General features: G+C 46.9%; 1 protein-coding gene across 1 annotated transcript; it reads left to right on the top strand.

Moving 5' to 3' along the window:
• Window positions 1-12,531: 12,531 nt before the first annotated feature.
• Window positions 12,532-51,758, top strand: LOC144136543 (uncharacterized). The gene is made up of 4 exons (XM_077668938.1): window positions 12,532-12,813; window positions 38,417-38,590; window positions 49,997-50,165; window positions 51,084-51,758. The coding sequence occupies exons 2-4, from the start codon at window positions 38,417-38,419 to the stop codon at window positions 51,620-51,622; spliced, it is 882 nt and encodes a 293-aa protein (XP_077525064.1). The 5' UTR covers window positions 12,532-12,813; the 3' UTR covers window positions 51,623-51,758.
• Window positions 51,759-66,542: the final 14,784 nt, after the last annotated feature.

Raw genomic sequence — 66,542 nt, 5'->3', positions numbered from 1 at the left:
AGAGTGCAGATTTTCATCAGAAGGCCGTGAATCTCGAAGTTGCATCTTCTACTGTATAGTTCGAGATCATTTATCTCCCCACTCATCCTGTCAATCACCTGTGCCTGGGTAACTACTGTTGAAGAGAGCGATTGAACTTGCGATCGAAGGTCTGTAACTTCAGCCTGATTAGTGGTCACTGTAGCAAGCACCGAGTCATACCGTGACGAAAGGAAATCAGTAGCGGACTGTATGCCTTCGACTGCCGAAGCAACCTTTTCACTAGTTTCCTTGACCAACAATAGTTCTCCAATTTTCACCATCAGTGCTGAAACAGTTGTCAAAGAATCCAGTTTCATATTCAGAGCCCACAGCTGCTGCGAGAACGAACCATCACCAAGGTTGGATGCTACGTCAGGTTGCTTAACCGAACGAACCTTGCATGAAAGACACTTCAACGTTTCGTGTGTCACTGTACTCATCTTCTTGCAGGCGTTATCAGTAATTGACGAGCAGTTTTTTCCTAAGTGAAAGTTGCCCTCACAGGTACAAGTCATAAACTTCCCATCTTTCGGTATGGCTTTTGAGCAAGAAGGTACACAAAGAAGACATGGTGCAGTCAGCGGCAAAACCCGAAAAGTGATGAATTAAAGCAGGTGCAACGCACACTCACCTGCCAAAAGCGAAGCAAATGTTTAGTCCAGGACAAAGGTTTGCCGCTGACTGCAACGATCCACGAAGTTGACGGCCTTTAAATAATCGGTGATCGGCGCCAGGAGGACATCTTTGGAAGGTCCAGAGCCAATGATGTCAAGGATGGCTTGGTATGACGAAACTGTAGCTTTCTTGAGATCCGCATGCGTAGATCATTCACCTGAAACTGTTGCGACGGTGATAGCCGTTGAAGATGCAAGCGGCTTTCCAGCTGATACTGTCCCGCGGCCTGCAGAGCCTGCCAAAAGCGAAGCAAAGGTTTAGTCCAGGACAAAGGTTTGCCGCTGACTGCCAATATACGACACGCGTTGAAAATTCGTCTTTCTCGCACGGCGCATGCGCCCCTCTCTCCGTCCGCTCTCGCACTGCGATGGTTTAAAACAAAGCGCTGTTATACACCGCTTCAAAGCTTGAGCGGAGCTAAGATCCGGACACAACGACTGGGCATGCAATGTGATGCGCCCAGCAGACGCCTTTCTTCTTTATTTTTATTACATTTTTTACACAAAGCTCAGGGACTGTGTCGTCCGAAGCAGCGCCTACATGCGTTTGTTTTCAACCAGGTCTGTGCAGAGGACGCCATATCGTGTGAAAGGTGAATCTTAGAAGCGGCCGTCGCATACGCACCATGCACCCTGGCAATTCCCCGTCGTGGGTATGGGCCATTAAGCCTGAGGACATCCTCATCATCATCACCATGCATCTTTAAAGCTTTATTCATAGCATAAGATGGTCCAGTGCGGTTCTTCAACTTCTCAGAAGAGCCCCCCCTCCGTTTAAAACGGGTATAGGATCCGAAGAGGAGCCATTTCAACCGAAAAGGGCCAGGCGACTGGGCTTTCTCGTGGCTGGATAACCTGCTTGTCTTTTTCACGCAGGTGAGAACACGTTTCGGTAAATGTCATCGCTCTAGCAGGCGCTGCTTTGTCCTGCTGCCGTACCCTGAGGTGCTTCTTGAGTTACTGTGCAACATGCTGCATCTTGCAGAATTGCTGTTGCTTGCCGGCGAAGTTGAAACTAATTCCGGACCAGACATAGCGGAGCTTTCGTAACAGCTATGAGAAACTGCGGAAGACATAAGAGCAGTCAGTGAGGAACTACTCACTTCAGTTGATATGAAACTGAAACAACTAGCGGAACAACATCTCGGCGCCCCCCCCCCCCCCCCCCCCCACTACCAATTTTCTGGCGCTGTCTCTAGGCGACCTCAAGTTCACTTGCACATCGCAGCTGCCACGCGGCTGCTGAAACAGAAACACCACTAGAAGAAAGGTTAATCAAAGGTTTAACATGGTTACACTTAAGCAAACAAAGCGAAAGCAGAAGGTTATGCGTAGTTATACTTGGCTAAGCTCCGTCTTGCTAAGCTGTGGTGTATCGGGAAAGTAGACGCGGCTTGGCGTCTGTAACATTGAGTGCGTTCCGCACACTGCATACGCAGCGCGCCCACCCTGACACCCTGGCAGGTGGCAGTTAAATTGATGGTTGATCGCGGAAGGTTGGTCACCCAATGAACGCGGCGGCCTAGCTATTGCTGCAGTGCCTCATGCTAGCCACAACGCTGCCAGCGCTAATGCATGCAGCCCACATCTCCCTCACACCACCGCCACGTACCTCAAAGCGCGATTGAGGCGTCCACAGACCCAGAGAGTCAGTTATGCGCCCTTCATTTCCTCAAAATCATCGGAGTCTAGAACTTTGTCTACGCCAACGCCAATGAACACAATGAACGCTGACGGCCTATAGAAACAGAGGCGAGCGCTCGGTTTCGGCGGCGGCGGCGGCTGAGTGACGTAGCTGTCACGTGGCTTCTCCTCGGTTCAAGGTCAAACCCGCGCACACGGCGAAGAAGCTACGGAGGGGAGTAGTAAAGCGTTCGCTTTAAAAATCATGTTATTTATCGATTGAAGGAAAATTCTACGTGAAATTTAGGTTTACTAATGTGTTGCGCATCATTCAAAAAGAACGAGCACACTATTAAAATGTGGTTTCTGTGTCCCCAAACTTCCCCCACGAAATAACGTGCGGGCAGAGGCGCTATTTACTTATTTACTTTTAAACGCCTCATCAGGGGGAGGAAAGCGCGAGCAACTCGCGTCCCGTCTAATTGGATAGGTATCTGCTGATTAAAGAAGAAAAACAATACTAGTTGGGGTTTTTGATTCGCTTGCTGTAACGTAGTTAAGTACTAGCGCAAAAAAATGAAACACACAAGGGGCAGCTTAAGCCCTAACTGCACTATCATCCGCTATGAGCGTAATTGAGGGATGAATTGACGCTAGAGTCCGGAATAATGAACAAGATCTAATCGCAAGAAGTTTCTGAAATGAGAAAAGACCTCTCTCTCTCTTTCTATATATATATATATATATATATATATATATATATATATATATATATATATATATATATATATATATATATATATATATATATATATATATATATATATATATATATATATATATATATATATATATATGAAGGGAGCGAACAGTCACCGAAACCAAGGTGCACAGGGGAATGTAATTTTTTTATTATTGTGTTGTGCTGATCAGTAGGATAATAATACTTCGATTAATCTATGGCGTAAAGAAAATTACTTATAAAGCAGCAGAAAAAACAACCATGCCGCCGGTGGGATCCGAACCCACGACCTCCGAATATCGCGTCCGGTGCTCTTACCAACTGAGCTACAGCGACGGCTTTCCAATATGCCATAGATTAATCGAAGTATTATTATCCCACTGATCAGCACAACACATTAATAAAAAAATTACATTCCCCTGTGCACCTTGGTTTCGGTGACTGTTCGCTCCCTTCATAAGTTTGTCAAACGAGCCCCCTCAATTTCCTTTACCTTGTCTGCTATGTGTATATATATATATATATATATATATATATATATATATATATATATATATATATATATATATATATATAGCAGATAATTTAAAGGAAATGAGGGGCCCGTTTGACAAACTTATGAAGGGAGCCAACAGTCACCGAAACCAAGGTGCATAGGGGAACGTTTTTTTTATATGTTGTGCTTATCGGTGGGATATTACAGTACTTAGATTAATAAATCGCTTAAAGAAAATTACTTATAAAGCAGCAGAAAAAACAACCTTGCCGCCGGTGGGATCCGAACCCACGACCTCCGAATATCGCGTCCGGTGCTCTTACCAATTGAGCTACGGCGACGGCTGTCCAATCTGCTGCTCTCGTGGGTATTTATGTTCATTGGGTGTAAGCGAACCTTGAGAGTGTTCACCAGCGCCACCCTCGACCATAGCGGCGGACGTAGCACGTCCTGTAATACCGCGGGCGTGACGTGGAACGTCATCTAACGGCGAGGGCGGAACACTCTGGTGAACACTCTCAAGGTTCGCTTACACCCAATGAACATAAATACCCACGAGAGCAGCAGATTGGACAGCCGTCGCCGTAGCTCAATTGGTAAGAGCACCGGACGCGATATTCGGAGGTCGTGGGTTCGGATCCCACCGGCGGCAAGGTTGTTTTTTCTGCTGCTTTATAAGTAATTTTCTTTAAGCGATTTATTAATCTAAGTACTGTAATATCCCACCGATAAGCACAACATATAAAAAAAACGTTCCCCTATGCACCTTGGTTTCGGTGACTGTTGGCTCCCTTCATAAGTTTGTCAAACGGGCCCCTCATTTCCTTTAAATTATCTGCTAATAGCTTAACGAGGGTCTCGGTTCTGGCAGTCTTGATGCCATAGGTAGCTTAAGAGGGCTCTCGCACAGTTTCCGCCCTCGCCGTTAGATGACGTTCCACGTCACGCCCGCGGTATTACAGGACGTGCTACGTCCGCCGCTATGGTCGAGGGTGGCGCTGGTGAACACTCTCAAGGTTCGCTTACACCCAATGAACATAAATACCCACGAGAGCAGCAGATTGGACAGCCGTCGCCGTAGCTCAATTGGTAAGAGCACCGGACGCGATATTCGGAGGTCGTGGGTTCGGATCCCACCGGCGGCAAGGTTGTTTTTTCTGCTGCTTTATAAGTAATTTTCTTTAAGCGATTTATTAATCTAAGTACTGTAATATCCCACCGATAAGCACAACATATAAAAAAAACGTTCCCCTATGCACCTTGGTTTCGGTGACTGTTGGCTCCCTTCATAAGTTTGTCAAACGGGCCCCTCATTTCCTTTAAATTATCTGCTAATAGCTTAACGAGGGTCTCGGTACTGGCAGTCTTGATGCCATAGGTAGCTTAAGAGGGCTCTCGCACAGTTTCCGCCCTCGCCGTTAGATGACGTTCCACGTCACGCCCGCGGTATTACAGGACGTGCTACGTCCGCCGCTATGGTCGAGGGTGGCGCTGGTGAACACTCTCAAGGTTCGCTTACACCCAATGAACATAAATACCCACGAGAGCAGCAGATTGTACAGCCGTCGCCGTAGCTCAATTGGTAAGAGCACCGGACGCGATATTCGGAGGTCGTGGGTTCGGATCCCACCGGCGGCAAGGTTGTTTTTTCTGCTGCTTTATAAGTAATTTTCTTTAAGCGATTTATTAATCTAAGTACTGTAATATCCCACCGATAAGCACAACATATAAAAAAAAAAAACGTTCCCCTATGCACCTTGGTTTCGGTGACTGTTAGCTCCCTTCATAAGTATATATATATATATATATATATATATATATATATATATATATATATATATATATATATATATATATATATATATATATATATATATATATATATATATATATATATATATATATATATATATATATATATATATATATATATATATATATATATATATATATATATATATATATATATATATATATATATATATATATATATATATATATATATATATATCGTTGAATGCCTGACCCGCGCGGCGGGTGCGTGTGTCGCGAACTCCGTCAGCCGCGTTATCTCGGGCGTAGTAGCCTGCTTTGCGGCGCCGGTCACAGACACTTCGGCGTCGTGTTCCTTCGTGCGTCAGTGATGTCGGTGCTCCAACAGTTTCGTTTTGTGCTCGTGGCCTTCAAAATTGCGAAGAGTGCAGCGAGACCTACACGTATACGACGGGAAATGCTACCTGCGCCCGCTTTCTTGGGAGCCACCGCTCATTTCGGCACCCTGTGTCATGAACAAGAATTTAGTCACTGGTGTTGACGAAGCAGTCATCGTGTTTGGTCCGTAGAATAGTCGGCACATCGTGGGAACCGATTATGTAACTCTATGCTAACTGAATTCTATAGGTGTCGCGTATATTCGCGTGGACAGTGAGGGCCACTCCAAGATAGTAGTGGTTCGCGTTCACGCGTTTGCATAAATACTAGCCAATTTTTTTTTGCAGTTATCTACGATCGTAAAATTCATCGTGCGTGCATTAAATTGCGCGCACTCACTGTGCACAGAATAATCTTTATGCATTGCGTGAAGAGTAAACACGGAATGATCGCACATGTATTGCGTGAATGATGCACGCAATGATGAACTGAAAACGTTAGCTGCGCCGTTCGAGATAAACACATTATCTGTATTGTACGGAATGCTGTAACATGGCCATATAGTCACAAAGTGAGCAGGGGAGGGAAAGCCTCAGGGTGCTCGCTTGAATGTATATAGTGTATATACACTCAGTGTATACACATGTAGTGTATATTTAGAAAAAATTCTTTAATGTGACAATAAAACCATAGAAAATATGCTCCCTGTTCTCCCTACATTGGCCCAGAGCTGCGCTTACCACTGTTGACCAGCAGCGCAACCAATTTTAGCATTCGAGAACCGCAAAGAAATGGTGGCGCGCAGCAGGGCGGCAGGCGGAGAGCGACACATCCGCCCTCCTCCCCTAGCGGGCCCGATTTTTGACCAGTCCGTGCGTGAAGCAAATGCTATGCGAACTACCCCCGCACCCGCATGTTTTGGTCGTCCGTTGTCATGGAGATCAATACGACGTTTTTCTTCCAACAACTGCTACGAACATAACTGAAGGAGGAATTGGCGTTAGCGTCTGTAATTCCTGGCCGCTGTTAGGTGTAAGAAGTTTCACCCCCCCCCCCCCCTGGCCTCATTTGAATTCATTAGAACCTAGCCGCAGATAAGTATCTGCCCCTAACAATCTTGATTTAGTATTTCTCAGCAGTCTTTTTCGGTCCTATACGGCTGAAATATAATCATTATGCGGGGTGTTCAAACTTTCAAAGTTAAGCTTTAAGAATTTAGAAAAAAATACCGAGAGCAGAGCACAAAAGTCATTGCTGTTAAAGGGTTATGCGGCGAGGCGGACACATTGAGAAAAATTGTCATCATAACTTGAGTAATTAGCTAAAATTAACTATTTAATAGCTGCAGTTAGCGTGCATGCCTATGCTGCAAACTTAGAGCCAGTGGAATTCAAAGACTGTTCTGTTTTGTGCAACTATAGTGACGCGCCTGTGTTCTGAGACGTGCACGTTTAAAATTTCGGCCCAAACAGTGTAATTACGCATGCGAGACCACGGCACTCGGCGCGAGGCTCTTCCCTAGCGTGACGAAACTGTTGCGCATATGGAGCCCCGCCAGACAAGAGTGTGGAATTGCAGGCGAGGGTGGTGACATATTTCCTCCTTGGCCAGCGAAACCGAAGAATCACTGGGCCGGCGGCGAGGGGCGAGCGCTGTTTCTTTAAGCAATATTGCTTCTAAAGTGCACGATCAGACGTGGTGCCGCCTTAGACTTCGCATGCAGACAAGCGCAGCCGTACCATACTGCTGGCCAAGAGCGAAAATTTATAACCGTCGCCTGTAACTCCACATTATTGTCAGGCGAAGCGACATATGCAACAGCTGCGTCACATCAGGGAGGAGCGTCACGCTGAGCGCCGCATTCTCGCGTACGAATTGCACGGTTTGGCTGAAATTTTAATTTTGCCGAAAACATGAGCGCGCAAGAAGACGGGGACATGAGAGAGACACAGGACATGGCGCTAACTTGCAAACGAATTTGACGACACGGAAGCATATAAACCCTCAAGCGAGTTCAACAAAACAAAGAGAGGAATAACTCAGCGCATGCGTGAGTCGTTTCCATAGAGGAATGCCATTTCCTTATCCGAGAGATTAACTGACGGTGTACTGGTGCATGCATTCGACTGCTCTCTTGCGAATCGTTCTTGCTTCTATAGTCCCAAGCATGTCCTTATTCCTCACTTGAACCGTGCCCTCATTGAACAATGGCTCGCCAGTGTTGATGGGACAATCATGGCAGTGCTCTGACCGCTGATCGCTTCTGACCTGAGGTCGGTACTGCACTATATAGTCCATCTCAAGAATTCTTATCATTCCAAGAATTATCAGACAGTTGCAAAGCAGGGATAGGAAGTTGTTGGTATAGTTTTAAACCAGTACTTTACATTATTAATTGCGTGCGTACTAAGACAAAAACAATAACACGAGGGTAACTCGCACTGATTTTTGTGCTAAACTAAACGCCAGGCGATTAAGTAAAGCGCGATTTTAAACCATCATCGCCAGCAGCTGTTACACAGCATGGAATAACGTGTATGAAATTCAAAATAAATATTCTCAAGTACGCTTACTTTCTGAAACGCGATCCTGAAATGTTTTCGCATAACCTTAGCCCCAGGGAACAAAACAGAATCTAAGAAGAGCTTCAAATGGGCCTAGTTGGTTTGTAATCTTCGACATTGTTATTGCGCTGCTCATGGCTTTCACAGACAAGGACGACACATACAGACAGGGCGCAAACTATCAACTGATTTTATTGCGTGGGAAATTCGTTTTATATGAACTTTTAAGATGAAAAAAGAAGGGACACAAGAACAAGCAGCTTCATAGAGATGAGTTGTCAAATCTTCTGCTGACAGGCATGCGTGGAGGATGCGCCAAGTCTGTATGTGTCGTTCTTGTCTGTGTAAACCATGAGTAGCGCAATAACAATGTCGAAGAACAAAACAGAAATCAGATATCTCAAGAGAATGAAAAAATTGCTGGTGGTTTAGCTTTCCTAAGCACGAAATATTGCGCGAAAGCAGTTTCTTGCGGGTGGACACCACACCACGTACCAGAAAGCTCGAGTGAGGTACCCCACTGACCCAAGGAGTCAGGTTTGCGCCTTTCATTTCCTCAAAATCAACGTAGTCGACAACGTGGCCACCGCCAACGCCAATGAACCGATAGAACACCGGCGGCCTATAGATTCAGTGCCGCGTTTCTGCCACAACGTTGTCAACGCAGACCCAAGCGGCGCACATCTCTCCGTCTCTACCGCCAAGTATACCTCAAAGCACTATTCAGGTGTACAGTGACCCAGGGAGACAGTTATGTGCGTTTCCTTTCCTTTCGTGACTTGCGCACAGGTGGGAGTTGATGAAGACGACGACGTGCAGTGAACAGCGCGAGAGAGGCGTGATCGCATACGGCGACAGCAAAGTATTGAATCTTTACAATACTGTGCTATACTCTTCTGGGACATCATGCAACGGACATTTAAAAAAAAAGACAATTTGACGCCGCATTCTGTACGATTTTTCACTGTACTACCATTTGTTGGTGAACCCTTAGGCAAGTTATTTTTAATTGGATTACACAGCCTGTGGAAAGCACGCATGATGGGCCGACATTGTGAATCTGTTGTTTCTGCTAAAGGCCGTTTCAGTAGAATGAATGCACTCCTAAAAGAATTGTATGCCCAGAACGAGTTTGAACCGGAGCGGCACTCACTCTTAGTGCTGTGGTGTTCATTGCCTTTTTTCTAGTGCTTTGTTGCTCAGATATGCCGTGTTATTATGTATTAGCTATGTGCTCCGAACTTACTCTTTTCTCGTGCTTCCTTGCTTATTTGTGTAGATATGCCACTGTTTTCTTAATGTTTGTAGATAGCTCATGCACATAAAACATCGCATCATTGTAATAAATACCATGTTAAAAAAAGCGCCGATAGCATAATGCTCTCGTGCTGTGCCAGCGAAGCTGGGCCTGTTCGCGCCGCCACTTGTTCGAAACCCATTCGCGGCAATATTTATGTTATTTCTGCATGCATCTGAGAGGCTCCAGGCAGACATCGGCTTTTTGAGGATTTAAGTAGTGCTTACGCACTAAGAAACGGCAGCCTCGCTAAACAACAGCTTCTGTTTTGCTTTCACTCTCGACGATCGAGAACTGCCTCGTGGCAGCCCTCCATTATACATATAGGACCACCTGTTTCAATGCTCTGGACAAAGCCAGAGTATTGAAACTTTGATTACATATTGTACTGGGCCCTTCCTAAAGATTGTAAATCATCTAAAGTAACATCAGTGCAGGCGTACGGTTATAAATCAGGCGCGCCTAACTACAGACCATCCTCGCTGATCAATACAATGCGCAAAAAACTATATTCGGATAAAACTCAAGAATGTAGCAGCAAATGCCCCTCTAGGAGGCCCTCCAGCCAATGGCGTCGACCGATTCCCATGAAGTTATTGCTAATTCCCTTGCACCTGCTAGCCTGACATCGCGGGAGGTGGCAAGTGAAAGGGTATTAACCACGGTTTAATCGGATTAGCTGTGGTGTATGGAAATTGGTCGACGCCATTAGCTGGAAGGCTTCCTGGGAGGGACATCTTCCGCTTCATTCTTGAGTTGTATCCGACTATAGAGCACATCATCTTGAGGCACATAACCTCCCCAGACGAAAACAAAGTACTAATAAACTGTGAATGCGGGTTTCGGAAGGGGCTTTCTAGCAACACCCCACCAACTGAAGTAATAGGCGGTATTGCTTGGTACTGAAAACCAAAAGAATTGTGCGTCATTTTCTTGCACCGCCCTAAAGCTTCCGACCGCTTATTGCATATTGCAACAAAACTTGAGATCAGTCTCTATAACCCTATATTATATTGGGCAAGAAATTACCTCATGAACCGCACCCAATTTGTAGAAATAAGCAACGAAAAATTTGCAACAGATTATATTACGTCTTGTACACCACAAGGAAGTTTTCAGCCCCAGCACTGTATTTAGCACTTATCTAACATATAATTTTATGTCAGACTTTTTTTCACGGCTGTGTGCACTACAAGAACTCTGGGTATTTGGTCGCTGACCGTGTAGCTAGAAATAGCGCTAGAACAGCACTGTCAAAATGACGCGAAAAATGACAGATGACTATTAGCGTTTAAATATCCATTGTTTTATCTATCCGCAGTAAACAAAAACTAATCGTTGTTCTTAGAACATTTCCCTTGTACTAGTTCAGGGAAACAAGTAAGTGGGTGTAGTTCTAACTTGTGACCTGAAATGAGATTAAGTGAACGCTGTCACATCAACCACATCAAAGCAGGTGTCTTTTCATTGACAGGAGCCTTGAACTAGCACAGCTTGAGACAAAGTTCCTCGTTCACAAAACTTTAGTCATAAATGTTCTGGAATATGCTATCGTCGTCTGGTTTCCTGCAGTAAAATGCTTTGTTTTTAATTGAAGGCTACAGAAAAGGGCGCTGAGATGTACATTTAATAAATATAGACTAACAGACCCTCACAGAACTGTTGGAAAGTGCTAATATCCTCACGTTTGAAAACAGAGCCAAACTTGCATGCCTTATATTATGCAGCAGCGTAGACATTATAGGTGAAAATTAGATGTTTCAGAATAAATATCGAAATCATAGATGAGGCCAACATGCCAGCCCCGCCGCGGTGACTCAGTGGGCGCTCGACTACTGATCCGGAGTTCCCGGGTTCGAACCCGACCGCGGCGGCTGCGTTTTTATGGAGGAAAAACGCTAAGGCGCCCGTGTGCTGTGCGATGTCAGTGCACGTTAAAGATCCCCAGGTGGTCGAAATTATTCCGGAGCCCTCCACTACGGCACCTCATTCTTCCTTTCTTCTGTCACTCCCTCCTTTATCCCTTCCTTTACGGCGCGGTTCAGGTGCCCAACGATATATGAGACAGATACTGCGCCATTTCCTTTCCCCCAAAACCAATTATTATTATTATAACATGCCAAAATCACAAGCACGCACCAAGTGACCTCCCATTTCACACTGACACATATAAGGTACTATTCACTTTCTTCGGACAACTGCATGCGAAGGAAATACTCAGAACAATTGCATTACTAGCAGCTTTTTGTCACTTACTGAAAATCATTTCTGTGCATCCGAGTTAATATTTTAGCGCGCATCATTTCGTCGTACCTACTCTCAACTGTTTGTGTATTTTGATGTTCAGATTTTTTTTTGGTCAACTGGAGCCCATTTCATGTATAAACGTTGACTATTGTAGTTTACCGTTGAAATAGTTTACATATAAATTGGAGTTGCAACAGTAGCATGACAAATTTTAATTCCAGAGTCATTCCTAATGACTATGTCATAGCACTTGTGTCGGTTTATACTGCAATTTTTTGCCAACTTGAACGCATTTCTTGTGCTTGTCTACCGTAGTTTATCATTTAGATATTGCTACATGATTTGGTTTGTAATGGTATAACCCACATTCTGATTACTGAGTTAATCTGATTTAACTGTACGTAATGTTTGCGTCCGTCCTTTTTTGTTTTGCAATTTTCTACAACGATATTTGGTTAGATTGACAGTGCCAAATAAATAAACACATGATTATTTCCCTTAGTTTGACAGCGCGCATTAATCTTGCTATGCATTTGAACCACGATTGTTGACCGTTTGAATTACCCGCACTTTTATAGTTGCCTAAAGTTACCAACAGGCGGCGCCACAAGCTTAAAAGAATCGTTTGCTTCAGGTGCTCTAGATGTCGCCACATAAGTTTCAGCGGACGCAATCTAAAGGGGATTTCCCTTCGTGCATGGACGCGTGAAACGACATGTCCTGCGAATTATCTCATATTTCACGCTTCATAAAGCATTTCTAATCCCATAGCTGCGAGATATTTTACGTGATGAATTTATTGTTAAAAAATTTTGCGCATTAGGATCATTTTTATTTTTTGCTGCAAAGAAGTTTGTAACCACTTAGTACAGTTCATGCGGATGGGCCTCAGAAGCGGGGATTCCTCGCGTGGAGCTCTGAGCTGAGCGTTTGCAGCCCGTATCAGAGGGAACGCACGACACTTCGCTGAAGCAACGCGCGCGCAGTATCAACCAACGGTAAGCTGACAGTGTTCTTTTGACTTACTCATGCGTATGAATCGACCGAGTATTGTGTTTTGCATCGCGTAGGGCCGGTTGAGTAAGACTGCCTTTCTGCAGGTGCGTTATGTAGTGTTTGTAGTCACCTCACTGCGTGTACTCATGCAGTGTACTGGAGCTGTACATTTTAGAAAACCCTATTGTTTTTTGTCCAGTCTTTTTTGTAGCGATTTATTTATTTATTTACATTAGGAGTATATGTTTGGCGTATTTTCTGAGACATGAAAAATGTGCTCTATAGAGGTAGGGTTATCCACGTGTGTTCATTTCCACGCAAATTGAAATGCTAAGTAATTCTCCCAAAAGGAATTTGCGACATTCCATGCTTATTTCTGCCTATGTTTATGCTGGTCGAAAAGAGAATAGAAGAGGCATGCTGTCTTTCTTCTATACTTTTTATTGCCAAATATCCTGGAAAAACATCAGAATCTCGTTTGCATCGTCTGTTTTCTGTGTAACCTACGCGTGAACGACACCATTGTAATGGTTATACTTTTTTATTAGATGGCGTGTTACGTAAAATAATTCAAAACCTTCATTGGCTCTTATATACCAACGTTTGGTCTAATTATCCTCATTGAAAATATAGAAAAATCTTCGTGTATATATGCGCAGCATTTCTATCGGCTGCGATGTTGTATTCGCCGCAAGTTTTAGTAAATCGTAGCTCAAGTTGAACCGAAAATACACCTTTTTTACTAACTGGCAGTGTTGGCCTTTAACCGCTGATGGCAAAGAAACACCGGCCATTGCTTCGAAGTTGTACTGATGTATGTGCAAGGGCTGTCTGTCTGAAGCTGGACGTCCCTTGGGAGCGCATACGTATTTCCTACCGTTGAGTCACGTCATTACGCGTAATAGAATTATTTACTTTGCAACGTGTAAAGATGTTTTAGGCAAAAAAATCATGCATCTTCAACTTCAAAGAGTGAACGATGCATCCTTTGGGAGCACGGTTAACCACGAAGCAGCGGCGGCTGGCTTTTTTGCGCGTTCGGTACGAGGGGCCGCGAAGATCCCGACATTTCTTTTGCACTGTTGTCTGTGCTTCACTTGGTGCCTTTTGATGTTTACGATCAGTTATGCTTTGAGTAAGAGGTTTAAGCGGAAACAAAAACAGGGGAAAAAAAAAGAACCCACGACTTCACTCACGCACTCATGTTACACAGGCGGGACTCGTGATAACGAGACCCCGCCTGTGACTCTCTGCTCTTCATGTGTGTGCGCGTGTGTGCACCGTTGTAAGGGGGATACGCAGTCGCCCCGCCGTCGGCGCATTTTCATGAGTGAGCAGCGCACTGCCAGTGATCGCCTTCATTTTTTGCCTGTTTGGGCGCGTCATTGTTGCCGAGCTGTGTTCTTTGTGCCCCATTCCATAGCAGCCTGAAGCAACCCAGCCAACCAAGTTATGTCCAGTGGATATTAATATATCCTCCACAAGATATCAGATGTCCATACGATGTTCACAAATGCTCATATTACATCCATGTAATGTCCATACAATGTTCATTTTGATCATAGTGGATGTCCATATAATGCTCATATTATGCCCACATGCGACGATTCCTAGACATTCAGAGGATGTTAACCAGATATTCTGCCAATCGATTTTCAGGTTGGGGGCTGGATGCTGTACCATTTATTTTGTGTGCTGTACAGCTTACAACAAAACAAATATGATGCAAGATATGACAGAGAGATACAAAGCAAAAACCAACAGTTGCTTATTACACAGCAAAACTTCAATATTTTGTACATGATCTGGGAATAACATTTCAAATAACAGGTGCATTATGAGAAAATTACACACTGGGCTCTGATCAATGCAATAACATAAACATGTCACAAAGAAGTGTCATTTTCTGGTATGCAAGTTACTTGAAATGTCATTTCCAGTATGTGCAAGATAGAACATTCATGTGCAGTGAAGTCATTAGTTTGCACTCTCTGTGACTTTGTGATCTCTCATCATACTCATTCTGTTCTTGTAAGCTGTACAGCACATAAAATAACAAAGGGTATTCAAACAGCTGCAGTTCTCGTTTCTTCAGAATATAAAACCTCCAGGCAGTACGCAGGCAAGGAATATGCACAGGCACAGGCTTCGAGTACAAAACATCAAGGAATTCAATCACTTGTTTTGCCCTCAGCCATATTGTTATTGCCCAGTAGCCACAATGATCAGGGTCTGTTGCTGTCCATTCTTTTACTCCAGGTCCTCGGAGGCCTGTGAATATAACAGTGCATTGTGTTGAACAGTAGTAATGACACAGCAGGAAATATGGACAAAAAACGGGCGCACAAGAATATGCAAAAGCTAATGTTTCATCCAACTGGCTTAGTATCTTTTCTGAAAAGTAATGAGGAAAAAGCATGCGGTAGAAGCCAAGTACACAAACGTGCATCCCCTATAACCTTTAGCCTTACCAGAGGTAAGACTAAATCCAGACAGGGGTTTTAGAGTAAAAAGATCACATGCAATAGCCTGAATGCTTAACATGAAGAAAGAAACCCAAGCCTCAGCAAACAAACACAAGGATGACAACCAAGAATTTCAAGTACATATATGCAACCATACTTTTGCAATGAAGTTAGAATGTGCACAGCAATAGTGAATAATGTTGTCTGGCGACTGCATTCAAATAAAACTCAAGAATGAAGTGGCAAATGCCTTCTCAAAGCAGGCCCTCTATCCACTAGCATCAACAGAGTCTCATGACATGATTGTTACCCCATTTGCACCAGCTAGTGTGACGTCGTAGATGAAAGGGGATTAACCACTGTGGCATGATAATCGATCCCCACCTTTGGATGGAGGGACATCTGTCACTTCGTTTTCAAGCCGTATCCAAAAATACTGCAGTGGGACAGTGGTGCCAATCACAGCAGGCTTTCAGCAGGAATGAGAATGCGTATATCACCATATTGGGTGACGTATGCTGACTTCAGGAGGGTGGTTGGTGCATGCAGGTATGAAGTAGCAGGTATGACAAAGTGCGATCAGAGCCAGTTGTGGTGTATTGAAAAAGACAGGACGCCTTATGGCAAAGAGTGAGGGAGGATATTTGGTTTTTCATGTCTATGATGTTTGCAGTAAGCAGGCAGGATGAAATGCATTGAGCAGGTGTGCACATTCTTGAGGGAATTTATAAGGAGACCAGCCATGGCCCAAATAGGACAAGAATATTGTAGATTAAGCCAGATATAGGTAGGCCTTTTCAGTTTCATTGGAAAAATTGTGCAATAAATGCAGCAGCATGCAACTAGATTTTCATGTTAGGTAGTCAATATTAGACATCCATGAATTTTTGTTAAAGGTTGTAATATCTATGTCAAAGTACTTGTATGCTAGGGAGAAGTCGAGGTGACTATATTTTGAAAATAATAGGGACAGGGTGACTGGTTATGAGAAATGGCTTGGTTTGGTTTATGGGGGTTTAACGTCCCGAAGCGACTCAGGCTATGAGGGACGCCGTAGTGAAGGGCTCCGGAAATTTCGACCACCTGGGGTTCTTTAACGTGCACTGACATCGCACAGTACACGGGCCTCTAGAATTTCGCCTCCATCGAAATTCGACCGTCGCGGCCGGGATCGAACCCGCGTCTTTCGGGCCAGCAGCCGAGTGCCGTAACCACTAAGCCACCGCGGCGGCTGGTTATGAGAAATGCTCAAATTTATAAAGTAAAGCTCCACGCTCTAGCGAAACCATTACACAGTGTTAATGAATTTAGTCCGAAGTGATGCAATGTTAGAACTATCCGAACAATTAGCAGCAAAAAATAGTAGAACTACAAACAACACTGAATGAACTGCTAATGCAGGTCAGAAACAATAAACATGCTAAAGCACATTATTGACGCATGCCTGAAAGGTTGGGAAAACCATGAGCTGGTTGCATTAGCAGTCATATGTTGTGTAGTTAAAAAGGAAGTCCGTGATCCTGTAGAGAACCAAGTAGTCAATGTTGCGGTGCCTTAGTTTTATTACAGAAATCTGTAGCTTAACGGTGAGAAATGTCTTGAAGACATCTAAGAACAAATCTCTTTCCAAACCCAGAAGCTCCAAATGTATGTTAATCATTGTTGAACATTAGAAATTGTTTTTCACGAAAGAATTTACGGAATTGAAGTTGGGACAAGTGGGAAAACAGGTTTAAATGAAGCGAGTCAATGAGGCCAAAGAAAAGTGACTGATTGAATTTTTGTGTGTTATGTGAGGAAGAAAGACGCGGCAGTAGTTGGTAATTGGCCTGTAATTAATGAAGAACTAGAAAATATTCGGTGAAAGCTATTTGCTTTCCGTAGTCATGACTATAACTACCTAAAAATGAAGTACGAAAAACAGTTTCATACCAGCTGTGGTTAGGGCGCTCGACTACTGATCCGGAGTTCCCGGGTTCGAACCCGACCGCGGCGGCTGCGTTTTTATGGAGGAAAAACGCTAAGGCGCCCGTGTGCTGTGCGATGTCAGTGCACGTTAAAGATCCCCAGGTGCTCGAAATTATTCCGGAGCCCTCCACTACGGCACCTATTCTTCCTTTCTTCTTTCACTCCTTCCTATATCCCTTCCCATACGGCGCGGTTCAGGTGTCCAAAGATATATGAGACAGATACTGCTCCCTTTCCTTTCCCCAAAAAACTAATTATTATTATTATACCAGCTGTTTGTCTTCATGACGCAAAATGCATCTACTGAGTGGCAAGATGCATGAGGCTATTGTTTCTCTGAACATGTTCTCCAAAATATCTGAAATGGAACAGCAAAGAAAAATGGTCACGCCCTGCTGCATTATACGAGGTTTACAACCAGCAACTCTCATTGTATACATAAGATGTAAACCCTTGTTGGGGCACACAATCAGCAGCAAGAATTTTCACAGCACAACTTTCATTCTACGCACTGTAATAAAATAGAAAATTTCAGAAAAAGCAGTCAAAGCCACAAGCTAATTATCTTGAAATGTGCTACTGAAATAAAAGGAAATTACAAGAAGCGAGAATAGACCAAGTTCCCACAAAAGTTTAAAAGCACAAAGATGAAGAAAAAAAAATTCCGGGTACAAAAAATGCAGAGTTAGACACAAGCGCTTGACTAAACGAAGGCAGATAAGAGTGTATTTGGCGCTGTTAGCAAATTTTACAGCAACACAAGATCTGCAAAAACTGTCTTCTTGAGCCGCCGGAGAAAGGAAACTGACCCCTCCCCACCCCTTCCCCTGTAGTAAAGGCCATAGCATGCCGGACGGCCGGAATATGCAGTGGAATGTGCGCCATCAAAGTGCAGGCTATTCCAACAATTGTTAGAGGGCACAGCTAACTGCCAACAACTTTGCCTTACAACTGAGCACTGAAGTATCATGCGTGCAGGCTGTTAAGGCAGAGAAGTGGCACAGAGCGCAGCCATTCCCGCGAAACTACTTCGGGGACAAATCGAGCCACAACTAAACACCACAGATTTTAAATCCATGTCTGCACTCCATGAACTGATATACCTGATGATGAAATTGCCAGTATGAAAATTGCACAATGCCACAAACGAACACTAACGCTTTGTTTGACAGAACAGTGTCATAAACACTCACCATTATTGCAGTTATCCGCGTAATCCTCCAGTACTTCCACCAGTGAGGGCTCAGGACTGTGTACAACATGCACAACAAGCTTGCCGCCACAACGAAGAAAATGTGAACTCGCGAAACAACAAATAAAAACTTGCGAAGAAACGCTGAAAGAAATCACGAAAACGTTGCGGCCGTCGCAACAAAACTGGTAATGGCGCTTGGATTGGATTGGATGTGAAGCTAGCGTCGCGGCTAATGACGGTGCCCATGGCCGTTAGGCTGCCCAGTGTCAAGAGAGTTCTAATTATTGTTCTGGTCTTGAAATCGCGGCGTTTGTGGCTGTCGGTCTAACTTGAGCAATTTCTTTAAATAATCATACCGTACATGCATTCGCACGCATAAAATTAAATAATGGCGTGCAATAGTCGACTGCTTGAAATAATTAGTTCCTGAAAATGTAAGACTGCAAAAGCAGGAATGATTAAAATCTAAAGGTAGCATAATTTCAGCATGTTCATGCCTTCCAAAACAATATCTAGTTCTGGTAAGTTGTTAGCACATTTCCAAAACTTTCAATGTGCTGAAAGAACATGCATATTCGAATATCCTCTGAATATCCACTAACTGATATCTGAATCCAATAGTCCCCTCAACATGCAGAGGATATCGATACATGGACATTGGACGTTAGGACCATTTGTGGATATCCTCTGCATATTCATGGTTTACTGGGAACGCTTGCTTGAGCACCTTGGTGCTCCAGGTACGGAAAAAAAGTTGGGCCAGTTAATTCAAATTCTGGAAACATTATCCAGCGGCATCGTTTCCGTTGTGTCAGTGTTGCAACTCTTCCAGCGAAAGCAGCGGTGACGTATTACTTCTGTGCTCTTTTTCGTGCACCAATCACGCTTTGTCTTTGACGTCGTGCGCGTATGTCAGTTTTTATGATCGCATATTAGCACCGAAATATCAGCAGCAAATCTGAGTTAACAGTGACCACCTTTAAGACTGTATTACTCCAAATGCAGCGAAAAGCGTATGTGGCCTCTTTCATGCACAATTTTCCGTTACGGGTCTTTCCTCGTAGTGAACGTAGTCCTAACCGAACCTGCACCCGACACCCGAACTACTTTTGGGGCTGTGGTGACCTTTTTGTACGTTTTGGAATTCAGCGCGCCTCGGTGACTGTTTGTACATGTCAATTTGCACCAGGTTATGTCATTCTCATTTTCCTCAGCTCGCTGCAGTCCACTCAGTTACTTATTTACTCTTGTGCTTGTTTCTTTAACTTAAGAACGAGTGTACCCTTACACACAGACACCAGGACAGAAAAGATTTTTTTTTCGTAAGCATTCGAAACATTGTAAAAATTATCGAAACAAGAATATGTCTCCGATTTATTGCCACGTACGCCCGGAGATTGCCAACGAAAAGATGTTTTTACGAATTCGTGTTTACATGCATTCAATATTCCCTGGTACTTTAGCTTCCCAAAGAATTCCGCTTGCTGGCCATTTGGACCTTCGGTCATTTGCTCAGTTCGAACAAGGAAGTGTTTTAATAATTTCTCCTGATTTCAGTCGCTTCAGGAGACCGTCTGGTGAAATTGCGAGGGCCCGGGTTTATGCTGTCGAAAGCCGACAGCACGACGGTTAAGATGGAAGCTGGAAGACAAGCTGATCAGTACACTTCTATAGAAACGTCTGCTGAGCGAATAGCACCAGGATGACAGAAAAAGCTGTATGAGGTGATGCCACATACGATTTACATCAGTGTTGTTCAGAAGCAATGCGAGCGAGAAGCCTTCAAATTTTGCATTCGTGCCACCATCGAAGCACTCGCTAGGCTGTCGACTCCTCGAGGCTGAATGTGACAGCGGGATGAGGCAAGCAGAAATGAGCCCAGCACATTGGGTGCCGTGCTCACTTACCACCTGCTGCTGGACCGACGTGCACGCGAGGAGACCGTCGTGAACTTTCTTGCGGCTACGTTGGGGCTAATCGTCTACACTGCATCGGAAATTGATGGTCACGGGCAAACAGCATACTGGATTTCGAAAGAGATTTCAAAGGTCATTGAAGAGCTTGGCAGTGACAGTAAGTTTCCTGTACAGTTAAGGCAGTCTGTGCAACTTAAAAGCTGAATATGAGTGATCACAACCCAGCGTTAACCCGCGTCAAGCTGCTCGTTTGCTGGACCCACGCACCTAACTTGCTTTGTATGAAAGTAACTAAACTATTGACGCTGTAAGAAGTTAAGAAGTCAAAATTTGTGATGAGGTATATAAGTAACTCTCACGTAACCGTAACGTCATAGTGCCAGAATGTTTCCTGGATAAAAAAGAACTGCGTTTTTTTTTCCAACTAGGAAGCAAATTTTGTATGCATATAAATAAACGGTCGGGATGGAACAGCAACTGCTTTAAAAACTCAGTTTTAAAATTTCCAAATCGTGCAGGCGTTTTCTCATGCAAGACAGAGCAATCCAACACTTCTGATATCGTCTTCGCTTTATCTCGGTTAAAACGGAGCGCAAAAGGCACAATACGACAATACAGCAGGACACTAATTCGTTCCGCAGTCGTGTAACCCTATTTAATGAATTTGAAAGTAATTATGATTTAATGGCTTAACCCCCGAATTATTTTGCAATTTATTCATCATGTGAAGCGCACGTTTATGTTTTTTTTTCATCTGACACACCCAGCCATCTCAATTTAAGTGTTTACTGCAATATACAAGGTGTTTCACCTGAGACTTTACACATTTTTTTAATGCCTTTTCGAGTTAGAAGACCGCTTTTTTCGGCTTAGCATTATCAGCGGTGCAGTGCATCAGAATACAGCTAAGGCGTGCTAACTAGCAAGCTGGTTAGACAATGTTCAATAGTTAACTTCAACTATTACAATAGTCCTTTAATGCTATGCTATTACCGTTAGCCTAGCTCCTTAATTATTGAGAGGCGTGTAGCACACCTTAAGAAATACGCAGATCAGTTTTTGTATTTCGAAAGCGCGATTACCCTCGGCGCTCTGGCCCAACAAATTTTGGCTATTTCGATGAGTTACGTGCACTAGAGAGGTTGCTTTACCTGCAAGCTTCTAAAAAAAAACGATGTATTCTGGCACGATGTAGCCAAAATTTGTTGGGCCACAGCGCCGAACATAATCGCGTTTTCGAAATACAAAAAACTGGTTGGATACTTCTTACGGTGTGCTTACACGCCTCTCAATAATTAAGGAGCCTAACAGTAATAGTTAGAAAGTTAACTATCCAATATTAGTTGACCAACCTGCTAGTTAGCACATCTTAACTGCATTCTAATGTACTTCACCACTGACAATACTATGCCGAAAAAAGCGCTCTTCTAACTCAAAAAGGCTATTTTTAAAAATTGTGTAAAGTCTTAGGTGAAACACGCTGTATGTTCATTATGTTTGCTAAGGGCTGCAAGCAGTGCCCGTTTTTTTCCCAACTTTCCACCCCTCAGGGGGGAGGGGGGGTGGATGTTTTTTTTTTGTTCCAAAGTTCTCATTTTTCCGAGCCCGCCTATCGCTAAATGGGACTTCTTTTATCATTATTGCATTGCACGTCAATATATCAAGTATACAAAATAGATCTGAACGTTAACAAAGAGAAATAACCTAGAAATAATGCACAAATATAAACTACAGTAAAGGTCCATTACATTAAACAAACGATGTTCAATTCGTTAAAGAAGGCACATACCAGATACATAAAATCCTTACAATATAGGAGGAAAATTCCTGGATAATAAAAAACTAACATATATAATACTAATTATATTATATCATATATGCTATATTATTATAATATATTATGCAATGCTATAACTAGGGGTTGGACTTCTCAGTTGAAAGCAGAAAATAAATTATTAAATATAAGCTTACCGGCTTAGAGCAAGCTAGCGCCCGAGCTGCGTTGAGTGGTAGGCCCATTTTGACGTTTCACAGGCGGCTGCCCGGTTGGGCGTCTATACGCTCACGTGCATACTCGGCCTTCTTCTGCTTGCGGTCTGATCGCATTCCCAGCACACTTCACGGACTCCAGGGCCCGTTTGCACGAAGCAAAGACTGGTCTAGAGCCCAGTGTTGTCTTATTCGCGGTCTAAACCCTTCGTTAGTTTTGAGGAAAGGAAAGGTGCATAACTGGCTCCCTGGGTCAGTGGACACCGCAATCGCGCTTTGAGGGGCTTGGCGCTGGTGTCCACCTAACGCGTGAAGCATTGCATGACTGACGTTGTACCCCATTAATTGCTTCTACTAAATGACTTGCGCAAAGCTATTATGGCTTTCGCTGAAAAGCGTAACAGTACGCCAAATTAAATTTTCGGAATTAACCGAAAAATGTCAGTATCCTTGACATCCACGCCACAGATTGTTGGCTGTTGTGAAGAAAGGAGAAAAAACTACGGGGACACTTGAGTGGATTGCGACAGCATCAGATTTCACATTTGTCGCAGTTTCTGTTGCAACTTCTGCGTATGTTTGCGCCAGTGGACGCTGCACTATAGGTACCCTTTATGCTGCGACAGTGCCGACACTTGCATATCTCACATTTTTTCCCGATTTTTTTTATTTCGATTTACTATCTAAGTTACTGTGTAGAAACTAGGTTGGTCACAACCCGGTGGGCAGGTTGTCACATGATTTCTCCCAAACAATCATTAATTTAATGGTCACCTGTCGTGGTGTACAGGTTAGGATGACGTCACGAAATAACGTTACTTCTCACAACCAATCAGCTTGGACTATAAGGGCATGCTGTGATGACGTCTCAATGTTACGTGGCCTCTCTCGACCAATCATTGAATTTCGACTCGGACAGTGGCAGGGTTTTGGTGTGACGAAAAATCTAAAGCTGTTCGCTGGCTTTTTAAATGGCGATGTCGTTTTCTTCGGAAAATCACGGCTGTATGTTCGACGATATGTGCCTGAATTACTGGTAAATCGGCTACTAATCGACTACGCGAACTGTTTGTTGTCGACTAAGTAAATAACTACGAAATCATTGTAGTGGCTTCCCATTATTTTCATTAGAGAGGAGTTTATCAAATAGGATATCACGATTAATACAGTAGAATTCCTTCGTGAAGTGAAGTCAATAAAATACCGATACACCCGGTTTCTCTGTCGATTTCATCCTTGAATGTACCTGTAAGTGCAATTAGGGCCAGGTTAGTTTAATAGCTGCAACAGAAGCCGAACTGTATTTGTGTCAATAATATTTTCTTCTGTAATTCTAAAGGCGCCAATCAATTCATTCCTCAGCAACCTTGTCAAAAAGGGATTATTGAGGCAGCTGTGCAGTTAGAACAGAATGCTTTATTGCCCTTCATGAGAACCAGGATTACTTTACTATGCTTTATTTCCAGTAGAAAGGTGCAAGTGCTGATAAGTGTATTCAAATTATATGAAAAGAGATAATCAATAAGGCCAATAATGTCTGCAATATGCGTGGCATAACATGAATATTCCCGAGACCTGAATTTGTAACTTTAATATGTGGAACAGTAGCACGGGTTTCGAGTGGTGACGTTGTAGAAAGAAAAAAAAAATTCTCTGCGGTTTGACTACTGCTGAACCTGGTCAGAGAGTGAAAGCTGTGGTGTATCGGGCAAGTAGACGCGGCTTGGCGTCTGTAACGTTGAGTGCGTTCATCACGCCGGGTAGGCAGCGCGCCCACCCTGACACCCTGGCAGGTGGCAGTTAAATTATAGGTTGATCGCGAGAGGTTGGTCACCCAATGAACGCTGCGGCCTATTGCTGAAGTGTCGCGTGTCTGCCACAACGTTGTCAGCGATAATGCATGCAGCCCACATCTCTCTCTCACCACCACCACGTACCTCAAAGCGCGATTGAGGCGTCCACAGACCCAGAGAGTCAGTTATGCGCCCTTCATTTCCTCAAAATCATCGGAGTCTAGAGCTTTGTCTGCGCCAACGCCAATGAACACAATGAACGCTGACGGCCTATAGAAACAGAGGCGAGCGCCCGGTTTCGGCGGCGGCTGTGTGTCGTCATAGCTTTCACGTGGTTTTTCCTCTTCCTCTGCTCAAGGTCAAACTCGCGCATACGGCGAAGAAGCTACGGAGAAGAGCAGTAAAGCTTTCGCTTTAAAAATAAATTTGACGTAAATATTCAGAAATTTGGCAATTTACTCATGGATGTACTTACAGGAGTATAAGAGGACGAGCTATAAGTTTTAGCAATATGAGTAGTCTCGGTTAAAGCGCTTCCATCGTGCTGAATCTCAGTTACTGTTTCCTTGCAGGTGCTATTGCCTAAAAGTTGGTTTAGAATATTCCATTGGTTCCCGAAATTGTTGCCGATTTGCAAAAGAAGCTTCATCTGGTAGTCGGTTCTTTTGGTAGTATACAGTAAAAGCGAAAGTGTGTAACTGTAGTTTTCCTAACGCTCCAGTAATGATAAGTTAAAAGGTTGTGTTTCTGTTTTTAAATGTAGATTATCCCTTAACGAAGGATTTTTAGCAAAAATAAGGCAGTCCAAGGGTTTTGCGAATAATCATTTTTTTTCTTACATTTAACCGAGAAAGCTGGACTTGCCTATAGATACGCCCAGTCATCTACGACTATGACTGAATAATAATAATAATAATAATAATAATAATAATAATAATAATAATAATAATAATAATAATAATAATAATAATAATAATAATAATGATGATGATGATTGGTTTGGGGGAAAGGAAATCGCGCAGTATCTGTCTCATATTCGTTGGACACCTGAACGTGCCGTAAGGGAAGGGATAAAGGAGGGAGTGAAAGAAGAAAGGAAGAAAGACGTGCCGCAGTGGAGGGCTCCGGAATAATTCCGACCACCTGGGGATGTTTAACGTGCACGATGTCGGTGCATGTTAAAGGTCCCCAGGTGGTCGAAATCATTCCGGAGCCCTCCACTGCGGCACTTCTTTCTTCCTTCACTCCCTCCTTTATCCCTTGTGTTTCTGTTTTTAAATGTAGATTATCCCTTAACGAAGGCTTTTTAGCAAAAATGAGGCAGTCCAAGGGTTTTGCGAATAATCATATTTTTTTTCTTGCATTTAACCGAGAAAGCTGGACTTGCCTCTAGATACGCCCAGTCATCTACAACTATGACTGAATAATAATAATAATAATAATAATAATAATAATAATAATAATAATAATAATAATAATAATAATAATAATAATAATAATAATAATAATAATAATAATAATAATAATAATAATAATAATAATAATAATAATCAATCAATCTTTATTTTTCGGTGCCCAGGAACAACCCAAAGGTCTTGGTGCTGGTACACCATTCACACGCACAAAATGTAAATTTGTCTTCCACAAAGGAAGACACTCAGGGGAGGTAATGCAGCAGTCAAAGCGATAGAAAAAAAGACATATAAACTAGGCGTGACAGCAAGCATGAAGCAAAAAAGTGAAAACAAGAAAACAGCGAGAACAGCGGTAAATGAAAACAGCTAGAACAGGCAACAGACATATAAACAACTAATGAAACAATAAACGAAGAGAATGAACACAAGAACGACCAATAACAGCCAAGTACAGCATATAGCAAAATACAAACAAGAATAAAGCCAATACTAATATGAACGAATAAGAAACCTCTCAAATACAAGCTAGAAATACAATCGTACACAATAAGAAATGTAATTAGTGAACGCGTTACAGACAATCAGGCGTGAGTACACAGTATTAAAGAAATAACATTAATGAAAACAAGTAGACGTGATGAACAATTAAGGAGAAAAAAAAACAATATAATACCAGTGCAAATGCACAAGTGTAGTAAAGTCAAAATGCATGAAAGGGGAAGTTATGTATGAGAAAAAGAGTGCTCAAAGTGGAACGTCACGGACATCCAATATAAAAGAAGGGAGAGAATTTTCGAATATATCAAGGTGAGGACAAAGAGAATTGAACAACTTTTGCATTCTGTCCAGAGGGAAGAGGTAGTGCAGGAGCGCAGAAACTTGGAATGGTCTGAATTCCCTTATGCTCTTTCGCGGCACACGCAAAAGGATACGCGCTAGGAGCTGAGGGCATAGAATGTGACCATGAAGAAGTTTATACAAGAAAATTATATCTGCCCTCACGCGACGGCAGCTAAGAGAAGGAAGCTGCAGTGAGTTACTCCGCCTGGGACGAGAGCTGGAAGTTTTGCAAGAAAACCGATGTTGAAATATGCGTAAAAACTTTAGCTGAACTCTGTCGATTTTTTCACAGTTCGACTGGCAAGTGCCGTTCCAAACAACAGACGCATATTCCAAAAGCGGCAAGCATATGGAGAGGTAGAGCTTTAAGAAAGGAAGTGGGGCTCGAAACTCTCTCGAAAGCCTGCAGATGAAGCCAAGTGTACGCATAGCCCGCAGAGCAATGCGTTTTGTATGAGAGGAGAAGCTGAGGCTGCGGTCGAAAAGTACGCCGAGGTCATTAATTTCATCAACCCTCGGCAGCAGCCTACCATTCACAGAATAAGAGTAGAGAAGACTGTGCGTTTTACGCGTAAATGAGACAACCTTGGTTTTAGATGAATTGAGAGTGAGCCCATTCTTCAAGCACCAATCAGAGAAGGCGGATATGTCCGATTGCAAAGACAAGCAATCATGAAGAGTATGTATTGCCTTGAACATTTTTATATCGTCCGCATAAAGGAGAAACGAGGAGTTTTTGACAACGGAGGAAACGTCATTGATAAAAACAGAGAACAGAAGCGGGCCTAATACCGAGCCCTGAGGAACTCCGCTGGTTGGAGTGTAAACAAATGAGGTCTGTCCATTTACACTGACAAAGCAGGACCGATCAAGAAGATAGTTGCATAGGAGGGCTACAATTGAAACGTCGATCTCAAACAGCAGAAGCTTTTGAAGAAGTAATGAGTGAGTAACAACGTCGAAAGCTTTGCTCAAATCACAGTACACAGCGTCTACCTGACTCCTCTGAAGGACTTCAGCTGATGTATACGTCATAAAAGTCACAAGGTTAGTTGTAGTAGAACGACCTTTTATGAAACCATGCTGATTATGTATGATTAAATGTTTGAGGTGGAAGGAAAGTACTTTGTGCAAAGCTAGTTCAAAAAGCTTAGAGGTTGCACAAAGAAGAGAAATGGGGCGGTAGTTCGAAACATCAGATTTGTTTCCTGATTTGAACACAGGGAAAACACGCGTCGTTTTCCACACGCGGGGGAAGGCAGAATTTTTCAAACAGTTATTAAATATCGTGGTTAAAACAGGAACGAAGGTACTACTGAAGGCTTTTATTATGGCGGCTGGAATGCCATCAGGTCCAGGGGACAAAGATGGTTTCAAACACTTAAGACTCTCACTCACTAACTTCTCGTCAAGAAGAACGGAATTAGGTGCGCCAGCTGGAAGGCATACAGAATCGCAACGTGGAGATTTGTACACGGAGGAAAAGTGTTGAGCAAAGCCGTCAGCGACATTCCGAATTTCATTTCCATGAGAGTCAACTAAGTGAATATGACTATCAGATTTATTCGAACGCTTGCGAACGTATCGCCAGAATTCAATAGGACGATTAGAGGCACTATTCTCTAAATATTCAAGATAGGACTCATGATCCCGCTTGTACAGGCGTTTGCAAAGGGAACGCAAGCGGCGAAATTCTTCTGCCCATGTATCCAGCCCAGGGCATTTCGCTTTATGGTGGGCCCGCTCCTTAAGTTTCAGCGCTGCTCTAAGTTCCTTGGAAAACCAGAACGGAAACTTGCTGCGAGCAGGAGTATGCAGAGGTATGTACTGGCGCATACCATTGAGAACTATTTCAGTGAAGCGGCTGACTTGTTCGTCAACATCGCTGATTTCGTTTAAAACGGACCAGTCGACAGAAGAGAAAAAACCAAAGAGACCAACATAGTCGCCAAGTGCGTAAGCGAAACGGGGGGAATTCCCCGCACGATTTGAATTAGCAGAAGGTGGGACAGAAACCGAAGCCGTTATTAGAATTGGAGGATGAAATTTGTCACAGCGAGTAAGTGAGATGTCAGATGTCGAGACTCGAACATTTTCAAAATTAGATAAACAAATGTCAAGAACATTACCACAACAGTTTTCAATTAAATTGTGTTGCTGCAAGGTGTTAAAAGCTGTGAAATCTAGAAGCCGGTTGCACTTACTAACTACATAATGATTGTTGTGAGAATATGTAAAGGTATTCCAGTTAATACCTGGAGTATTAAAATCCCCTAAAATGAGTAGTTTGTGCTTGCTATGAGAAGTGATAACATATTCGATAGAATGTAGTACATCGTCGTAGGCAGGAGGAGGCAGATTAGGGGAAATGTAGAAAGCTGCCAATAAAAGTTTTTGATGTCGAGTTAAAGTGAGCTCTAACCAGACAGATTCCTGGATGGTTTCCAGGTCGGAACGCCGAACGCACTGCACGGAACTGTCAATAGCAATGAGCACTCCCCCTCCCTTTTGTTTAGAAGCTGATTCAGGGCGGTCACTTCGAAAAACAGAATAGTTATTAGGAAAGAAGTCACCTGAGCTAACTTCGCTAGACAGCCAAGTCTCAGTAATTACCACAGCCGAATAACAAGAGGCTAATACATTGGAAAAAAATACAGGTCCCTTAGTCCGAAGACCTCGGGCATTTTGGTAATATATATCCAAATTAGGGTTGACTGAGATCTACCGTCAGCTCGGAAGGATGCAACATACCATCCAGGAGCTTTCCACGAAAAGCCTTGAAGATGCAGCCCGTAGGCCACATAGAAGGGTCGACAAGCTGATCGTAAAATTCCGCGCCGACTGTGAGGTAGAAGGACGAGTAAGAGTCATATTTCGTTTTCAGCTGCCGGCAGGAAAGGGGGGTGACGTTCACGGACTTCAGATGATTCGTCAGATCAGCCGACGTCGTCTCAGGGCACAGCTTGGAGACGAAAATAGCCTTCGGGCGCTTCTGAGGTCTGGCGACGTTCAGACTGGATGAGCTCGACGAGCCAGTGATGGCTGGGCTTCGGTGCTTCTTCTGCGCCTCAGGCGAATTAACTATAAGTGGGGGAACAGATGCAGATGTCGGGCAGGTGGCCAAATCAGCTGGTGCCATACCACAGTGAAGGGCAGCAGAGTAGCTCTTTGATGGCTGGAACATACGGGAAGGACTGCTCGCGGACAGGGGCTCGACGAAAGGCGGGTCACGCTGGGATGAAGCAGGGCGCCTCGCAAGCTCCTCGCGTAGGCTGCGAACATCAGCCCGCAGAGAGGCAACGACCTCGGCCTGGAGAGCGAGCGCCCGCGAGTTGTCACCACGAAGGCGCTCATTCTCCTCCCGCAGCTGGGCGACCTCGTCGCTCAGAAACGAGATTCCCTCAAGTGCGTCGAGGAGGAGAGCCCGAAGCGAGGCAAGCGCACCGTCAGGTTCGCCCGTCGGGGAGGAAGTGAGGGAACCGGTCGGGTCGGTCGGGTGATGGGGCTGGTGGGCCGTGGAAGAAAGGAATGCAGCCGCTGACTCGCCACCGTCGCTAGGCTTAGCACCGCCACAAGACGACAAACACAGATTGCACATGAATGGTCGCGAGCCGGACTTCAAAAGCTGCAGCTCGTCGTCACTCCAAGTGACACACTTCGCGTGTACACGTTTGTTGCAGTCGGCACAACGAAAAAACTGCTGCTTACCAAAAAACGGACGGGAGCAAAGGAAATGGCGCAGTATCTGTCTCATATTCGTTGGACACGTGAACCGTGCCGTAAGGGAAGGGATAAAGGAGGGAGTGAAAGAAGAAAGGAAGAAAGACGTACCGCAGTGGAGGGCTCCGGAATAATTTCGACCACCTGGGGATCTTTAACGTGCACGATGTCAGTGCATGTTAAAGGTCCCCAGGTGGTCGAAATCATTCCGGAGCCCTCCACTACGGCACTTCTTTCTTCCTTCACTCCCTCCTTTATCCCTTCCCTTACGTCGTGGTTCAGGTGTCCAACGATATGAGACATACTGCGTCATTTCCTTCCCCAAAAACAATTATTATTATTATTATTATTATTATTATTATTATTATTATTATTATTATTATTATTATTATTATTATTATTATTATTATTATTATTATTATTATTATTATTATTTAAGCATAGTCGTAGATGACTGGGCGTATCTAGAGGCAAGTCCAGCTTTCTCGGGCATCACTTTTAATTGTGAAGTAATTGCGGAATATTCCAAGGTACTGTTCTGAACATATGGAAGGGAATGGTGTAATCTTCCAGCGTGTAGCAAAATCTTGGTTTTAAAGTTTCTCCTGCGCTAGAGCCGAATAGTTAAGGATGACGCAGAAATCCAATGGGGTGCATTGTTGACAATAAATAGGAGGAAACTTCAAGCGTCCCTAGGAAGGACCTGCGGATATATTGATTGTTATGGTGAATTCTTACGATATTAAAAAAAGTGCGTTCATAAACAACATCCTGTTGAAAGAAGCGCTTATCCAGAATTCCTGGGTATGTCATAGATGAAAACTTGTGTCACAAGACTGCGCGTAACCTAAAGGTGTTACTTGTGAGCAACCTGTATTGGTGATAAATTTCCGGAATTTAATTCTATGGGAGTATCATTTGGAGACGAAACAAGACTCAGATGATCTATTGCAAAAACGAAGGGCGACCGGAAAATGGTCAATGATGTATGTGCGAGTAACAAATGCTTCGATGGAGACGATGAATTTGTTAAAACGTAATCAATTAGAGTACCAGTGTTGCCATTGACACAACAGGTTTGTACGTTAAAGGGCAACTGAAGAAGTTTTAGAATTCGATTAGTTTAAACGAGTCGAATGTGTGAAACTTGCAGGTAAAGCATGCGATTTTTTTTTTTTGGCTAGAATTTGAAATGGTGGCGTAATCGCTGACTAAAGCCGCGCCGGCGTTCAGGCTTCTCTGCAGTGCACAATGAAGTGCAGAGGCAGCATGATGACGTCACGTACGGCGTCGCTAAGTTTCCAGCGAAGAAGCGGTTGCTTCAGGGAAGAAAACGAATGCCATCGAAGGTGAAGCTCACGAAGCATTGTTTGGCGGCATCGGATGACGGACGGCAGCATGTTGACGAAGCCAGCGAACAACTGAAATTTCGGCAACAGTGACATCATGACAAGTTTCCCCACACTCCTACAATGCAGTGAGGAGAAGCCTACTCATTGCCGCGCTTTCAATCGGTGATTACGTCACCATTTTTAACGCTAGCGTAAAACTGTTCTGCCTGCTTTACCTAGAAGCTTCATAGATTCCAATTATTAAATAACATCGAATCCTCAAAAAACAATTTCATCTTCCCTTTATTTGTTGATTCTTGCCCGTAAGCGCGAAAATAGTTGATATAATCATTGCTATAGAGATGATTAGTTATTATGACATAAGGGCAACTATGGCCAAAGAGCGCAATGGCACAAAGTATTTGCGGTTACACAAGGTGGGTGTGAGAGACCCATTTTCCTAGCATTTCACCCTAGATAAGCCGAGCACCAGGCAGCAGAAATCTGGTGCCCATTGCATCATCGGTGGGTACCCTCGGCACTGGGGATCGAACCCCGCACCTGCCGCATGCGAGGCGGATGCTCGAACCGCCAGGCCACCGCGGTCGTATAAACATTGCTCTGAGTAGACCTCTCGTCCAAAATGTTAATAATATTCCGTCAATTATTATGACATTCCTGTTTTCAAATGATAGTTTATGTCGGATTTCGCCCAGAGTGCAGCAGATATCTGGAAGTGAGGAACTTGGGGAACGGTATATCGAACCAATAATTCTATTTTTTCGATCGATACAAAACATGAAATTCTGTAGTTCTATCCATGTGCCTATATTCGCAGCACGGTGCAAGATATAGTGCAGGTGAGGACACTGTGCGGGCGACGCACTGGCCTCAAGCGACCAGATAAAGTACCAGCGGCGACATCCGAACCGGGCCGCTGATCGCAGCGTCAGTGACGATGAAGCGATAAAACTTCGCCGGAAGATGAGAACATAAATGAACTATCTCGTTGCGATAGCAACCATGCAGATATCGCACGGTACGTTTACGTCACAAAAGCCGTTCGCACGGCATGAACTGTTCCTTGCGCTGTCGCCAGCAGCATCGTCGTGGCAATTTAAGCAAGCCGAGTGCGGCTCTTGTTCGTGTAGCAGGTTCAAAAAACCCGCCAGAACCCACCGCCTTCTTCTCCTTCAACTAAACCAGCGTGAAGCCGGTGCTTCACAAAACTGCAGTTGGCAACGAAGCGGTACGGAAACAAAGCGGCAAAAGTGTTTTCTTCTTTTCATCGGCAACAGATTTCGGGAAAATGGCGTTCACAAAGCGCGCATTCCCCATAGAAAAGCATTGCCTCTCATTACGGCCCGGGCCGCCGAGCGAACAGCTATCTCGTGGCACTTCTGGAAACTAGGGGACTATCTGAGAGCGGCGCGGGCCGCTGTCGGCTCACCTAATATCTTCGACCGTGGTTTGCAGTCAAGCAGGTTTATATTCAAGTCGAGCTTTTTTTTGTAATCTATGCCAGAACGATCAAAAATAGCTGTACCATCATGATTGGATGTGACGATGAAAGTACTCAGCAATGTATAAAGGGAAGCCATAAATATTTTGATCGGAAGTGTTAGGCCATGTTTCGCAGACACAGATTACAGTAAGTGGACGACGTGGGAAAGAAAGAAGTGACTTAAACTCATTGTGGTGTTTACGGAGACTGCGCGCGTTAAAGTAAATGACTGATAGGGATTATATGCGAAAGAATGAAGCTCCGTAGTGTCTATGTCAGCCATGCGGCGTAGAGTGGTCTACTAGAAAACGCTGAGGTCCGATTCTTTTCGAATGCGGAATACTTTCCTAACAGCAGTCTTGCGCACCCTGATTGGACAGTCGTTGGTCCATCAATATTGCCAATGTTTTTCCTTCTTGAGACTGAGAGCTTCTGCGAAAGGCTTCCCGTCAAAAGTTGGGTGGTCCTTTATGAAGATACGATTACATGAGGCTCCATGAAAACCGAAGCCATTTGTATGCAAACGTGTCTTAGGGCCTTCGCTGATAAAAGAGCCTTTTTTCTCTCCCCGCCCCAGTAAAGAGCTTCCTGCGCCGATAACAACATATTTTAGCAGAAATTAAGATAACATGTCTGATACAATGCCCGATCATCGTTCATAGTCAGCAAGCTAAAGATGCCTGAATAGATCCAACATTTCCTTTCATAAAGTTGTATGGCGCAAGGGAACGAACACAGGAATACGCAGAGACAGAAAGAGCGCCTCTGTGTCTTCCTGTCTCTCCTTCTCTGTATCTGTGTCTTCCTGTGTTGCGTTCCCTAGACACAGGAAGACACAGAGACAGAGAAGGAGAGACAGGAAGACACAGAGGCGCTCTTTCTGTCTCTGCGTATTCCTGTGTTCGTTCCCTTGCGCCATACAACTTTATGATGAACCAACTAGTCCAACAGCAATTATTTCCTTTCAGCTTGTGTAGTATGGACTCTGCTTCGAAAGATGGGACTGAAGAGTTTTTTTGATCGCCGTGACACAAAGGGAGCGGCGCCCCTCTAATTATGGCGCAGCATATAAAAAAACTGCAGAAACGTGAAGTGCATCCTCAGTGTCTGCGCCGAAATGTACTTCGAAGCGAGGCGAGAAGATGAATCATGATTCGCATCCACAAGGTCGCCATTCGGTCGTTGCGAGAACAGGCGGTGCACGCCGCCACATCCGATAAGGCACCGGGCTCGCATCTCGTCCAAAGTCAATTTGCATTGGTCTCGAAGTCGGAGGTCGAATGTGGTCTAGGACCAAGCACCAGCGACACTAGTAAGGCTGCGGAACTGAAGCGCAAAAATCAAGCATGCGGACAAATACAAATAAGAGAAAAATAACTGGTTATGTATTCGTGATTTACAACCACTTAAAACACGATTTCAATCACAAGTTTTTTAAATGTTTTGGTTCTGTACATTTGATTCGAAGGTACAACTATTTTTTATAAGAAAAATGAAAATTGGTTTTGAGGAAAGGTGGAAGAAAGGAAATGACGCAGTAACTGGTAACTGCCTCACATGTCTCCATGGAGGAAGGGAAACTCGGGAGAGGCCCTCGCTATCCGAGCTGCACGTCAACAAGTGTGCCGGAAGTCGTGTGTTTTCGCAGACTGCTTTGGCCGATGGTGCAGCCAATAGTAACGCTGGGCGCAGCGGTGTCATCTGCTGCACTGGCTGCTGCGCATGTGCAAGCGCGCTGAGACGACGGCCAAGTATATAGGAGCCAGCTTCAGAAAATGCTACATAACCGCCTCTCATCTTCTCTTTCCTTCCTCCATGCATATCTCGGTGAACACCCGAACCGCCCGAGCCGCGCCTCAAGGAAAAAGGTAAAGGAGGGAGTGAAAGAAGTAAGGAAGGAAGAGGTGCCGTAGTGGAGGTCTTCAGAATAATTTCGACCACCTGGGGATCTTTAACGTGCGCTGACATCGCACAGCACAAGGGCACGCCTTTTGCGTTTCGCCTCCATCGAAACGCGGCCGCCGCGGTCGGGTTCGAAACCTGGTACTCCTGCTCAGTATAAGAAAATATTTATTTTCGCGTTTCTCATGGCAGCGGGCAGCGGCTCTTAGGCCATCCACCTTGACTATTTTGTGGCTGTCTTGCCAAAACTAAAAGGCTTCAGCTCAAGTTAAGGACAACGCGGCAAGGTATGGAAAGGAAAATGATAGAGGCAACGTTACGAGACAGGAAGCGGGCAGAGTGGGTGAGTGAACAAACGCGTGTTAATGACATCCTAGTCGAAATCAAGAGGAAGAAATGGGCTTGGGCCCGGCATGTAATGCGAAGGAAGGATAACCGACGGTCCTTAAGGGAAGCGTAGCAGGGGGCGACAGAAAATAGGTGGGCGGATGAGATTAAGAAGTTTGCGGGGATAGGGTGGCGGCAGCTGACGCAGGACAGGGTTAATTGGAGAGCTATTGGGGGGGGGGGGGGGGGGGGGGGGGTTGCCCTGCAGTGAACGTAGTCAGGCTGATGTTGAGATGCTGAAGCTGACACCAATAGCTGCCGGCGTATCTCATCGTCTCGTGGCTTCGTTTCGTGCGGCTGCTCGCCTTTTATCGGCCTTAATTGCAAGTGCTTACTTTTTCTCCTCGTGCTACGTTCTCGTGTGCTTGCTTGTTTTCTGCCATACCAGCGACAATTCCACTAGTACGGTTTTCACGCTGCTGCTTTCGGAAAAACGGCGTGGTTCGAGATGAAGACCCCACAGCAGGCGAAGAACTGGTGCACCGTAGAAAAATGTCAAAGGGAGAACTGCTACTCTGGCATCAGACAGTAGGGCGTTACAGTCGCTTTGGTACTGTGGTATGCCTTTGCCACTGAGTGCCTATACCAGCCAGAAAAATGCATTATGATGTCTGTGAGGGAGGCGTTACATGTCACTTTCGGATGATCGCTTGGACGAAAGCGCATGTTCCGTAGCGAATTCGGTTGATTTCCTGTCACCTGCCGTGGGACTGGTTTACTGTTGTGCTCTGTGTTGACTGTACTAAGTGATATATTACAAATAATTACTTGGGCTCATGGTGAAACAAAGCAATGATCAGCGTCCACTTGGCCGTGATTTGAAGTATACAGATGCTTCATATATCCCTCTAAATGTCGGGCACTGCATTCGTAATAGAGAAATCTGTACCCCTATCTCTTGCAAACACGAAATGAATGCTGCCTGGAACTTTTGGGCTACTTACATGTTACTGAGTACTAATAACTGCGACTGAAGAGGTTTTTGTGCACACTAGTTTTGTAGACATTATGATGACGTCGTATTGCCCTCTTATTATCATAGATCAAATATGAGAGTGCTGTATGTCACATGTCAAGGTGTTTGCAAAATTTCGCATGCCCAGATGCTATTTTTATTTGTGTTAGACACAGATCAGTCTTGAATGAGGTCACTTGGTTAATTGACATTTTTCCTGGGCAATAGCCTGGAGCAAATGCTTGCTTAAGCGTTTCCTGCAGCCTGCAAGCTCACTATTCGTAATTGTTTCTTCCTCCCGTGCGTTCACTTGCTTTCTCATTGTGTAAAAGCTTGATTGTGTTTCATTTGCTCTGAGTACCTTGTCAATGTAATGACGAAAGTGCTGCCCTCCATGTGTTCTAAAAAGAGTCCCAATGTCACTGATAAGTGCAGCGCAAATTGCAGCACTCTTATGCCGTTTCTGCACAGCACGCAACTAGCTCGTTCACTGCTCGTGCAAAGCTTAAATTTGGCTCGTGGTAGATTTTTATGGCGCAAGGGCATCTGTGGCCAAAGAGCGCCATGGCACATGGCATTTTATTCTACTTAATGTGGGGTCAAAGACGCATTGCCCAAGCATTACACCCCACATAGGCCGCACACCAGGCCAGGGGAAAGCTTGCACCCATTGTATCACCGGTGGGTACCCGGCGGCACTGGGGATCGAACCCCGTACCTCCTGCATGCGAGGCGGATGCTGAGACCACCAGGCCACCGCTGCGGTACTAATAAATTATGATTTTCGTTAGAAATTTGCAATATTGTCTCTTTTCATGTGAGCTAAACTTAAACGGCACAATTAAGTCACAACCAATTGCTCGCAAACTCGGGTGCTCAAACAAGTGCTCAAACGGCTTTCAAACAAGGAGCTATTATGCCTATTACTGTACCTCCCGGGCATAAAGACAAATAGTTGGGCCTGTTGGTGCCTGAACACCTTGAACTTAGCGCGACACACGAGGCAAAGACGAAGGAAGAAGACACAATGAGAGCGGAATACGAAAGATAGCGTCGGGTAGTCTGCGCACGTCGTATCTTCTTTCTTTGCGGTTGTCTCGCGTGTAGCGCTGAACCTCGAGTCACACGAGGATTTTTCTCTCCCGTCAAAAATCGCGTGGCTATGACGTTACGTTTTGCTTTTTAATCGTCATTATTTAGTTGTCCGCATACTTGGAAGGTGGCGCTAGGTTCGCACCATAAGTCGCCATGTTTTGAACGTATGGGCTCCTATGCAAGCTACGCTACCACTATACCTCTACCTTGCCTTGCCTCCTCACTCAGGGGCCAGGGCAGCCGTGCTGCTGCTGCCTCCTGGGCCACACGCCCGCACTGTCATACGGCGCGCCGGTGCGAACCGTCAGGCCCTACGACCTGGTCTGCAAACGTTCATAAGCGTGCTGTTCTGCGCTGTACATACTAACGCGATTTGATGGTGATTACTTCACTGTTAACCTACTCCGATTGAGTTACTTAAAACGGATTATTTTCGCAAGAAGGCTGCAACGAATACACGGGCTTAGATAGCCCAACGATTCCTCGATCGTGCACCGTCATGTCTGTTGCGGGCTAAGCGACCGTCACGCCAGAAAAAGAAATTTTTTGCCGTTTTAGCTGGAACGGTCGTTATCACTTTCAAATCGCGCTAGGCGCTGTGGCCCAACAAAGTTTGGCTATTTCGACGAGTTACGTGCACTGGAGAGGTTGATTTGCCTGCAAACTTTTCGAAAGCGCATTATTTTGGCGCCATGCATGTGGGCAAAATTTGTTGGGCCACAGCGCCGAGCGTAACTGTGTTTTCGAAAGTCTAGAAACTGATATAAATATTGCTTACGGTAGGCTACACGCCTTTCAATAAATAAGGAGACTAACGCTAATATTTGAATAGTTAACTATTCACTGTTAGTTAACCAGCCTACTAGTCAGCACGTCTTACCTCAATTCTGATCTGCTACCCTGCTGACAATACTGTGTCTAAAAAAAAAGCGTTCTTCTAACTCAAAACGCCTATTTTTTAAAATTGCGCAACATCTTAGATGAAACACCCGAAGTACATGACGGTACCGGTCTGCCTTGCGTTTGAAAAGGAATATGTTTATAGTTCCACATGGTAAAACAGCCTTGATAAAATAACTCGCTCTCCCGTGTTAGTTCTTGACGTGTTGGCTCCCGTTGCCTCTTCGCAGATGCCGAGGCGCTTCACCGGCAAGCTGTGTCGTTTCCTCTTCGACCACCTCGAGGGCGCCACATTCGGCGAGCGGCTCCGATGGGTCGACCGGGAGGCGGGCGTCTTCCAGATATTCTGGCGGCACGGAAACGGTTCCTCATCCACGCCAGAGGAGGACTGCGCCGTGTTCATGGTGGGGCGCCCGTGATAGACGCAACTTGTGCAAAGCGAGCGAAGACCGAGGAATCTACTGAGTAGTGCTTGATTTAGTGGCGACGTGTGATCGCTGGGCTCTGCGCGTTCAGTGGATCAGTTTGCGCTCTCTACCCACTTGCCTTCACCGGGAGTTGGCTACCAACTAATCTCACTGCGTTAAAAAGTTTGCATGTCCGTTATTTCTGGCCCGTTGTTAAGGTCCTTTTATTTAACAATTTGAGTTTTATTCGTAAAGGATGAGGGTCAGTCGTGGGATATGCGAAATCAAATCTTCACTAGCGCATCTTGCATGCACCGAACTCCGTAGAAAGCAGCTACACTCAACAAAAATAGGCACATGAAAGAAGATTCTAGCTAGCGCCAAACGTGACATTCTACGCAAAACTGTTTGTAGGAAATGCAAGCTATATAACATACAAACATTCGTTGTAAAGTGCGTCAATGAGCAAGAACATAATGTTCGTTTTTGCACGTATAGGTTATGCAGCCAGGCGGACACCATGTGATCGGATAACTGTCATCATCGGTCGCCTAGTTCGCTAAAATCAATTAAAATATATTTTAGCCATTATAGCGACTGTGCATGTTCATGCTGGAAACGTAGAGGCGATCGCATCCCTAGACTACTCCATTTAATAGGAATTCTCGTAGGACGCGCGCGTTCCGAGGTCTTCGCCTCTATATTTCCGGTCAAAACCGCGTAATTATATACACATGCAAGGCGGTGACGTGGCCCTCGGAATACTTTTCCCGGCTTGATGCAGATTTTGCGTTCGACGTTTCGTCTGCCGATGGTATAAAGAATTAAGTGAGGCCGGTAATTTTTCCCCTTTCACTATCGCCCAGCAAAACTGAAGAAACGCAATGCGCAACGGCTGTTGCATCAAGTCGGAAGGAGTTTCGCGTCGATCTATTCATTTATTTAATACTTCAAAGACCCCGGATATGGGGCATTACATGAGGGATGGGCATGACAGTGTGATGACCCCCATAATGCGCAGGTCCACACGGGACAGAGAGGCAAAGAGACACCGTATGGCTCAGTTTAAACAAACAGATATATTCAATAATTATACATGATTAAGATTCAGAGGCTGGGGCGTCCGAGCTTACGTGCCGACGACTTCATGGGGGCGATGGAGTGGCTCCGGAGTTGGGCTCGAGCGGTTGCTGGCAGAAGCTGCACGCCGTCGGGTTTCGGCGCTGAAGGCCCTCTTGGCGAACGATGTCGTCCTGAGCGTGCCTCTTCCGTACTGCTTCTCGATTTTTATATCCTCTTCTCCACACTCTCTAGGGTGAGGACGCCCACGCCGGAGGGGAAGGAGGGGGGGCTAGGGCTTTCACTTGGGCGCACAAACATACCACCGCATCGTGGTCTCGCCCCCCTCACGTGTTGAGTCCGCGGGAAAGAAGGTTGTCTTCGAGGTAGCGCATAGCGTCGGCTGTGGTAAGGCGCGCTCTGGCTTGCTGACAGTTCCCGCGGGTCACCGGCCTCCATTCTCCATCCATCAACTGACACTCGCTCCTCAAGGTAAGGCGCGCTCTGGCCCGCTGACAGTTCCCTTGTCCTGGAATGTGCTCGGAAGGGCCGCCCCTGGAACCGCCACGCCAATTTGGGGAGGATAAGCCCGTTTCCCCGCGGCGACGGCGGCGGGTCCCTTCGTTCTGGTCGTCACTCAAAGAGCATGGCTGGGTAATTGATGATGCCGCTGTCATCTGGGTCTCCGTCTACGCCGCGCCGTCGAACGCGGAACCTCGTAGCACACACAAGGAATGTACCTCGTAGCACACACAAGGAATGTACCTCGTAGCACACACAAGGAATGTCACACTCGCTCACCCTCCAGAAGAATGTTCTCCGAACATTTGAGTCCACGCAGCTCCCCTTGTCTTTCTGAATCGCCTCGCACAGTGCGTCCGACAAAACACTTTTCGCTGCACTCAACACCACTGCACAACACCATATGCCTCCGCTGTCATAACTGGCGTCTCCAGGGGCAGTACTGATCTTCTTTTACAGATAAACATGAAACTCAGCACCCAAGCCTCTCCTTTCTAGTCCAAACTGGACGAAATAAATTTACCACAGTTACAAAGGAGCTCCCACTTCTAGCACGATCACGGCACAGACAAAAATATAGATAACGAAAGGAAATAGGGCAGGTTCTGCATGCGCTCCGCATGCTCTCCTGTGAAGGTGTTACTTAATGACAGAAAGGTTTAACTACCAACTCCGATAACTTAACACATAAGCACATAGCAATGTTATGAGCTGTGGCATTACACAGTTCTAACCAGTTCAAAACTCCGCTCTGTTTACGCCATTAGTCCGATTTAGCTTTCCGATTTCGCAGCGGATATCGGCCTTCATGAGTCATACTAAGTAAGTCTGTGACCCTTTGTCTGCTTTGGGACTCGCGAGGGCTCGTGGCAGGAGCCTCTCCTGGCGTTATCTGCGCGGCAACCTCGCGCGCTTCTTCTTCTAGCAATGCATGAAGTAAATCCGGTGGCATTCCGGCCGTCACCTCTGGCGCCTGCCGAACAAATGCAGGAGAGGGCGTTTCTTGCGAACTATCTGCGCGCTCCGCTTCACTTGTGTCCCCATCAAAATCCGCGCTTTCCCTTTCCTCATTTCGTGAATACTGAACCGGTGCCGACTTGAGGCGATTTGCGTGTATCCTTATCAAGCGCCGGTTTACGTCTCGGACTCTGAAGTTTACCGGAGAAAGCTTCTCGACAACCTCGCACGGTCCTCTCCACTTCGTCTGGAACTTACGAGCTAGCCCAATCTGCCTTTGGCAGTTTTCAATGTACACGCTGTCCCCCACATCAAACGGCGCGTCTCTAGCACTGCGATCGTGCACCTCCTTCCTGCGCTTCGCCGCTTTCTTTAAGGCCTCCTTTGCGATGTCCCTCGCCACTTGCAAGCGCGATTCTAGCTCCACCTTATAGTCGTCCAGTGAAGCGTATGGGACAGGACGGGGGCCCTCTGGCACTTCACTAGGCTGGTCCGGGTCTCGGCCGTAGAGAAGAAAGAATGGCGATTCGCCCGTGCTCTCGTGTGCTGCGGAATTGTAGGCAAACATTGCATACGGGAGCCACAAGTCCCAGTCCCGCTGGTCGCGCGAAACAAAATGCGACAGGAACCCGGCCACGGTTTGGTTCAGTCGCTCCACCGCGCCGTTGCAAGCCGGATGGTACGGTGTTGTCTGCTTCTTAGCGATCTTAAGCAGCTCGCAAACTCTCCTCATTAGCTGCGACACGAAGTTCGTTCCCCGATCTATCAAGAGTTGCCTCGGGGGTCCATGTCGGAGCACGATCTGTTCGACAAATGCTCTTGCAACCGTGTCTGCCTTCTGATCTGGGAGTGCTACCGCTTCCGCGTATTTTGAAAGGTGATCGACAAATACTAAAATGTACTTGTTTCCGGAAGTGGTCGTGGGCAATGGGCCCATTATGTCCATACCTGTCCGCTCGAAGGGAGCCGAAACCTCAGGGAACGGCTGAATTGGAGCTGGTCTTCGTCCCTTGGGTGTTTTTCTTTCGAGACAGGAATGACACTTCGCACAGTAGTCTCTAACATCCTGTCGCATGCCACTCCAAAAGTACAAACGCTCCACACGCCTGCGTGTCTTCGCTACGCCAAAATGACCGGCGCATGGCGCATCGTGAAACGCGCGAAGAACCCTTTCTGTCCACGACCGAGGTATGACGACTCTCTCCCAAGCGGTTTTCTCTGGTCTCCCTTTCCTGGTTGGCCTCGTGCGCCGACACAGGGTGCCGTCTTTCCCAATGAAATAACCTAGCTGTTCGGGGTGAGACGGTGCGCCCTCTAAGCTTTCGATTATTCGCTTCAGGTCAGGATCTTTGCACTGCTCTGTGCGTAATTCGGCGGGGTCGACTACGGGGACAAACTCATCTATAGCTGCCACGGCAGCTGTGCGGCTGAGTGTATCAGCATTCAGATGTGTCTTTCCTGACTTGTGCTCAACTTCAAAGCAGTATTCTTGCAGGTGTAGATTCCATCTAGCGAGTCGCGAGCTAGGGTCCCTGACACTCATCACCCATTTCAGAGGATGGCAGTCTGTGACTAGCTTGAATTTGCGGCCGTAAAGGTAGCATCTGAAGTGCTTTACTGCCCAGACAACGGCGAGGCACTCCCTTTCCGTAGCTCCGTACTTTTGCTCTGTGGGGCTCAGCTGTCGGCTAGCAAAAGCAACGGGATGTTCTTTGCCCTCGATAACCTGAGATAGCACGGCACCAACTGCGAACTTTGACGCATCTGTGGCCATAACGAAGGGCAAATTAAAATCCGGGTAGCGCAACAGCGGTGCACTCATTAGCTTCCTTTTCAGGGCCCCAAAAGCATTCTCCGCGTTTTCGTCCCAGCGAAAGGCGACATTTTTGGCTGTTAAGGCGGTGAGCGGCTTAGCGAGCTTGGCGAACTCCTCTATGTGCCTTCGGTAGTAACCGATCAGGCCGAGAAACTGCCGGACCTGGCGGACGCTAGTCGGGGATGGAAAATCCGAGACACACCTTAGTTTCTCAGGGTCCGGTCGCACGCCGTCAGCTGAAACAACGTGCCCGAGGTATTTCACCTCGTTTTTGAGGAATTGGCACTTAGAGGGCTTCAGCTTGAGACCCGCTCCTCTTAGTCGCACCAAAACCTGCTCAATATCGCGCAAATGGTTCTCAAAACTGTCACTGTATATGATAATGTCATCCATATACACGAAGCACAGCCTCCCCAGAAGACCTGCCAGGATAACATCAGCGGTTCTCTGCCAGACAGCAGGGCTGTTGGCCAGACCCATCGGCATTCTTTTCCATTCATAGTGCCCTGAGGGCGTGTTGAATGCCGTTTTCTCGGCATCTGCCGGATCCATTGCTATCTGCCAGAATCCCGCCGCCATGTCCACTACCGTGAAGTACCTGGCAGAGCCCAGCTGAGAAAGCGTCTCCTGTATATTGGGGATGGGGTATGGATCGATGCGAGTTACGGCATTTAGTTTGCGGTAGTCCACTACCAATCGATACGAGCCATCTGGCTTTTCCACCAATAGTGCTGGTGCTCCCCAGGGTGACTTTGAGTGTTCGACAATGCCGCGATCAATCAGGTCCTGCACCTGCCGCTCCATCTCCCCACGTTGGGAGTAAGGAATCCTGTACGCACGCTGGTAAACGGGCGATTAAGTGCCGGTTTCTATCCTGTGCTTTATAACGCCACAGCAGCCCAAATCCAGGTTGGACGCGGCGAATACCTCCGAGTAGTCGTTCAGCAAACCAGCCAGAGCCTCCCTCTCCCTGGAATTTACGTGAGAAAGATCGAATGACACCTTTGGAGCAGCCGGAGGACTAGCATGCTCTACAGGTGCGAGTACCGTATCGGTGGGCTCACGTTTCTCTATCGCAGAGGTGAAGAAAGCCAATGTTTTGTTCTTGGGAAGGCTCAGTGGCTGCTGGCTACAGTTAACCACCCGTAGGGGCACTCTGTGGGCGTCATTAACTGTCACGAGGCACGCGGCTGCCTTCAGGCCATTGCTGAGAGAGTCGACCGGCTCAAGCACTCCCACGGCGCCGCTCTCTACATCTGAAGGCACAAACGCGTACAAAATGTGCTCCGACCAAGGAAGGACGACCGCCTCATCGACCAGCCTGACGGCAACCCGCGAATATACCTTCTCCAATGATCCCACTGTTTGACGGGTGTCAATATCGGTAATGCGAATCTCAGCCCCTCTCCTGCTCAAAAACGGAACTTTTGATCCGCCCGCATTAACCTCTTCCTCAGAGAATGAGACTACTACCTTCCCTTTTCTCAAAAAATCCTGCCCTAATATACCTGACACTCCGTTTGGCAGAGACACCGTGTCAGGGCATACGTAGCAGGGGTGCTCCAATGCAATTCCGCCGAGAGAGAAGTGTAACCGGTAGAGTCCACTTATGCCAAGAGGATCCCCCGTTATGCCTACAAATTTGGTTGTCATACCACCAGACGCTTCCAACACCTCGCGGTCCCCCTTCCTTCAAAGCGTGTTAAAACTGCTCTCCTTAAGCAATGTCACCTTTGACCCCGTATCTATCAACAATTCCATGCAACAACCATTTAACTTGCAACGCACAACAGGGCATGCCTCGTCGGCCACACAAACTACCACCACCTCATCATCCACTGCTCCCTCCCCACGCTCCTCAGGCTGGGGAGGACTAACTAGTTTTTTGTCTCGGTATCTGGAGCCCCGATGTAGGCTTGCTTAGGGCGTGTCTCGCCTGCTTCTCTTTGTGGCTCCCCACGGCGCACGTTTTTGCAGAACCTGGCGATGTGTCCGCGACCCTGGCAAGCGAAGCATACGATTTCTTCGAAATCTCGCATACCGCGCCTGTAGCTTTGTGGCGGTCTCCGGTTTCCAGCGAATGAGCGCTGTTGAGCGCGCGCTTCAACCTGGCGTTCTACCTGCTGAGATAGCAGCTGTTCTAAGCGATCTAATCGCTCTGTCAAGAGAGCAACCTCAGGGTTGAGCACCGCTCTCTCTATGACGCGTACTCTCGCTGCGGCTGTCGTTAACGCCTCATTTCGTTCCTCATCCAATGCGGCCTCCACGGCTTGGTCGAAATTGCTCGGCTTGCGCGAGAGCACGAACCGGCGCACGGGGTCTTGCAGACCAGCCACGAACAAAGCGGTCATTTCCTCTTTAAGAAGATCCTCCGCGTATTTCTTCCTTAGCTGGTCTCCTTCCTCCTCCCTGCTTAACGTATCGCGCGCTAAGCGCTGAAGCCGCGACGCAAACGTTCGCACGTCCTTCCCTACCATCTGTCCGGCGTCACGGAACTTCTGTACCCACACGTGACGTGGTTCAGTGTCGAAATGCTCAAACGCGAGCTTCTTAAATTCCGCAAATGATTTTGTGGATTTTACTTTTTCGTCTCGCCATGCAAAATCATGAGCAGCTCCTGCCATCTTACACCTCGCCATTCCCAGCATTTGAGCATCGGACCATCCTCCCATTTTCCCAATCTCTTCTAGCATGGAAAAGAAATCGCAGATTGGAACCCCTGTCTTATCTCCCGTAAACGTCGGAATTACGCTTCCTAATGCCAGCATGCTTGCTCCGAGCGACGGCTGTGGAGTGGGAGCTCCCTCAGATACAGACATTTTTTTTTCTCAAGCCCTCCAGTGCCTCAAGCCTCTCAAAGGGGGGTAGAAGTCCCACAATCAGTCCCGTGATTCCCTTTTGATTACAATTTTGAAGTCATGAATGTCGCAGCATTCAGAGGACATTTGCTTTTGAGACCCCACTTCTGACACCAGTGTGATGACCCCCATAATGCGCAGGTCCACACGGGACGGAGAGGCAAAGAGACACCGTATGGCTCAGTTTAAACAAACAGATATATTCAATAATTATACATGATTAAGATTCAGAGGCTGGGGCGTCCGAGCTTACGTGCCGACGACTTCATGGGGGCGATGGAGTGGCTCCGGAGTTGGGCTCGAGCGGTTGCTGGCAGAAGCTGCACGCCGTCGGGTTTCGGCGCTGAAGGCCCTCTTGGCGAACGATGTCGTCCTGAGCGTGCCTCTTCCGTACTGCTTCTCGATTTTTATATCCTCTTCTCCACACTCTCTAGGGTGAGGACGCCCACGCCGGAGGGGAAGGTGGGGGGGGCTAGGGCTTTCACTTGGGCGCACAAACATACCACCGCATCGTGGTCTCGCCCCCCTCACGTGTTGAGTCCGCGGGAAAGAAGGTTGTCTTCGAGGTAGCGCATAGCGTCGGCTGTGGTAAGGCGCGCTCTGGCTTGCTGACAGTTCCCGCGGGTCACCGGCCTCCATTCTCCATCCATCAACTGACACTCGCTCCTCAAGGTAAGGCGCGCTCTGGCCCGCTGACAGTTCCCTTGTCCTGGAATGTGCTCGGAAGGGCCGCCCCTTGAACCGCCACGCCAATTTGGGGAGGATAAGCCCGTTTCCCCGCGGCGACGGCGGCGGGTCCCTTCGTTCTGGTCGTCACTCAAAGAGCATGGCTGGGTAATTGATGATGCCGCTGTCATCTGGGTCTCCGTCTACGCCGCGCCGTCGAACGCGGAACCTCGTAGCACACACAAGGAATGTACCTCGTAGCACACACAAGGAATGTACCTCGTAGCACACACAAGGAATGTACCTCGTAGCACACACAAGGAATGTCACAACAGACTACAAGATGATGGCCTCAATCTTTTTCTTGAATTTGGTGGGGTTGGTAAGGTGTATGGCTTCCGGCGGCAGATCGTTCCAGTCCCGAGACGATTTGACAAAAAAAAAAGACCGGAAATGAGATGCAGTTCTTGCAGGGGGAGGGTACACTGTATTGCTGTGGTAAATGCGGCTGGACAGGCGATGTGCGGCTGATATGATCGATGCTCCAAAGATGAATGATAAAACTTATTGAACAAGCATAATCGAGATATTTTTCTTCTTGTTCCAAGACTAGACAAAGAGGCTCTAGATTTCAGAGAAGACACACTAGTATAACATGAATAATCACAGTAAATAAAGCGGATAGCTTGATTTTGTATTTTTTCAAGTGTTAGCGAGAGGTTTGAATGATGAGGGTCCCATACTGGTGAAGCGAATTCTAATTTAGGTCGGACGAAAGTTTGGTAAGCTAATAATTTGATGCGTCATTAGCAATGTTCGTTATATGTGAAGACCATGTTAGGGTATGAGTTAAAGTGCCTAAATACTTACAGGTAAGAACGGAACGCACTTCAGAACCAAAAAGAACATATTTGGAGGGAATGTGGGATTGCCTGCGATAGAAATAAATCATGCATGTTTTAGCATTATTAAGGGACATTAACCAATGCTTGCACCAAGTTTCAATTCGGGTTAAATCTTGTTGAAGGGTGTCGGCGTCAGTGCTTGTAGAAATCGAGCGGTAAATTACGCAATCATCTGCAAATAGCCGGATGTTAGAGGTAACGTTGGAAGGAAGATCGTGAATGTAAATGAGAAAAAGTAAGGGTCCGAGCACTGTGCCTTGAGGAACACCTGAAGTAACCGAAGAACGAGGGGCGACGATTTGTTAGCGCAGACGAATTGCTCTCTGTTAGTCAAAAAATTTTGAAGCCAGTTCATCACTAAATGACTAAGGTTTAGACGGGAGAGTTTTAGTAGTAATCTTTTGTGCGGTACTTTATCGAAGGCTTTTTCAAAGTCAAGGAACCGCGCGTCAAGAGGAATATTTAAGTCAAGATGCGAACTAAGGTCATTGATGAAAAGGGCTAGTTGGGAATCACAGGAAAGTCCTTTTAAGAAACCATGTTGGTTAGGGTGAAAAAAGTTGACTGGGACTAGGAATTTAATGATGTAAGAATAAATAACATGTTCCATCAGTTTTGAACAAATGCTTGTGAGAGAAATAGGGCGGTAGTTTTTACAAGAAAAAGATGAACCTTTTTTTTGGGACTGGGACAATCTTACCTATTTTCCAGTCTTGTGGCAGCACACCTGATGTTAGAGACTGTTGAAAAAGGTGGCATAAGATGACACTAACAATGTTCTTAGTATTTTTTAGGACTTTAGAGTTTAAGCCATCAATACCAGATGATCGCCACCGCCCCGCATGCATGCGTAATATAGTATACGCGATTCGAGTTGGAAGCATGAAGGCAGAGACTCCGGAACACGCGCGTGCTATGGTAACTCTGTCAACTGGAGTATCCCAGGAATAGACCACCTAGAAGTTTCGAATATAAATGCGTTCACTGACGCAGCGGCTAATATATATGTATATATATATATATATATATATATATATATATATATATATATATATATATATATATATCAACCAGACGGACACGAAGTGTGGAGATATTGTCGTCAACCTCCCCATTAACTAAAACAAATCACATTTTAGCCGCTGCGTCAGTAAACGCATTTATATTCGAAACTTCTAGGTGGTCTATTCCTGGGATACTCCAGTTGACAGAGTTACCATAGCACGCGCGTGTTCCGGAGTCTCTGCCTTCATGCTTCCAATTCGAATCGCGTATACTATATTACGCATGCATGCGGGGCGGTGGCGATCATCTGGTATTGATATATATATATATATATATATATATATATATATATATATATATATATATATATATATATATATATATATATATATATATATATATATATATATATATATATATATATATATATATATATATATATATATATATATATATATTGAGACCTTTCTTATCAGAGTTACAAGGTGCTGAGTCGCCTTTCATCGCCCTCTCTCTGGTTCACCGGATAATAGACGCTATGGTAGCACGCCATCGTGCAGATCTTTCTTACCTTTTGGCGCGCGGTGAGTTAGATGTGGCCTGAGTTATTTTTCTCCTCGCTTACTAGACATGTCTAGCGTTGTCAACAACGTGCGTCAGCTACGCCGTGAGTGAATTGACGAAGTTGCTCGAACAGAATGGTTGTAACTTGTAAGCGGCAGCTTTCCTTTTGAGCGGCACTGCACACTGCCTTGCTCGTCGAAGTGTCATGTTTGCCTGAGATGCTCGGCAAAAAAAAAATAAATATCTACCGCTTTTATGAAACGCTGCAGGGCCCCCTTAGCGCGCACTTTGCGAAGTTAGTAAAACGAGATTGTGCGACCGCAATTTCTCCATCACCACAGCATCTATGTCCGCAATCCATATTTGACACATGCTCGGACCAGTTTTACGCGTAGCCAGTATGACGCACATTCTCACAGCCAATAGCTCGAGGTCGTCGTTGCCTAGCTGGCGCGACTGCCGTCCGTGCGGAGCTTCATTGAAAGCTTGTTGGCCTCCAACAATACGGTCGTATTTCGCCGTACGAAATTGTAGTGTAAGACAAGGAGCGAAACAGAGCACACAGGCACGTATATACTACCAGGCCCGAATAAAACGCGAACAATGCCTATAGACAAAGCACAAGCACAATATATTACAATTCTACACTTTTAGCTGTAGTGTACAACTAGAGCATTTTATGCTTCTATGTAAATGGGCCAGATAACCGGCTGCAAAGAAATATACACAGTAGAAAAATACGGCATATGAGTGTTTGCTTTCCGTTTCGGACCCGTTGTATACATTCGCACAAAGCTCAATATGCCTGCAGCAAGCGTATACGCTTGCTCCTGTAATGTGTATTTGCCCCTTGCAGCGCTCAGGTATATCGTTCATGTTTCTTTTTCGATCGCCACTGCATGTTACACTATTCTTGTTGCTGCATGATTATACACCACAGGCACTCGTAGCGACAGGCAAGGTTACGACGCCCCGCACGAAATCAAAGCAATCGTTCTGCAGTGCTCGTGTTAATTTGCACGCATTTGATACGTAGCAATCACTTTTGCAGGCGTGGCACCATTACAAGAATCGCCGCATCAAGAAGTGCGCGCCTATGGAAGCCAAGCAGCGCTTCCGTGCAGCCATGCACAAGATGAAGCTGACCCCTGTGAACAGCTGGAACAAGCAACGCTCGGAGAAGAACTTCCAGTACAGGAAGTTCCCCAAAGAAGACCTAGGTCAGTTGCGAGTGATGCTGTCCTAGTGTTCGCTTCGTCACCGAACGACATTTCCGAGGCCGAACGTCCGCTCTCCCAGCATGCGAGGTTCAAGTAACGGCGGTCGTCAGAAAAAAGAGGTGCTGCCTCCCCTCCTGCTGCGAACACATTTTCCTTCGCTTAGGTTAGCTGCACAGTCCTGCTGCCGGCCCTCCCTCTGAAAATAAAGGACCCTAAACCACCTCTGCTGACCACGAGAAACTGCTCGAGATCGATAGGGCGCCTTATGAGCGATTTCATTTCTAACCGCGCAATAAAACTCAGAAATTAAAGAGCAACATCCGGCTTTTCCGCTTCGCCTCCAGGTCGAACTTTTCCCTCAAGTTTTTCCTGTCCTTATGCCTCATTACCAGGAATTCGGGACAACGAGCAGCCAGTGCTGTTAACCCTAGTGGTCTGAAGAGCTTCAATGGTAGCCACTAGGTCATTCTTTTTATTTCTTACGTCAGGGATGATCTCAACGCGCAACGCGTTACTTTTTAACGTTAAACGCCATGCGTCGCGTGGTGGCAGCCAAGAAATCTATAGAAGCACTTGTCATAAAAAAAAACTGGTAATGACGTAAGTGACGGCCTGCCTACTAGGGTCCCTGACTGGTTGCCGTTGTGTGTGGCGGCACTGTTTTACCACAATCAAGGTCGGCACATGCGGCCGCTGTCAGTTTGCTTTGTGACAGCATGAATTAGGCGGGAAAGCCACTTCAAGGCCCTACTCTGCTACGCGCAGAGTGGGGCCATGCGACTTGGCTCAGATGTTCATATTGGTGTACACTGCTCGCCGAATCTGTTCACTCTTCGGTGCCGCCCCCTTAAAGCGCTCAAGTTCTCACTATATGAGGCATAACTGTATTATTGTCGTTCTGTTTCGCACTTTCCCCAGGTTACCTCTTCAAGAAAATGGACCAGCGTGTTCCTTCCTCACCGAGCTGCTCGAGCGGAGAAGTGTCCGACGCAGACTCAGAGCGGGCCTCATTCGACGTCGTCTCTGATTCCGACGCGTACCCCGAGCCAGCCTCCCCCGACGATGTGACAAGTGCTGTATCGAAGCCGACAGTTGAGAAGAGGCCGTTCGCTGTGCAGCAGACCGAAGAATGCCGGGTTCCTGAGGTTATCTTGGATTCTCCTATGACTTCGCTGTGCCCTGAGGCACCTCTGGAAAGTGACAATCACAGGCTTTCCTTCCCTGAAACGGATCCGGTGTATAACTGGGAACGCGTGCAGGACTCATCTGTTAGCAGTGACCTGTTTCCAGAGGCGGAGGACGACCGTTACCTGCCCAGCGCGGAGGGCGGAACTCTTCCTGGCACCCTTCCTGGCTTCAGCGAGGTCTTCGGGCCGCTTGTCGCCGCCCCCACTTCCTGTGACGGACAGTGTCCTTCCCTTGCTGTCTTGAAGCCGCTTGACCCCTTTTCGATTTGACCTGCAAAATGCTGTTTGTGAGATACGGCGTGCATTGTTTGACTCTCACAGCCAACTACGGGGACACTGTTGCATCTGTAGAAAGAGAAACTCACCGCTTTTTTTATGTATTGTGAAATTAAATATGTGTCATTGGCGACAGGATTTTATTCCAAAATGCCCATCTACACACAATACGGTGGCTCTGACAAAATATTTTCAGCCTACCACGGACAGCAGCAAATGCGAGCAACACTTGCTGCTTGTCTGGTTCTTCTTCCGTAATCTGATGAACGAGCGCAAAGAACACAACGTACTGTACGAAAGGAAAGCTAAGTCTGTCCACGTCGTCCTCTTTTCGACTATAGTCCGCTGTGTTCTCTGCGCTGGTTCATCACAAGCGAATACAAACGCGACCACAACGCCTCCTTTGTCAAGCCGCAGTGTGTTCAAGGGCATGCGGGTATGCGTGCGCACGGGAGCTCCAGGCTGGATTCAAAAGTGCACATAAATTAGTCTTGCATCTCACAGGTTTTAAAGCTGTTCGAACAAAAGTTTAGCGCAGCGCTTTGCTTGATGGCGCTCTCGTGACCTGGCGCACCGAGGCGAGAGCGCGGTCGTGCGCCTGCTACTGCGCGGGCGCAGTTGGCTTCCGCCTGCACAAGCCGGCAACACATCCCGCTATGCTAAAACTCTCCTGTTCCTGTACCCAAAGCGTTGGTTGTAACTTTCGCCTTTAAAGAAATAAGAAACAGGTTGCGACTCTTACAGGTGCTCAGTAAGGGCACTACACGAGGTTATGTTTTCACTCTTTACAAAGTACGTCGGGGAGCGTTGGTTCTCAATGTGGCGAGATGCTTAGCAAGTTTGAAGAGTAAGGGCAGCGTTTACTGGAACGCCCGGTACCTGTGGTGCGTGACCCGAAGCATGCAGTAGCAGAGGAAATATTTACAGCGGCTTTCAAATATTTGCGCCTTGACTTCTTTTCTCTGCGCACTTATTCTGGCGACGTAAAATGCCCGGGGCAAAAAAGCTTTGCGTTTGCAAGCAGCACATCAGTCGACTTGCTCACAGCAAAACTGTTCAGTTACTGAATGCATCGCGACTTATAGTTACCAGAACGTGAAGAGAGGACAGTGTCAGGGCTTGCAGTTATAAGATATTCTTGTTATTTTTTTGCCGCACGAACAGCCGTTCGCGACGTCATAAACTGAAAGGCGCAGCCAGTAAGAGCTTGCGAAGCATCCACAAGCAGTACTCGAGTCGAAACTACGGACGAAACTACAAGCTGTATTTAGCACGGAGGAAGCCGCAACCAAAAATATTCATGAGCAGGAACGTAGCAAATCGATTATTGCTGAAGCACTTTTTGGATTGGTGGAAAATAGTTTTCCGAGGGAAAAAATCCATTGAAACTTGAGCACACTAAGGGTGAACGCAGTCACTAAGAACATGCAAATTATTTTAAGCACTTCTTGGGAAACTGATGTGCAAAGGGTTTCAGCGAAAAAAAGTTAAATTTCAACCTGACAGCACGAATTAGCGATTCCGCCGCATTCCCCAACGTCCCTAATCGCTTTGAGATGATGTGTAGCATTTAAGGAAACGTTATCTGCGAAACGTATCGATGCTGTACCTATTCAGTGCTCGCGGACGGGCATTGCTAGTGGTTCTAGAAGCCACATTGGATTTCCTATGCGTTTTGAGCGCTTGGAGAGCGTTGACTGGATTTGGGGATAAATCGAGTATATCCGTTGAGCGAAAAATATTCCGATTGCCTCGCAAGTTAAAGAGTTGGTGAGGGCCTTAACACAATGCTGGAAGTGAATGCTTGGAACTCGGTCACTCACGTGTTGACAGCGAGACGGTCGCGCTGGTTGGCTATGTGCCTGCACACGTTTGTTTACAGAGTTTGCGGCGACACTCGAGACAATCGTCGCGATGTTTACATAGCAAGCACAAGCATCACAACAAGACGAAGCACTGGCGAAAACAACGAATACCAATCAGTTGTGGCAAGAGCAATGAGAAAGGAACGGAAGTCAGTGCTCGTTAATTGTGACATTGCGTTAACGCATGCAATTACAAGAGTAACAAGCAGAATGATAAGTCTGTGCTTCTGCTCCCCGCGTCCTATTTTTGCTCCGACTTTCTACATGCATTACTGCGCGCTTCCTTTGCCAGCCTGGAAGTAAACCTTCAGCGTTCTGAGAGTAGGCGTCGAATAGCGGCAGAAAAAACAAACAAAAAACGGCACAACCTTCTACGCGTCTGCGTCGTGCTTTTCGCTCTTGGATGTCATCTCTGGCCACAGCACGGGGGAAGCTGGCGGACAGAGCATGGACGGGGCCTTTGGCTTAGGCAACCTCCGCTTTAATTGGATTACGCCCTTGGCTAATAAACTTCCACATGATTATATTCGTCTGTGTGTCGCCGTATATAGTTTCGCAGAGGGGTACCTTGCGACTACAGGTTTTCAGCCCTGCGGATTCATTGTTCGGGCTGTAACTCATTTCGGACATGGTTTTGGTTAGGCATGCTCCCTTAAGTTTTTGCCGTTTAGGTTGCGCGTATCTTCGCGTGGCATTGCTGGCAAAGCGTTATTACTAATATTTGATGCAGTGCAGTGAAAATGCCTTTCGATACTCGTGTCTCGTAGCCTGGCGCTGCCACAGTAAGCTGTTATTACCGGCTTGATAAAGGACACCGCCCTCTTGTTGCCGCCAACAGTGTTAAACAGCGACAATCGTATCCTCGTCGTCAGTGCCCAGATACGACCCCCTAAACGCGGTGAATGACCCATCACAAGAACGCATAGCAGAAGCCGAGTCGCGAATCAAAAACAGCAGATCCGGAACAGAGGCTGCTCTAAAATTAAACGCGTTAACCCTACAAAGTACTTTGTAATGAATGGCCTGTTAAGTCGGCGGAAGAGCTGAAAAGTACGACATATGGTGACAGCAAGAACACCAGTGCATTTCCACGGAAGCCAGCGGATCGCAACCAAGGCCTGGAAAACAACACGCCTCAACGGCTGCCGCGCTTTGGAATGTGTGGACGGGACGCCAGTTTGCGTCGTTTCCCGAACCCGTAAGCGGCGGACGCTACCGCGGGTGACCCAACGGACCCCGGTGCGGCGGGGAAAGAGTGATGGACAGCATCGCCGGCTTCGCTTGGAGGTCGGTTTACTGTTACGTCCTTTCAGCGGAGCCGACACGCCGCAGAGGAGGCGCACTCAAGAACGGCGGTGAAACGGACCGACATGCCAGGAAGACCGTGGTTGCCTGCGGACTGCTGGTTGTGTTTGTTTTACGCGGTGATATACGTGCTCGCATCTGGGAGGCGGGTCTCCGTGGCGCCGAGTGGATATGTGCTCGTTGATTGGTCCGCGCCAATTCCCTTACTAGGGACCTGGGGAAATAGAGAGGGGTTAAAAAAAGCCATGGTTCAGGACCAGAGGGCATTCTTCTGAATCTCGCTAAGATTGCAACATGTAAGACGAAAATAAATTCGTTCTGTTACGAGAGCTCCTCTCATCCGTGGTCTTTCAACGCCGAGCCGTTCTTCACTACCTTCGGCTCCGGCCCTACATCCGGAGTCGCGACAACTGGTGGCAGCGGTGGGATCGAGCCTGGCTGACCGACGGAGGACAGCACGCCGAGATCGCAGACTGGCAGTTGCGGACGGGTGAGTGTTGGCATTGCTTTTAGGGTACCAGGCTGATAAGATAGAGGTGTAATCTTTTCCCTGGCAAGGCCAGCCGCAGAAGCGTGATTTAAAGTACTTCTGGGTGGAGGCCACTGCATTGTCACACTGCTTGCTGTCAGTCATGGATTTGAAGCGGCTGCTCAAGTCTCAGCTCGTGAGTCTGAGTGAGGAGTTAGGAGTGAAGATTAGCCCTGAGATGACAAAAGCAGAGATCATCGTGGCTATAGAATCTTCTGATGCCGAGAGTGGGCAAGTAGAGGAAGCATGGAATGAGATTCAGAGATGCCAAGCGGTTGAGCGAAAGCAACTAGAGCTGGAAGTGGAGAAACTTCGCCTAGAGGTTGAGCTCAAAAAGACGAGTGGTGTTCGAGGAGTAGAGGAAGTGGCACGAAAAGATCTTTACGATCTATCGAAACTATTGCAGCCCTTCACGATTGGGCAGGATATAGGCCTCTATCTCGTTAACTTCGAAAGAGCTTGCGAAAAAGCACAGTTCAGTCGCAGCTCTTGGCCGCGACGTTTGTTGGGCTTGCTGCCCTGCGAGGCGGCGGATGTCATCGCCAGACTCTCTGCAGAGGACTCTGACGATTACGATAAAGTGAAAGAAAGCCTTCTCAAGAGATTTCGTCTATCGGCAGAGGCTTTCAGGCAAAGGTTTCGGAGCCTTACAAGAAAGCAAGGTGCCAGTTGCGCAGAGTTTGCCTATGAGTTGAAGGCAAATCTGGTGGAATGGATGAAAGGCGCCAAAGCTAATGATGCGTTCAGTAAGGCTCTAGAAATAATCGCTATAGAGCAGTTTCTGTCCAAAGTGCCTGAGTCGATGAAAATTTGGATTCAGGACAGGGCGACAGTCAGCTCGGTGCAGGCAGCGGCCGAACTGGCGGACGAGTATGTCTCTCGCCGAGGAGTACGAGAGGAAGTTTTTTCCGCCAGGTCGGTTGAGAGAGGAAAGAGCTGGACAGAGCGCCAGTGGAAAGGGGTACCTAAACCCAAGAGTGGGACATCGGAGGCTAATTTAAAGCCTACAAGGGTTGACAGGTCTGAAAGTGAAACGGAAAGAAAGGAGGTTGATGACCGCTCAAAGAGAAAAATTTTTGAAGCGCGCAAGCCGCCCACTTGCTATAACTGTCAGAAAACTGGGCATATCGCTGCAGGATGTCGCAAACCTAAAGTAGCATTTGCTTACGCATGCGATTCAGCGACTAACGACCAGCTTCTGAGACCATATTTATTGGATCTCATTGTGAACGGCAAGAAATGTCGGGTGCTCAGGGACAGTGGAGCAACGATTGACCTGGTGCATCCGGACTACATTGAGCAAACCCAATACAACGGCAAATGTGCATGGATCAAGCCTATACTGGAGGAAGCAAGCGTTTGCCTTCCAGTTGCTGACGTGATCATAAGCGGGCCGTTCGGTGAGGTTCACACGGAGGCAGCAGTTTCCAACAAGCTACCACCCCAGTATCCTTACTTGCTCTCGAACCGAACTGATCGACTTCTAAAGGATGAAGGGAAAACCTTGACAGGAGTTGTTCAAGCTCTCACAAGAGCTAAGGGGCGTGCTCTAGCGGCTAAGTTAGAGACGGCAGAGCCGAACTCAGGGGAGGGGCTGCGCACACGTGACACGGGTACACAGCCTCAGACAGCGCAGAAGCGCGGACAGAAAGAGATAGAAGATGAGGAATCAAACAGAGATAATACCGAAATGTCAGAGCAACCGTTCGCTACGAACTCGGATGAAGAGGGGACTGAAATGGAAGGAGCTAATCAAGGCAAGCCAGGGCAATCAGGAAGGGAAGGATTGGATTGTGAAGGGCTGTTCGCTCTTCCATCATCAGATTCACTAGACCGAATTCTAGGAAAGGTGACCAGAGACGCTCTGATTAAGGAGCAAGAAGAAGATCAGACTCTCAAGCATGTGTGGGATACGGCTAAGGAAGGAATCGCTCGTAAGAATGTGAGATTTTCTGTGAAAAATGGAATATTGTATCGCCACTACAGATGTGCAAAAGGGCGCGTCCTTGATCAGCTGGTAGTGCCGGCCAAGTATCGAACTGACATTTTGTCGCTTTGACACGGAGCAGGTTGGTCGGGACATTTAGGGGTCCGTAAGACGAAAAACCGCCTGCTATCTGAATTTTATTGGCCGGGTTGCTTCAAGGACGTCGAAAACTACATCAGGGCATGCGACACTTGCCAGAGAGTGGGGAAACCACACGAGAAGTCCAAGGCACCGCTAAAACTGGTACCGCTAATATCGGAGCCCTTTCGCCGGCTGGTGATAGACATCGTGGGACCGCTCCCAATAACAAAAGCAGGGCACCGATACTTGCTGACTGCGGTTTGTCCCGCCACGAAGTTCCCGGAGGCTATTCCCATCAAAGAACAGAGCTCAGTGGAAGTAGTCAACGCACTCCTATCCATCTTCGCAAGAGTAGGATTTCCGCAGGAAATTCAGTGCGACCAGGGCACCATGTTCACGAGTGTTCTAACTTGCGGCTTTCCGGAGAAGTGCGGGGTGAAACTAATTCATAGTTCTGTATATCACCCGCAGTCGAACAGCGTTGAACGGTGCCACTCCGTAATGAAGCGCATACTGAGAGCGCTGATTTTTGAAAAGAAACGCCAGTGGGATGAATGTGTCCCTGCTATGCTATTTGCTTTGCGGACAGTCACTCATGAGGCGACCGGATTCAGTCCGGCAGAGCTCGTGTACGGGCGGGCCTTACGCTCCCCTTTACGCTTGCTAAGGGAATCTTGGGAGTCAAAAGACACAGACCCGACTGTAGTCGAATATATATTGGACTTGTTAGGCTGCAGGCTGCGCCGATGCCGGGAAATCGCAGAAGCTAACATGAAGGAGGCTCAGACTAGGGCTAAAAGTTATTACGATCGGAATGCGAAGTTGCGGTCGTATCAGGAAGGAGATCAGGTCCTTGTTCTGAGGCCATCCCGTAAGAATAAGCTCGAGGTTCAATGGGAAGGACCATTTAGAGTTGTAAAGAAACTTTCGGACACTAATTACGCCATTGAGTGGAAAGGAAAGCGCCGAGATATCATGATATATCACCACAACCTCATGAAACGCTATGTGGACGAGGTACAGACAGTCAATATGGCTCTTAACGCCAGTGAGGAACTAACGACGGACATTCCTCAGCTGGATGGTCCTGCCCAAAGCATTGACGCTGATGCCGTTATGGAAGTGGCAGCTCCTGCTGAGGGACTGACCGAAACGCAATGGGCTGACTTGCACAGTTTAAGCTCGGAGTACGACGGCCTTTTTTCGGCGACACCTGGGAGGGCAGCTCTCATTGCTCATGACATAGAGCTAACGTCCGACGTTCCAGTTAAGTTGCGGCCTTACAGAATGGCTCCGCGTCAGCAGGAAATGCTAAAGAAGGAGGTGGAGCGTATGCTTGAACTGGGAGTTATCGAACCGTCCGAAAGCGCCTACGCGTCTCCTATGATACTTGTGGAAGTTCCGGGAAAGGACCCTCGTCCTTGCATAGATTATCGGAAGCTTAATGCCATAACGAAAGATCAGACGTACCCGATCCCAAACGTAGAAGAGCGGGTGGAGAGAGTTAGTACTGCGAACTATGTATCCACTTTGGACTTAGTTCGGGGGTACTGGCAAGTACCTATGACCGAACGGGCTAGCCAGTATGCCGCATTTACCACACCTGCGGGCACCTTTAGACCCCTTGCGTTAAGTTTCGGCCTAAAGAATGCACCATTTTGCTTCTCAAGGCTCATGGACCGAGTTCTAAAAGGCGCAGAGAGTTACGCTCTCCCCTACTTGGATGATATAGCTATATTTTCAGCTACATGGGACGAGCATCTTTCTCACCTGAAAGACATTTTCGACCGCTTGAAGAGGGCAGGGATAACGGTGAAACCCGCGAAGTGCCAACTCGAACGAGCCGAAGTGAGATATTTGGGATACGTAGTGGGGCAAGGAAAGAGGAGACCAGATGACTTGAAAGTCGAGGCAGTAGCTGAATTTCCTCAGCCGCAAAACAAGTCCGGAATAAGAGCATTCCTGGGGCTTACGGGATATTATCAAAGATACATACCCCGCTACTCTGAACTCGCCGCTCCCTTGACAGACGCGCTGCGAAAAAACGCGCCAGAGAGAGTGAGTTGGAGCCAGGAAATGGACAGGGCTTTTCGGGCGCTCAAGGAAGCGCTGTCCAGCACCCCTGTACTGCGTGCTCCGAGATATGACCGACCCTTTATCGTTCAATGCGACGCAAGCAAACGAGGGTTAGGAGTGATTCTTTGTCAGGAAGACGAAAACGGCGATGAACATCCGGTGCTCTTCGCGAGTAGGAAGCTCACGGCGGGAGAAGAGGCCTATAGCGCATGCGAAAAAGAGTGTGCATGCCTGGTTTGGGCATCCCAAAAGCTTGCCTGCTACCTCTACGGAACCCCATTCGTCTTTGTGACAGACCACTGCCCGCTCACATGGCTATCTCAAATGTCAGGCAAAAACCCTCGACTGCTAAGATGGAGCCTTGCACTTCAAGATTTGTGCTTTAATGTGAGGTATAGAAAAGGAAAGGCAAACGCGAACGCCGGTGGCTTGAGCCGTGCCTACTGATTCCTAATCTGCCTACGCTGAAAATGGGAAAATTCTTTATATCTCATAATTGTTAGTGTTATGTGTTGTTGCACTTAAGTTTTGAGGAGCCTACGTGTCTGAGTGAATATTTTCTTTTTGTAGCGATAAGACAGCAGTAGTGTGACAATGATCGAGAATACAATATCGGGCACGAACTTTCTTATCATGCAACAACAGCCTGGTTGCCTGAAAGCTTTTGCTGGCGCTTGCTTGTTCTGTGGCGCCCGCTTTTGCAATTTATGAGCGGCCACCACTTGAAGGAGGATACAGATCTCTTACGTCGAGCAGCTGACACTCCTCGCCGTCCGAGATCTTCCCGTCGGCGGAGGAGCTGTAATGAATGGCCTGTTAAGTCGGCGGAAGAGCTGAAAAGTACGACATATGGTGACAGCAAGAACACCAGTGCATTTCCACGGAAGCCAGCGGATCGCAACCAAGGCCTGGAAAACAACACGCCTCAACGGCTGCCGCGCTTTGGAATGTGTGGACGGGACGCCAGTTTGCGTCGTTTCCCGAACCCGTAAGCGGCGGACGCTACCGCGGGTGACCCAACGGACCCCGGTGCGGCGGGGAAAGAGTGATGGACAGCATCGCCGGCTTCGCTTGGAGGTCGGTTTACTGTTACGTCCTTTCAGCGGAGCCGACACGCCGCAGAGGAGGCGCACTCAAGAACGGCGGTGAAACGGACCGACATGCCAGGAAGACCGTGGTTGCCTGCGGACTGCTGGTTGTGTTTGTTTTACGCGGTGATATACGTGCTCGCATCTGGGAGGCGGGTCTCCGTGGCGCCGAGTGGATATGTGCTCGTTGATTGGTCCGCGCCAATTCCCTTACTAGGGACCTGGGGAAATAGAGAGGGGTTAAAAAAAGCCATGGTTCAGGACCAGAGGGCATTCTTCTGAATCTCGCTAAGATTGCAACATGTAAGACGAAAATAAATTCGTTCTGTTACGAGAGCTCCTCTTATCCGTGGTCTTTCAACGCCGAGCCGGTCTTCACTACCTTCGGCTCCGGCCCTACATCCGGAGTCGCGACAACTTCCAACCTTCTTCGCAAGGCAAGAGCCGCCATTCCCAACGTTGCAGCCTCTGATTAAGGCTCGATTAACTTGCGTGCGTGAGCCGAGCCCGCTTTGTGACGCCAATGCAATCTCTCAATAGTGCTCGAGAGATAACACGTACTACGTGTTCGATCGGGACCGGCTATCGCAAGCACGTCGCCGGTCCCGTGGCCGAAAACAGGCTCGGGAGATGGCGCAACTGTGCACAGCGCCGCTGCAGAAAGCGCTGTCACCTCATGCGTCCCCTCCCATTGACTGTACGCCCGGGGTATGGTCCAATACTTAAAAGTGAACACGCGCTTCTGCTGCAATGTAGCGCGAATCCTGACCGCATTCCGGGACAGTACAGCAACAAACTTGAAACGCGTCGGTATATCAAGCGTACACGGTAAGAGTAACCGCCGTTTCTCCGGCTGCCTGCGTAGTCGATAGGGATAAAATGATTTCTCCAGCTAAGCCCGCTTCTCCGGACTGCCCGGATACGCTAACCTTTTCCTTAATGCGCGTCACGAAAAAAAAAAAACGTGGGCTCAGTACCTCAAGTAACAGCGAAACGTAACAGGAATGTTACTTTTTCAGTTGTTCAGATGCTAATACCTTATTCTCAATGTCTTTTTTTTTTCTGGCATTTTGTGAAGCGTTACAAATAAGCTTTCGAATAACATTTTTCCTAACTTAATTAATTATTTAAACCACACGTGTGCAACTTTCCCTAAAATGGTTCAGCAGCCCGGCAAGACCAGATCCTCCACTTGTGACCCGCCACAACTGCAGTCAACTCTTTTCAAGGAGCATGGAGGAACGATGGCGATACGCGCCACAATACACAACACACACTGAACTTCTGAACTTCTAACGGGTTGCATGACCTCAAGGTTCTATAGCCAGCCTAGAAGGGTCAGGGTTCGGGCTAGTGGGTAGTCAACATGAGGATCCATAGCGCTCGTCTTGTGTCCCTTGATCATAGTGCGCTATGATCATCATATAGCCAGCCGTGAAGGGCTTCATAATTGATAGTGGTGGATGGGTAACATGCACAGTACAAGTCAGCGCTTGTCCTGTGTTTTCTACCCTAAAGTCCCCGTTTTCCGCGCTGTATATTTTGAAATAGGTAACATGCATAGTTTTCCACTAAAATATTTGGGTTGCGCATGCAATCGATGGCAGGTACCATCTCAGATATTCAAATGCCAAGTCACACTAATTTAAAAACATCATTACTGCACAAATAGTCGGAAAAGCTATGAAGTACGAGGCTTGAAAGTATTGGTAATGTTTTTGTACGGTTATGTTTTGAACGTTATATTAACATTAGAGTTTGTAATGTTTTATAGCAAATATTCAAACATAAAAATAATATTTTGAACGCAGCATTAGCATACTGTGAGTTCGACTTTAAACTAATGTTTTCCACTCAACATATAACACTCGTTAATTTTTTAACATTCGCGTGATGTTCCAATGTGACATTTAACGTTACTGCTGCAACTTACGCAACATTTTTATAATATTTTTATAGTGTTCGGTGCTACCTCGGACACCGCTGCTGTGTTCGCAAGTTTGACACCCATGGCTGTGCCGACCCCACGGGACTGATTTGGCCCACGCAGTAGTTCTCGGATAAATGTAGTTTAAGAAAAACGAGTGAAAGCGGCGGTTCGAACTTGGCGCCGTTTTATTTTTATTTATTTATTTTTCGTTGACCCGCAGCAGTGGCTCAGCGGCTTTGGCGTTCAGATGCTGAGTCCGAGGTCGCGGAATCGAATCCCTTCCCTGTTGGTCGTATTTAGATGAAGGCGAAATGCAAAACTGACCGTGGGCTGTAGGACGTCAGTGCACGGACTAATTTTGACCATCCGGGTTTCGAAATAAGTGCGGAATACGGCGTCTGTTACAACCCACGGGCAGCTTCGATCCGGGCGTCAAACTTTTCATACTATTCATTGTTTTCTGGTTGGTTTAGCACATGTGTATATCAATTATTGCTTGCAATATTTCACAAACACGACATCACCAGGCCTGGTCAGGAATGAAAAAAAAGGAAAAAAGTTAGTAATATGCCCGACGTATCAGGTTGATTTTCAGTAGAGATACGTCGGTCGTCGGACGTCGCTGTGATGGTGATAGACTTCCCATGGCTATATAGTGACGTGCACTTTTAACAGCTGTGTTCAAGGACAAATTTAATTACTGCTTCACACTTTCCTCCTAAAACACCAAAAAGAAGCAAGACCAATACTGGGTGGCAGTACAAGGGAGAATTTTGTTTCTACATCTACAGTCGAACGCCTCTAAACAAAGAAACGACCTATATAACGAGGAATTCCGTATGCCCCGGCCCAATTCTTAACTTTTATATGCATTACAAACGCCTCTACAGCGAAGACGACTACAACAAATTTCCCTGTACAACGAAGGAATTTACGCGTCTCTGACGGCTGATTTGTTGCTTTACAACGAACGCACGCAGTGGTGCCGCCATTGCCCTCCGCAGCGGTCACTGCCGCGTTGTGCACAGGGAGCGCCGGTCGACACCACAGCAAAGACCACGCGGGAGAATCCGAGCCATGGTAACCGCCCCACCAATGCAAAAATGGCCGCCGCGGTGGCTCAGTGGCTATGGTGCTCGGCTGCTGACCTGAAAGACACGGGCTCGATCCCGGCCGCGGCGGTCGCATTTCGATGAAGGCGAAATGCTACTGATCCGGAGTACCCGGGTTCGAACCCGACCGCGGTGTCCGCGTTTCGATGGAGGTGAAACGCAAAAAGGCGCCCGTGTGCTGTGCGATGTTAGTGCACGTTAAAGATGCCCAGGTGGTCGAAATTATTCCTGAGACCTCCACTACGGCACCTCTCTCTTCCTTTCTTCTTTCACTCCCTCCTTTATCCCTTCCCTTATGGCGCGGTTCAGGTGTGGTGGTGGTGGTAGTGGTTTTATTAAAAATAATAGTGAAAAGGAAGGAAAAGATTTTTGCTAGCCCCGGCATCTGCCATCGATACTGAAGCACCTGAGCTGGGGCAGCGGTAATAAAGGATAGCAGGCAGAATAGAGAAATAAGATGAAAGAGGTGAGGGGACCGGAAGAGAGGATAGGGGGAGAAGTAATATGTACAAACTATTTACACAATAAGAAATGTGTCCTGGTTGTGCGCGTGATTAGTTCATTTTAGAGGAATTAAATAACACGCGCGCACAGCACTGTGTTGGTTATACAACTGGAGTGGGGCGTCCAGTTATTAATCGTTCAAGGTAGAACTCGCGGAGCGTTCGGTCACTGCGTGTAACTACCTGGCGGAGAACAGACGGGACGTCAAGTCCGTGTGTTCGAGGAATACACAGAGGCTCACCAAAGTTCGCTCACGAGTGCGCGCACTGCCCTGCGGCCACAATCGCGTCTTGGTGGAGTCTGGTAGTATGCCCTGCGCCCTATAGGCCGCGAGCATATCCCGACGAGCATCGGCGAAGGCGGCACAGTGAAGGAGCAGGTGTTCTAGTGTTTGCACTGCACCGCATCCGTCACACACATCACTCGTGGCGATTCCGTGACGCACCGGTCGTTCCCCGGGCCACACGCAGCCAATGCGCGCACGGAGGATCATTGCACGTTGTGACCGTTTAAGTGCGCGACAGCCGGTGACACTGTCGATGCGCTCACCTCCCGCGATGCGTGGGTCGGGGTGCTGCTTTCGGAGATGGTCGTGGATGGCCGCACGCACGTCCTCCAGCGCAAGGGGCAGATCGCTGGCAGGTAGTTGGTGTGCAGCGGTCGCGAGGTCGTCAGCTTCTTCGTTGCCGGCGATGCCGCAGTGACCGGGCACCCACTGTGCACGCACGGCACAACCTCTCTGCGCGAGGCGCTCGATGCGCGAGCGAATTTCCCGCACTAGTGGGGTACCGCGGCCGTTAGATTGCAGGCGGCTGAGGGCGGCGCGGGAGTCGCACAGCAGAACACTCCTGGGCGGCGGAGGGCCGAGGGTGAGCAGCAGGTCCAGCCCGAGCCGGATCCCCATCAACTCCGCCGTGGTGGAGGAGTCAACGATATGAGACAGATGCTGCGCCATTTCCTTTCCCTCAAAACCAATTATTATTACTTAGCACACAGCAGAAAGAGGGGATGCTCTTTGACAGCTCGCGGTTATATGTGTCGTTTTGTTATTTTCGATATGCGTTGATAAATAAGATCAATTAACTAAAAGTTATACGCAAGTTAGTAAGTCCATGTTACCTGCGTGTAGTTGAGTCATTTTACGCGACTACACAGATGAATTTAGGGAGAGCTTAAGAACCGGAGCAAGCCTCTGAAAGGTTGTTGAGAAGAAAGGCCTGAACTGCGAACAGCTTTAACAAGCCGGCTTTGGAAATGGTAAGAGGATTATTATTATTATTATTATTATTATTATTATTATTATTATTATTATTATTATTATTATTATTATTATTATTATTGCGAATCAACATTTATTAAGCCCGAAATAAATATGCGGTGCACGCAGGCACCAGACGGGGTGGTTCCCTAGTTACGGGACCCATATGTTTCCAGCAGCTCACGGCCCCTGTCCGTCAGTGCGAGCTGAATCGGTAGGGCGGTGCTGGATAACAAGGTCTCCCATCGCTCAAGGTTTGGGGATTAGGGGTGTTGGCGGGAACGGGAGGAGGGGGGTCTTGAATTTTGTGAGCGGTGTAATAGTCATTTTATATTTTCTTCTTTCATAAAAAATAAGATCGTATCTAAAATGACTGCGCAGTTGATTTCTTTCCGGTCCAGCCAACATCGCCATAATAGAAAGAAAATAACACTCCCTTATGGCTTCCTTGGTCTCAGTGACTGCTGCCATCCTCTTCGTAAATACATCCTAATGGCAACTTATAATACCCATCCACTTGGCTGCTCAATTTCTGTAGCGTGATATTTTGTTTCTGTTACTCTCCTATCATGTAATAGATAAAAAAAAAATCTGGATAAGGGCGGTGGGGTAGAGTGCTCCGTCTGCACTCTTCGGACCCGATTTCGATTCCTAGAGCACATAGGGAGCAGGTGCGCACGTATACAGGAACGATGCAACAGAGAAAGAAGCAGAAACGCCGAAAAGCGGCGCTCGCGGCAAGCTGGCCCGCTCAAAGCGGCGACGGGTGCCCTCGACGGGAGCCCACCCCGTTAAGGGCGCTGTACGATCATTTTTTTTTTTTTCGCATGCGCACGCGTCCTTGCGACCATACGCACGGGCGCGCGAGGGCGCGTTGCGGATGAGGTGCGGTCAAGTTTGCTGCAGGCGACCGAGTGGACGACTCCCGCGTTCTGATTGGCGCGCTCGTCAGTGCCGCCCGCGCGGCAGCACAGGCATCTGCCGTAGCAAAACACGAAGATATATTGCCGTACGAATATACACACATTGATATTGCGGCTCACCCGAGACATGTTTGGCTGTGAGATTTTTCGTAGCAGGTAAAACCCCGATCGGCTGTGATAGACGTGGATCTCGGCGCGGCCAATTCTGACGTCCGCGAACGAAGTCGAAACAAACTTTGCAACACCGCAGGCCAGG

The sequence above is a fragment of the Amblyomma americanum genome, chromosome 1 (assembly GCF_052857255.1).
Source record: "Amblyomma americanum isolate KBUSLIRL-KWMA chromosome 1, ASM5285725v1, whole genome shotgun sequence".
NCBI lineage: Eukaryota > Metazoa > Arthropoda > Arachnida > Ixodida > Ixodidae > Amblyomma > Amblyomma americanum.
The sequence above is the reverse complement of the archived record's forward strand: the minus strand, read 5'-3'. Positions and strand labels throughout refer to the sequence as shown.

Bases quoted from the DNA above. Each gene is read 5' to 3' on its own strand.
- LOC144136543 (XM_077668938.1), top strand. From the start codon at position 38,417: ATGCCGAGGCGCTTCACCGGCAAGCTGTGTCGTTTCCTCTTCGACCAC. The intron at 38,591-49,996 runs GTGGGGCGCCCG...TCACTTTTGCAG, and splicing joins AGGACTGCGCCGTGTTCATG to GCGTGGCACCATTACAAGAA. The intron at 50,166-51,083 runs GTCAGTTGCGAG...CACTTTCCCCAG, and splicing joins GTTCCCCAAAGAAGACCTAG to GTTACCTCTTCAAGAAAATG.